A 71,558-nucleotide genomic window follows, 5' to 3' on the forward strand; every position below is an offset into this window, starting at 1 on the left:
CATTATGACAGAACAAGTTCTCCGTTAAACACTAACCTTGCTATGTTATTTGTTTCCTATCAGGATATCATGGTGCTTTCAAGACAACTGGTAACTCGAGAGAAAAAAAAAAAGTGGTCAAACTCTGACATCGTTTATATTCAGGTCGGAATGTCGGAGCTCTAGAAAGATGTTCGCGTTTCTGACTTGGAACACCAAGTTGGATGACCGTTCAAAAATATTTTTCCCAGTCTGAGTTCGTATTTTTACGAGTTCCCAGTTATCTTCTAGGAACATACAGAGCGTATATGCGTGTTCCTAGGTTGTCTAAAACACATTGAAGTCGGAGATTTCCGAGTTCCGACTTGTTTTGAACGCGGCATTTGACTGTCGACCTGTCTGTCCATTTGCTTAAAGTCTATAATTATGTCCACAAAGCAATTTGTCTCACTCATCAATTTACCTGGAATTTGTATAAGAGTCATAATTTAACAATTTATGAAATCGTATAGAAAGCAAAACATGTATAGGTTGCTAACTTGCTACTGTACTCTAGCAACCAAATAGTGTCGACTTAAAAAAAAAAAAAAAATCGTAAACAACAGGTGTGGACTTAACAATGAAATGTTACTTACGGCCCTTCCCAACAATGCAGAGAGCAAAAAAAAAGATCAATAGAAAAATATCTAATAACAAGGAATAAATACACAATCATGAGTAACGATAACTTGGCTATATACACGGGGTACGTTATTCAAACTCCCGACAATAACATCTAGCTAACTAGGTTGGTGTTACCCAGCAGTTTACACATCTGTGTGATATGACTAGCTAATTATCTAACAAGCCCAGATTTGACACGCTAAGACTGTCTAGCTTGCTGCTGACTAGTTTCTGTTGCAAAGGAAGTGTACGGACTAAGGTAACTTAATGAAATGTAACTACAGTCTCACCTCCCATTTCCTTTACATTTTTTCCCATTATAACAGAACAAGTTATCCGTTAAACTAACTTCGCTAAGTATTTGTTTCCTATCAGGATATCAAGACAACTGTAAAACCACAAAAAAAAGGTTTTCCCGAGTTGGGTGACCGTTCAAAAGGATTTTTCCCAGTTGGGACTCTTTTTTTCCTGAGGTCCCAGTTGAATTCGGGGGTTCAGAGTTCCCAGTTGTTTTGAACGCGATATATGAGAGAGAGCTTTTCCTTTCTATCACGCCAGCTGTAAAGTCACAGTGAAGTTATGATACCTGACATTTTTGTGATGGATAAACACGTCACGTCCTGGCTGGCTGCACAGGTGTGCCATTGAGAGGCCTACTAAACCAGTGTCCTTAGATTTCTAAAATAAAAAGATACAGATCAAATACATGTTTATATTTTTCCACACATTTATTGGTTCAGCACAGGCTTCAGAAACAGTGCATTACAATGAAGTTGAACACTAATAAATAACATTTTATTCCAAAGGATTTTCCTTTCAGTCAGTAGATTGGCAACAATGTCAAAGGAGAATGTCTTGGTAACGGCTGGGGAAGGATAGAACAGGCATATCCTATAGGAATGGGTACTTGCATTGCAGTTTTCCCACTTAGAGGTGTTACAAACAGAAAAGGCAAACGTCCTCAAGTTATCCCACCAAAGTAAAATTAACACAGTAGAAATCTTTTCAGAGTAGAAGAGTGGTTCTAGCAGCAGACAGGGTTGTTAAGGTAAACGTAGAGTATGGGCCTATTCATAGGTTGTGGAATGCTCACAAAGTTGAAGATAAAAATGAAACGTATATAAAACGAATCAGCTCGCTTGGACGTGGAAGAAGCGAGTTGGTCTGTTACGTGCAATCTATTTCTATCTGCATCTAAGAATGTTTAGCCCTGAATGCCACTGGTGTAGGCTAAAGCAGAAACAGACCGACTGTGCAGGTACCAAACGTTTGATCCCACTGACAAAACAGTATCAATGGGACACACTACTCAAGAGGAAATGGGACGGAAAAACATGTTACAAACAGCAGTACATGACACATAGAAGCACCATCCAAGGCTAGGAAAGGTATTCAGTCAACTTCTGATGTTGTTTTACAGTGAATTGTAAAAATACATGACACACAGAAGCAACATCAAGGGAAGGGGGCATGGGAGAAAGAGCTATTTGGTCTCTGCCACAGCTCTTAAAAACCTCTACAGGATCAGTGTCCCTATACCGGGACAGTTGAGCTAACGTGCGCTAATGTGATTAGCATGACAGTTGTAAGTAAAAGCAAACTTTCCAGGACATAGACATGTCTTATATGGGCAGAAAACTTTAATTCTTGTTAATCTAACTGCACTGCCCAATTTACAGTAGCTATTACAGTGAAATAATACCATGCTATTGTTTGAGGAGAGTGCACAGTTATGTACTTGAAAATGTATCAATAAACCAATTAGGCATATTTGGGCAGACATTTTGAACAGCAATACAATGGTTAATTGGATCAGTCTAAAACTTTGCACATACACTGCTGCTATCTAGTGGCCAAAATCTAAATTGCACCTAGACTCCTAAGTCATATAATAAATGGCCTCTCTTGCATTTCAAAGATGAAAATAAATAAATGAAAAAGCATGTTTTTTTCTTTGTAATATCTTTCACCAGATCTAATGTATTATATTCTCCTACATTAATTTCACATTTCCACAAACTTCAAAGTGTTTCCTTTCAAATGGTATCAAGAATATGCATATCCTTGCTTCATGTCCTGAGCTACAGGCAGTTAGATTTGGGTATGCCATTTTAGGCGAAAATGTGGAAAAAAGGGTCCGATCCTTAAGAGGAGATGGACACTGTCTTCCAACTTCTAATGTGGTTGTACAGTGAATTGTGCAACCAGACAGGGCAGAGGAAAATAAATTGTGAAGAACCAGTACAACCGTGTGTGTTGTGCAAATATGAATTATTTCTCCCTTCTTGTGGTTTTAACTATTTATTCATTTGGCTATTTTTTTGTTGTTGTTTTCTTTGGATAGAAATCACATTACTGTTTACGTTTTTAAGTGCAAAAATGCTTCTATAACATCTAAATATATACTATTTTCTAGCGAAACTTGGAAGTATAATAACGCAAGACCAACTATTTTCAAATCAATGAGGCTTCATCACCACATTCGTAATCTCAGTGATCCATCGTCAAACAGGGGAAACACCTTTTTTTTGTTGGTCTTACAGAAACATTAATAAGCCAGTGGAATGATGACTGTGTGATTTGATAGTCAGTGGTCCCCATATAAGTAGCTTGGTCAATAAATATCCACTTATACTAACTTATTAGTTACTTTATAATCATTAAAAAATAAAAAATTCTATGCACAGTAGAGTTGAATATGAACACACATTCTTAGTGCCTCTGTTTCTTGGACTACATGTACAGAGTGTGTGAGAGCTCCTTTGAGAGCTGTAGTATTGCTGACCCTCTACTCCGACCCATATCCCTTTACCCCTACTCTGTGCCACATGGAGTAGAATGAAGCTTCCCACAGAGAATGATCTAGGGTCAGTTATACATGCTTCCTTCCTAATGAAAGGTTGGGAATCGGTGGGAGGCTAAAATCTGATCCTAGATAAGCGCAACTTCCTACTGCACGATACACAAAGTGCCCCCTCTCTCTCCCTCTACTTCTTGGCTTTGCCCTGGGCTGCCACGGCCTCCATAGCCTTCCTGACGGTCTCCTCATCCCCCAGGAACTGCATGGGTTTGACGGGCTTCAGGTTCTTGTCCAGCTCGTACAGGATGGGGATGCCTGTGGGCAGGTTCAGCTCCATGATTGCCTCCTCTGACATACCTGCAGGGGGCAGCACAGAGCAGGACATGGTTGATAACATGCTGTAAATGTCAATTAAAATATAATGACAAAAGAGAGTGTATACAAAAAAAAGAAGGAACACACAGATGGACACTTACACAGGAGGGTTGAGGTGCAACATATTTCAGTGTGCGATTTTTAAAAAATATCATACAATCGATATGTCCCGATTAGAATGTGTAAAACCTCAGGCCTGAAAATACGATACTACCACAGGTACTTCCTAGAAACTAATCAGGGTTCTCCAATTCCACTCCTGGGGATAATTGGTGTGTTCAGGCTTTTGTTTCAGCCCAGCACTAACACACCTGATTTGACTAATTGTGACCATGAACAGTTTATGATTTAAAAACTGGTATTCATTTTCAAAAAGATGCATTAGTACTAGGCTGTAACAAAAACCTGCACACCATGTGGCTCTCCAGAGCCAAGAGGTTAGAGATATTCACTGTTCTAAGCAGTTCCTAATACCTACCCTCGAGGTGCTTAACAATCCCCCTGAGGCTGTTGCCGTGGGCAGCAATGAGTACCCTCTTGCCCTGTTTGATCTGGGGGACAATCTCGTCGTTCCAGTAGGGCAGTGCCCGGGCGATGGTATCCTTCAGGCTCTCACAGGACGGAAGCTGCTCCTCCGACAGGTCACCATAACGACGGTCCTAAAGAAAATATAGTACGTCAACAAACTAAAAAATGCCTATCAGCAACCTGGGCCTAAAGCCTCATACAATCATATTGCTATCAAATCACATCTATAAAGCTCTTTTTACATCAGCATTGGTCATTTTAGGCTTTATTTACACAGGCAGCCCAATTATGATCTTTTACCCAATTATTGGCAGAAGAGCTGATATGATTGGTCAAAAGACCAATTAGACTGAACAAAATTATAAAACACAACATGAAAAGTGCTGGTCACATATTTAATGAGCTGAAATAAAAGATACCAGAACATTTCCATATGCACAAAAAGCTTATTTCTCTCAAAAATCTGTGCCCTTGCCCAGTCATGTGAAATCCATTGATTAGGGACCAATTTATTTATTTAAATTGAATGATTTCCTTATATGACCTGTAACCCAGTAAAATTGTTGAAAGTGTTACATTTATATTTTTGTTCAGTATAGTAAAAAAAAATATCAGAATTGGGCTGCCTGTGTAAACGCAGCCAAAGTGATTTTACAGTAACCCGGCCTCGACACCAAAGAGCAAGCAAAAGGCACATTGGCTCAGAAGAACTCCACAAAATAAATACATCTTTGTTTATTCCCTAGAGAAGGAAGAAACGTTCAACTGTCCAGCGCTTTCAGTTATGTACAGTCGTGGCCAAAAGTTGAGAAAGACACAAATATGAATTTTCACAAAGTTTGCTACTTCAGTGTCTTTAGATATTTTTGTCAGATGTTACTATGGAATACTGAAGTATGATTACAAGCCTTTCATACGTGTCAAAGGCTTTTATTGACAATTACATGTAGTTGATGCAAAGAGTCAATATTTGCAGTGTTGACCCTCCTTTTTCAAGACCTCTGCAATCCGCCCTGGCATGCTGTCAATTAACTTCTGGGCCACATCCTGACTGATGGCAGCCCATTCTTGCATAATCAATGCTTGGAGTTTGTGGGGTTTTGTTTGTCCACCCGCCTCTTGAGGATTGACCACAAGTTCTCAATGGGATTAAGGTCTGGGGAGTATCCTGGCCATGGACCCAAAATATCGATGTTTTGTTCCCCGAGCCACTTAGTTATCACTTTTTCCTTATGGCAAGGTGCACCATCATGCTGGAAAAGGCATTGTTCGTCACCAAACTGTTCCTGGATGTTTGGGAGAAGTTGCTCTCGGAGGATGTGTTGGTACCATTCTTTATTCATGGCTGTGTTCTTAGGCAAAATTGTGAGTGAGGCCACTCCCTTGGCTGAGAAGCAACCCCACACATGAAGGGTCTCAGGATGCTTTACTGTTGGCATGACACAGGACTGATGGTAGCGCTCACCTTGTCTTCTACGGACAAGCTTTTTTCCGGATACCCCAAACAATCGGAAAGGGGATTCATCAGGAAATTACTTTACCCCAGTCCTCAGCAGTCCAATCCCTGTACCTTTTGCAGAATATCAGTCTGTCCCTGATGTTTTTCCTGGAGAGAAGTGGCTTCTTTGCTTCCCTTCTTGGCACCAGGCCATCCTCCAAAAGTCTTCGCCTCACTGTGCGTGCAGATGCACTCACACCTGCCTGCTGCCATTCCTTAGCAAGCTCTGTACTGGTGGTGCCCCGATCCCGCAGCTGAATCAATTTTAGGAGACGGTCCTGGCGCTTGCTGGACTTTCTTGTGCGCCCTGAAGCCTTCTTCACAACAACTGAACCACTCTCCTTGAAGTTCTTGATGATCCGATAAATGGTTGATTTAGGTGCAATCTTACTGGCAGCAATATCCTTGCCTGTGAAGCCCTTTTTGTGCAAAGAAATTATGACGGCACGTGTTTCCTTGCAGGTAACCATGATTGACAGAGGAAGAACAATGATTCCAAGCACCACCCTCCTTTTGAAGCTTCCAGTCTGTTATTCGAACTCAATCAGCATGACAGAGTGATCTCCAACCTTGTCCTCGTCAACACTCACACCTGTGTTAAAGAGAGAATCACTGACATGATGCCAGCTGGTCCTTTTGTGGCAGGGCTGAAATGCAGTGGAAATGTTTTTGGGGGATTCAGTTCATTTGCATGGCAAAGAGGGACTTTGCAATTAATTGCAATTCAGCTGATCACTCTTCATAACATTCTGGGGTATATGCAAATTGCCATCATACAAACTGAGGCAGCAGACTTTGTGAAAATGTATATGTGTCATTCTCAAAACCTTTGGCCACGACTGTACATTGAATAAGTCAGACAAATTATTTGCTTTATCCAAATGTTTAGTCTATGAAGATCAGTTGGCCAATGCACCTGTACTCTATATCTCTGATAGTCCTACATGGCAATCTTTAACACATCATAACCACTGACCCCTGTCAATACCGATGACGCATTCACCAATCGATTCTGATCTCAGCTTAACTTTGAACTTTACCGTTTTACATCACACTCCTCTGAAATAGATTAACTCAGAGAGTTGAAACACAACACAAAAAGACCCTGTTCTATATAAGAGCACCATGAATAAAAAAATACTTCAAACATGTATGCATGTATGACCAGGCGAGGCGGAAGCCATTTTGTTTTAATGGTCAGGAGGACTAACCACCAGTATGCTTGAGGAAATGCTGCCCCTGTAGATTGTATCCAGTCCTGATCATAGCAACTTAATTTAAAGATCATTACTTCAATCAAATCGATGATTACAGTTCAACAATAAGTGCTAAGATAAAATGAAATCCTGCACACAACAGCAGCTCTCCCGGACTGGAGGTGGCCCTCCCTGCCTACCCTGGCCTGGCCTGTGGTCTTCCCAAGGGACCTGGTGGTGCAGACAGAGGGCACAGACACATAGGATGTATCCCAAATGGCACTCTATTCCTTATAGTGTGCACTACTCCTTTAGTTAAAAGTAGTGCACTATATAGAAAATAGGGTGTCATTTGGGACATGGCCATAACCTAAAACACTCTCCTCAGCATAACACACAGCCTATACTAGTATCTACTGCTGCCCCTCTGTTTAGTCACAGTAATTAGGCTTCTCCACGCTCTGATGCTGCTGGTCATTAGTAGCCTACCAAACTTTAACTGTCTGGTACTCAGCACTCTATTGCCCCTCTAATAACTCTGACATCAATGCAAATCTAATCAAACACTTCATGATTGTCCATGAGCTCATGTTGCGAAACATTTCTATAGGCTATGCAATTGCATGACAAAAAAAAAGAAGCGTTTTGATGGCCTCTATTAAAAAGAAGAGGATCCCATCAGCTTTCTATAGGCTAGTCCTACTATATTTATTTATCAACTTTCCTAATATTAGGCACTCTGCTTTGCAACAGGAGTATAGCCTACTTTGCTGGCCTGAATATGAACCATGGGGAAAGCGTCCTCCATACACAATATAAGTGCATAGATTATTATTATTTTTGGTCCATTCGAAATAAAAACGAATATCACACATATATTATTTAGTATATGTAAAGACAAAACGAAAAATTAATAGTCTGATGGGTGGCAATATTAGCCTATCATTTGTGAATGATGCCCAGCTTGTGCATTAAGGCAAGAAACAGCACATAATTGTTTTTTGTTTTTTTAGACTTTTTCAAATTAGTTGCACACCTCATGTAGCCTAGTCCATAGGCCTATATGTTTTGATACGGGTTGTACCACAACTAAAGTGGCCAAATAACTTCTTAAAATGAAGCACATTAATCCGCTATATAACCGGTGTAAAGCCTAACTGGCATACATAGGCTGCGATGGAGTTTCAAGTTTGGGGAAGATAATTGTCACCATAAAAATGCACCTTTAAATTAAAGCATTACATGCGTAATCACATTTGCAATCACTTTCAATAAGAGTTTTTTTTTTTACCGCTAATTCATTGCATTTTGGAACATTCTCGCTTGTAGCCTACTGCCGTGTGCGCATATGTGAAAAAATATCCTAATAGTTTATCAAAATGTTAAGATAAATGAACATCCTCATTGCTTTAAATGTTTTTTTGATGCGAGTTGTATTAATTTGGGATCTATCATATCCCACAACTGTCCCAGACCATGTTTGGAATATTTATTTATGGCACAGAAGGACAAGTTGACCAAAAGAATAGGACAACTTTTGTACTATGGGGGACAGTATATTGACACAGGCTAGTGTTTCGGCTGTTCGTCAGGCCGACTCATCTTGTTGGCTGATAAAAGTAGGATAAATGTGGACAGTTCTAACATCTCAATATGCACCTCAGAATTCCATAAGAGTGACGCGGGCAGTTGCGTCCCTGATGTGTCGGTCTTCATTCACTTGTAGCCTACTTCTTAGCTGAAATGCCTGTGAGAAGGACCCAATCAAGGGACGGGCATTGGCTACATCTGAGAGAACCATGTGAGTGAGAGATGCTTTGAAGCTTTGGCCGCAAAAGGCATAGATTTTTATAGGGGGCATTACAGTCACACAAGGGGGATGCCGCCGGTAAATTCGAGGCTTGGTGAGAATATTATCAAGTTCTTGTCAAATTGTGAATGAGAGACTGATGAAGTGTGGGCAGCTTGTGACTTTTTTCAAATCATCATTAGAGTCCCATCATGCAGCCTTAGAATGTATTAAACATCAAAACATATAGCCCTACGTTTGTATCACAACTCAAGTTGCATAAATATCTCTAAATGAAGCATATAGGAGGACCAGTTTCTTTGTTAACAGCTCAACACAGAATAGCTGCATGTGCGCACTTCCTTTGAAATCGTTTGGAGAAAATATCCTTTCTATTTTATTCAGCTTTGTTCAATTGTATTCTCCATACTATAAAATAATTTAAAATTATGCCACAGAATTCTAAGCAAATCTTGTCTGCTAAATAAACTAGTGTAGCCCACAGGCATATGGCTTAGCCATATCAGGGCCTAACATAAGGACAACTCAGAGTATGCTATTCTGTTCTTCTGAAAAATACAACATTTTCTTCATATCATGTTTATTTAGACCTGTGTAAAATAAATAATGGATTTATTGTGATGGTGTAGGCTATATTAAATCGATTTTTTTTTACTTTTAAAAATGTATATGTTCCAAAGGTCTGCATCAGTGGCTTGTAGGCTATTTGTGGAAGCCAGGAGATGCTAAATATGTTTCTGCTAATTAACGGTAAATTACTGTGAGACAGGCAGTTATTTGCTTGACAATCACCACCACAGCCCTAAACAAGACTGTCACTATAGGCTCTTCCCAATGTGAGTGAGCCTAAAGACAGATTAATGAATTATGTTGATGTCTGATGCCATATTAGGTCAATTCTCCCCCATGTTAGTGAGTGTGTCCCTCACCTTGCTGATGACGGTGTAGAAGTCGTGGTCCGGATCCATAGTGGGAGGAGGGATATCGAAGCTCCGCCTCCAGATCTTCACCTGAGCCTCTCCGTGCTTGGCGGCAGTCTCTGACTTATTTAATCCTGTCAGGCCACCGTAGTGGCGCTCGTTGAGGCGCCAGGTCCGGTGGACGGGAAGCCACATCTGGTCAATGCTGTCCAGACACAGCCACAGAGTGCGGATGGCCCTCTTTAGGCCTGAGGTGTAGCACACGTCAAACTCATAGCCAGCATCTGAGGAAGAGAAAGGATGTGTTCAGGGTTTGATTCAGGTTGATTTTGGTGGGTGGTTGGACTGCTATGTAAGCTACTGTATGTAAACAACATCTCTGGTCAAATTCAAATCATCAGGGTTACTAGAAGCCTAAGTTTTGGCCCAAATATGTCTAAACTTGAGTCAGAAAGCCAGATATTTCCCTAACACACTGAGTAAGGTTTGATTTCATTCATTGCATGAAGCAGCACGTCTAGAACGTCATGTTCACATCATGTTCACATTGGAAGAGCTGTGACATCAAAAGCAGTGGATGCAGGATCTCCGTTGCTCATTTGTCCATAGTAAAAGGGGGCTGAACTAATAGGCGGAGCCCCACCATAGATAGCAATACCACAGAACAAGTAATGGGTTAGTTATAAAAGTCACACACAAGTAATTTCCTAGTTCAAGTCTAGGCCGAAAATATAAGATTGTCATCTTCAACCTAGACTTGAACCAGGAAGTAGCTGGGACTTTCATAGGGTATGGAATGAGGGCATGGTCGAGGTGGAAACAATAGGTACAACCGTGGTAAAGTTGACTTGACATAGTCGCTGGACATTTGGACCTTCAAACCTCAATAGCTTGTAAACGGTTTGAGCTACAGACCTCAAGTTAGGCTCTTTATGAAGGAAAAAAGGTGTACAACATTGCACATGTCTAGCTTCCAGATTTCAATCAGAGCATCACAAAATCATGGCAAGGTTGTAGGCAGGCTGCCACAAGATCTATGTAACTAGTTAGGGACCATCAAAAAAGTGCATGATCACAATATTCAAATTCTGAACACATCACCTAGAAACTTCAAACTGTTCAGAAGGGATGGACACATGCTGCACATCCTTTGTCCTCCTCACAAAATTATTTGAATATAAAAAAATATAAAAACAGACAGTATCTAACCACATTTTCACAATCTCTCAAGATGAGAATCATATTTCTCCACTCCCGTCCCCGAGTCAAAATTTTGCTTACATTTGGTGCATAATTTTACTGCAAGACATGCTTAAATTCTTGCAGGAGTTAATATTAAGGCTATGTGAGAGGTTATAGACCTACAGTCAGTGTCCAGATTTCAGTTTACATTTAACACATCTGAACAGAAGACTATAGTTCCCTTGACTTGCCATACACCTATGTAAAGTCCCCATCCTGTGCCTGTGGAATTTGTATTGCCCCTCACAATCACACATAACTGGCACTTTTTCTGCCAGTTCCCAAAAGCATGTCAATTGGTGTGTAGGCTATTTGGCGTGAGTGTACAGTTAAGCCCTAAAGTTTAGGCTTATGCTCTAATGCCCGAAAGGTTATTATTTCAGGCTAAATGTAGCCCATAAATAACAATAATTATACATTTATAGGTTTTTATTTCATTATTTTAGGCTATATAATGTTTCTTAACTAGGCAAGTCAGTTAAAAACAAATTATTTACAATGTGTAGCCTATAAATAACAAGAATGATACATTTATAAGTTTTTATTACATTATTTTAGGCTACATGTAGCCTATAAATAACAATAAATATACATTTATGGATTTTTAAGGTGTTGTTTTATCTTTATTCAACCCGCACGCCACCCACCTGCCCCTCATCTACACAATATTGAATGACCCTAAACGGTTAGGCTACGACGGGGACTGCGGGTTGTGAGTAAACCCGCGCATCACTAATACATAGTAATGTTCAGACCGAGCATCAAGATTTTACTGAAACTCCCCCTACAGAAGACGCCTTCGTCCAATGACTCGTGTGTAGCGTAATGGAACGGAGTGTCACGCTCAAGGGATTGCATAGGATGTGCAGCAGACTGCCTACATCGTTGCTGTGAGATTTTTTTTTTTTTTAACTCGGTTGAAATCGGGAGAAAAAAAATGAAACCCTTTTTTCCTCCATAAAGAGCCTACCAGCCTGAGATCTGTAGCGCAAACCGTTCACGAGCAATTGAGGTTTGAAGGTCCGGCGAATATCGAACAATTAAACCAACTTTACCACGGTGGGTTACAGCCACCAAAACACCTCCATCCTATGTCAAAATCGATGAGGTCATCACGTGACATTGCTGGTATTGGTAACAAGTGTTTTCACAACTACCATTTCTATAGTGAATAGACATCAAATAAGATAGTTGAGTTTCCTTCAGGCAGCAAAATGGCCAACTGGGCTGGCACTACAGGCTTCCAAAATACTGTAGGGCTAGCAGCTGCGACAGATATTTCAAATAGATCATGGAAATGTACAATCAAAGTCAGTGTCTTTAGTGAGGAAACATTTTATGTGTTTGTGTCTGATATAAAGTGAGTAGCTAGCTGGTCAAATAAAAATAACAAGATTCCACCTTTCAGGGCCTGTCCTCCTCTCCTCGCCTCCCGTTCTCCAGTCTCACTCAGATCTGCGTCAAACCAGCCGCAGAATCGATTATCCTGGTTCCAGTTGCTCTCTCCGTGGCGGATCAACACCAGCTTGTACGCGGCCATAAGTGATATATTCGTTTGCGTTGATTAAGCTCTAAAAATAAGGAATAAACGGCACTGTTCAACTTGAAAATACAGCAACAGAATGGATGGACATGGACAGCTATCTTTGACGCTAGCAGATACGAGTGATGCGATTGGTTATTTTTCTCGCTCTTTGTTTTACAGCAGTCTAATAGGATCCCCCTGCGGTACTTCCTGCATATTCCTAGACCAATGAAATAGAGGACCATTTGTACATCGTTACAACACTGTATATATACATAATATGACATGTGTAATGTCTTCATTCTTTTGAAACTTCTGTGAGTGTAATGTTTACTGTTCATTTGTATTGTTTATTTCACTTTTGTAGATTATCTACCTCACTTGCTTTGGCAATGTTAACATATGTTTCCCATGCCAATAAAGTCCCATTACCTCCAATATGATTTGTATGACCTTCATAGGAAACACTGAGGGAGTTATTTTACACTGGCCCGGGTTGAACCGCGCAAAAGTCACTCAGGTCATCGGCTAAAGCGGAAGGGAGGAGCGCATTCTCAAATCTGCGCCGCTTGGTCATTTTGTCAACAAGCAGCATACAGCATCTCGTTTCCATAAAATAAATGTTCGAATTTTCTAACTATTTTTCATTGGGAAGGCAGGTAAAGCATTTTTATCAAAAGCAATCACTTTTTATGGAAAACACAGAACCCTACTAATTAGCCTACTACACATGATTAATTACGTCACTTTTGTATTGAGCGGGGCACCTGGTTTATGCCCAGAAGGCAGCCCGATTCCAAATCGAATGCAAAACACGCTGTTACGGGTGCCCGGTCGAGATTAATCGAACCCCCTCGTTGTACGTTGGATATTAGTTACCGCTGGTTCATTTAGCCATTAATGGGGAAAGAATGGGGTTTTGGGAGAAACGCCGAAAATAAGGTCTGAGTTTAACACAGCGTTAGGAAATATATGCCTACATTTTGTTCTGAGTTAATATCAGTCATGACCTTTATGACGCCTTTATGTGCTTGTTTCAATGACACGGCTAAGGGCTGTTCTTACTATGACGCAATACGGAGTGCCTGGACACAGTCCTTAGCCGTGGTATATCTGCCATATATCACAACCCCCCGAGGTGCCTTATTGCTATCATAAACTGGTTACCAACTTATACCATAGGTATGACAAAACATTTATTTTCACTGCTCGGATTAAGTTGGTGACCAGTTTATAATAGCTGGTTACAAACTTATAGAAATTGTAGTTTACAGTTATGTAAAATTTAATAAAGCTCAGTGATACTAGCAAGAGCAGTGTGCAGGTTTCTGTTTTTTTCTCATCCTATTTAACTGCTACCATGCACCTGCAACAAAGATATCTCATGTGCAAGTGCCTTTTTGAAACATATCATACCAAATGGGTGATGGACATCCACAAATGATTACATACCATAAGATATGGACTCTCCCGGATTTACATACAGAATAATATGAAATGCTCTGAGACCAGGTTGCTCTACAAAGTGACTACTACCACATTTCAGTGGAATCGAATGCAACTACTGAATTTTGACTGAAAGTGATGAAGAATTGTACATTTTATGATAGAACACTTGAGAAGTAATTTTAACTACCAGCGCCCAATCTTGCCTGATTTATCACATTCATTTGATCAGTGGGGTGATCAGAATATTGATCAGAATCATCGATTACGTTAAGCATATTTTATTTCACAGATTTCACCACACAACAAGCGTTCCCTCAGAAACGGGGCGGTACCACGAGGAGGCTGGGCAGAGGAAACGCCAATTGCAAGTCTCTATTCCGAGTGGGTGGGTCTTTATGCAGAAGATGACAGTCATGTTTTGTTTGAAAGCTTGGAATCAACAGCATCGAAAAACACCTCGTCTGATTCCCTCACCCTGGCTCCTATCTGTACATTTCCCGGCCGCTGTAATACCCGAAATCCCTCGCTGAAATGGACGAAACGAGCCCCCTCGTCTCTCCTCTCCAGGACTCCATAGATTACAACTACTGCCAGAGCGAAGCCACCGGTCCAAGAACTCCGGGTTCTGTGGTGCGAGTGTCGGCTGGGAGCCCTGGACGCAGCCGGGAGAGACAGCCGCTTTTGGTCAGGGACAGAGGGAACTCTCCGCGGGATCCACACAGGAATGAGTTTCCAGACGACCCAGAGTTTCGGGAGATCGTGAGGAAAGCAGAACAAGCCATAGAAGAAGAGATCTTTCCAGAGATCATCTGCCAAGGATCTAGTGGTAGCTACTTCGTGAAAGACTCTCAAGGGGTGAGACGGACTAGCTTCGTCCCGCAACTAGCTTTTTAAATGACCACTTATCTATACCACTTTGACTTTTTAATGTTACATGTAATCTGTTACATTAAAACAGACAAGCTACTTCTAGCTACGACTGCTAGTCTTTCGAGAGAGAAATGTACACAGACAGACTGACTGACAGATGGATGGATGTACAGACGGACTGACAGACAGACAGGCTGGGAGACTGACGGGGAGAGGATGCAATCTGTCATTTTTTTTAAACGCCCTTTGTTTTCAAGTAAGCCATATAACTCAGTCTTATGCAGCAGCACCATCACATGCTTTTGCTTACACTGTCTGTCTGCTCCATCAACCTGCTGTTGCTGATTCTAGCTCTGACAGTGTAGTGATGTCATCATGTTCTGTATTGACTTCCACCAGCTGCAGCATCTCTCTGCAGTGTTGCTTTTTGGGTGATGTGACAGTTGAGGTGAACAATTTACACATGATGGTTTCTAGCCATAGTAGACCTTGCTGTATAGTAGATACGGGATGTACTTCAACCATGCCAGGCTGGGCTCTGTGACCTGGCATCATCACAGAGCCCAGCGTCACTGGCACATTGGCAATCAGGGTGGGAAAAACCTCTGTGGGCTGCCAGCCCCACGGTGGTGTGACGCATGAAATAGAAAGAAGTTGCCCCCAGACCTTGATCTAAGGATAAGGACACTGTAAGATCCTAGACATGCCTTGGGGCAACTTCTATTAAAACCAGTGTGGTGCACAGTGCACACAGGCCCAATCTTTCAAAGGTTAGCTGACACTATCAGTTCTCAGGCCTAAGCAAATGTGCTGACGTCCCTGTATAGAAAAGGTTGAGACACTGTCATACAGGAGGCCTATTATATAAGGCAGGCTGGGAGAGAGTATTATGCTTTGTTCAGACGTTAATGTGATCTGCCGTAGACCAGTCGAGGAGCGTTTATTTTTTAACCCATAGAAAATCAATTTACTCTGTGTGTACTGTGTAGGCTGCTGTCTGTGTGAATATGTTGTAGCTTAGGAGAAGTCATGTGCTAGCAATCTGAATGGATAAAGGTAGAGCTCTCCATTTTCTCTCCAGAGGTAGGCCGAGTAATCAGCATCCCCACACTCTCTGAAGAAGATGGATACTGCATTTCCGTTCCCTAGCCTGCCTCTCTCCTTTCAATTCAACACACTCAATAAACACATTTCTGTTACTCTCCTATGGACCAGTGGCTATTAAAGGCAACAGATATAAACAGACAGGGTTGCATAGGCTGCGTTCCAGGGCATCTTTACTGTTGTCGTACCGTGTATATGTGGCGGAGGTGAGTTGGACTCACAATTTCATGAGGAGGTAATCCTCCCTGCTAGCGACTTTACAGATCTTTGTCAGCCTCGGCCCAAGAGGGAATTTTCTCTTGGTCTAATGATTATGGCGTTGGTTTTGACCAATAGACCAGGGTTCAGATCCCTGGCCGACATCCAGGTCACAGAGCCCAGCCTGGCATGGTTGAACTACATCCCGTATCTACTATACAGCAAGGTCTACTATGGCTAGAAACCATCATGTGTAAATTGCTCACCTCAACTGTCACATCACCCAAAAAGCAACACTGCAGAGAGATGCTGCAGCTGGGGGAAGTCAATACAGAACATGATGACATCACTACACTGTCAGAGCTAGAATCGGCAACAGCAGGTTGACGGAGCAGACAGTGTAAGCAAAATCATGTGCTGGTGCTGCTGCATAAGACTGAGTTATATGGCTTACTTGAAAACAAAGGGTGTTTAAAAAAGCGGGAGACCAGGGTTCAGATCCCACTCATGGCACATGCACTGCATGACCAAAACTATGTGGACACCTGCTCGTCAAACATCTAATTCCAAAATCATGGGCATTAATTATTATAAATGTAACCTTTATTTAACTAGGCAAGTCAGTTAAGAACACATTCTTATTTACAATGACGGCCTAGGAACAGTGGGTTAACTGCCTTGTTCAGGGGTAGAACAACATATTTTTACCTTGTCAGCTCTGGGATTCGATCTAACAACCTAACGGTTACTGGCTCAACGCTCTAACCACTAGGCTACCTGCCGCTATGGAGTTGGTCCCCACTTTGCTGCTATAATAGCCTCAACTCTTCCGGGAATGCGTTTCACTAGATGTTGGAACATTGCTGCAGGGACTTGCTCCCATTCAGGTCAGGGCTCTGTGCAGGCCAGTCAAGTTATTCCACACCGATCTCGACAAACCATCTCTTTATGGACCTCACTTTGTGCACGGGGGCATTGTCATGCTGGGAACAGGAAAGGGCCTTCCCCAAAATGTTGCCACAAAGTTGGAAGCGTAGAATAGTCTAAAATGGCATTGTATGCTGTAGCGTTAAGATCTCCCTTCACTGGAACTAAGGGGCCTAGCCCAAACCATTATTCCTCCTCCAAACTATACAGTCGGCACTATGCATTTGGACAGGTAGCATTCTCCTGGCCTCCACCAAACCCAGATTTGTTTGTCGGACTTCCAGATGGTGAAGCAGGATTCATCACGTGATTCAGCCAACACATTTCCACTGCTCCAGAGTCCAATGGCGGCGAGCTTTACACCACTCCAGCCGACGCTTGGCATTGCGCTTGGTGAACTTAGGCTTGTGTGCGGCTACTCGGCCATGGAAACCCATTTGATGAAGCTCCAGACTAATAATTATTGTGCCGATGTTGCTTCCAGAGCCAGTTTGGAACTTGGTAGTGGTTGTTGCAACCGAGGACAAACAATTTCTCTGTGCTACGCACTTCAGCACTCAGCGGTCCTGTTCTGCTAGCTAAGCCACATCAATGTGGTTCCAGAGATGTTAAACACTTCTCCAGGTGTTGTGAGATATGATCTTCTGGCACAGTCAGCGAGACTGCATTAAAGACGACCTGGAACGTGCCCACTACAAAGCTAGCCTCAGTCTCTGTGCTTAGCCTCCTGTGTGGCTCCCTCCACAGTCGATCATGTGAGGAAACTCAAGTTAATCCGATTGACTTTAATGGCTTGCAAAACGATTCCAATTCCAGCTTGTTAGCCCCATCCTGCAGGTTCTGCTGCACCATGAATCACCCTCTTTGATTGGCAAATGTTGTGTTATGTCACTTCCTCTGACATTACCACTCTCTCTCTCTTACTATGGGTAAAGAATATTAGTAGAGTGTAACAAGTACCAATAATAATCCCCTGTCTGTAGAACGTAATCGGTGTGTTCAAGCCTAAGAACGAGGAGCCGTATGGTCAGCTGAACCCAAAGTGGACCAAGTGGCTCCAGAAGCTGTGTTGTCCCTGTTGCTTCGGACGGGACTGTCTGGTCCTGAACCAGGGCCATCTGTCTGAGGCCGGGGCCAGTCTGGTAGACCAGAAACTACAGCTCAATATCGTGCCAAAGACCAAGGTAGGGGGGGGGGGGGTTACAGGCAGACATGCATGCATTCACGCACACACGCAGTCAGTCACACACACACACACACACACACACACACACACACACACACACACACACACACACACACACACACACACACACACACACACACACACATATAGGGTATGGACAATAAATTCTTTATCTCTCCCTCTCCCGTTCATCACTATCTCGCTCTCTCTCTCGCCTCTCTCTTCTCTAGGTGGTGTACCTGGCCAGTGATACGTTTAACTACAATGCTATAGACAGAGTCAAGTCTCGGGGAAAGAGGCTAGCTCTGGAGAAAGTTCCCAAAGTTGGACAGCGCTTCAACAGAATAGGCCTCCCTCCTAAGGTAGGTTCAACTGCCGCCTGGGGTTCAGAACCTACAACTGGGCAGTGTTCATTCGGCATGAAATGGGAGAAAGCAATCTAAAACAGCTTGAAACAGTGAGGCATTATCTGAACTTGTCCAATAAGAAACACACATTTTGTACAACGTTTAGAAATGTTTTGCAACAGTGAACACAATGCTGTCATGGTGCTTCTCTCTGCTTTAGCCAGCACTTAATGCGTCATACATGCCACATGTAGCGTTGTTGACTAATTCAACCAATCAAGGGCTTGAGGAGCAGTTGATGAGTTGAATCAGGTATGTTAGTGCTGGGTTAGAACCAAAGCCTGCAATCCCCAGGACTACAGTTGAAGAACACTGCCCTAAAGTAAATAATATGGTAACCCTTAAAGGGGCAACTTACAATTGAAACAATAACAAAGAGGGGACCCCGCCTCAGTTTTGGTAAAAAGCAGAGGGATCAGGCCTGACTAAATGTAACCACTCTAAAATGCATAATCAGAGCTATTGATGTAAAGACTGACCATCTAAGATATCACTATTATAGTTGTAAGCATGTTGAGGCTAACATTTACATTTACAATGTTGACAAACATTGGGGTAAAACAAGCTTATATTTTGGGTTCTGATGGGGTACAACAGTTGAACTAAGCTCATGAGGCATTTATACAGTACAGTGGCTTGCGTAAGTATTCATCCTCCTTGGCATTTTTTCCTATTTTGTTGCCTTACAACCTGGAATTAATTAATTTTTGGGGGATTTGTATCATTTGATTTACACAACATGCCTACCACTTTGAAGATGCAAAATATTTTTTGTGAAACAAACAAGAAATAAGACAAAAAAACTGAACTTTAACCTGCATAACTATTCACCCCCCAAAGTCAATACTTTGTAGAGCCACCTTTTGGAGCTATTACAACTGCAAGTCTCTTGAGGTATGTCTCTATAAGCTTGGCACATCTAGCCACTGTGATTTTTGCCCATTATCCAAGGCAAAACTGCTTCAGCTCCTTCAAGTTGGATGGGTATTGCTGGTGTACTGCAATCTTTAAGTCATACCACAGATTCTCAATTGGATTGAGGTCTGGGCTTTGACTAGGCCCTTCCAAGACATTTAAATGTTTCTCCTTAAACCACTCGAGTGTTGCTTTAGCAGTATGCTTAGGGTCATTGTCCTGCTGGAAGGTGAACCTCCGTCCCAGTCTCAAATCTCTAGAAGACTGAAATAGGTTTCCCTCAAGAATTTCCCTTTATTTAGCGCCATCCATCATTCCTTCAATTCTGACTAGGTTCCCAGTCCTTACTGATGGAAAAACATCCCCACAGCATGATGCTGCCACCACCATGCTTCACTGTGGGGATGGTTTTCTCGGGGTGATGAGAGGTGTTGGGTTTGCACCAGACATAGTGTTTTCCTTGATGGCCAAAAAGCTCAATTTTAGTCTCATCTGACCAGAGTACCTTCTTCCATATGTTTGGGGAGTCTCCCACATGCCTTTTGGCGAACACCAAACATGTTTGCTTATTTTTTTTATTGAAGCAATGGCTTTTTTCTAGCCAGCTCTGTGGAGTGTATGGCTTAAAGTGATCCTATGGACAGATAATCCAATCTCCGCTGTGGAGCTTTGAAGCTCCTTCAGGGTTATCCTTGGTCTCTTTGTTGCCTCTCTGATGAATGCCCTCCTTGCCTGGTCCATGAGTTTTGGTGGGAGGCCCTCTCTTGGCAGATTTGTTGTAGTGCCATATTCTCTCTGTCTTTTAATAATGGATTTAATGGTGCTCTGTGGGATGTTCAAGGTTTCAGATATATATTTTTAACCCAACGTTGATCTGTACTTCTCCACAACTTTGTCCCTGACCTGTTTTGAGAGCTCCTTGGTCTTCATGGTGCCGCTTGCTTAGTGGTGTTGCAGGATCTGGGGCCTTTCAGAACAGTTGTATATATACTGAGATCATGTGACAGATCATGTGACACTTAGATTGCACACAGGTGGACTTTATTTAACTAATTGTGTGACTTCTGAAGGTAATTGGTTGCACCAGATCGTATTTAGGGGCTTCAAATACATATGCAAGCACCACTTCTCAGTTTTAGATTTATAAGTAATATAAGTAATTTTTTTCATGTCACTTCACCAATTTGGACTATTTTGTGTATGTACATTACATGAAATCCAAATAAAAATCTATTTAAATTACAGGTTGTAATGCAACAAAATAGGAAAAACGCCAATGGGGATGAATACTTTTGCAAGGCACTGTAAGTTATATTCTTCAAGAATCAATGATTATCATTCCTTTATAAGTCCAAAAATGGATGTAGCTACTGCAGATTGCCCCTTTTTTAAAGCCTGCAGGTATAAAAATGTAGAACTTCCTATCAGCATGTATGAGCCTTTGTCTTATAATAATCAATTTTCCTCCATGGCTCAGGTGGGATCATTCCAGTTGTTTGTGGAGGGCTACAAAGACGCAGACTATTGGCTAAAGCGGTTTGAGGCAGAGCCTCTTCCAGAGAACACCAATCGGCAGCTGCAGCTTCAGTTCGAGAGACTGGTGGTCCTCGACTATATAATCAGGAACACAGGTGTGTGCAAGAAACAGAGAAACTAGTGTTTCTGTATTTCATCGTCAGGAACACCGGTATGTGTGTGTGGAAGGGAGGATGAATAACTGAATTAGATGCATTGTAGCTTGATGCTGTGTTGATGCTTGCAGATCGGGGGAATGACAACTGGCTGTTAAAATACGACTGTCCAATGGACACAGAAAAGAACCGGGTGAGTAGACTTACAAAATACAATTTTAAACGTATGATTTAGACTTGTAGCGTTAGTTTTATAGGAGTTATTAAAGAAAGTGTGAAACTGGAATGTCACATTCTTATTGTCGCTCTCTCCCCCTGTGTGTGTGTGTGTGTGTGTGTGTGTGTGTGTGTGTGTGTGTGTAGGAGACAGACTGGGTGATGGTAAAAGAGCCTATTATCAGACTGGCAGCCATAGACAATGGTCTTGCCTTCCCAATCAAACACCCTGACTCCTGGAGAGCCTGTGAGTGTCTCTCACACACATACGTGTGTGTGTTGAAGTCGGAAGTTTACATACACTTAGGTTGGAGTCATTAAAACTCGTTTTTCAACCACTCCACACATTTCTTGTTAACTAACTACAGTTTTGGCAAGTCGGTCAGGACATCTACTTTGTGCATGACACAAGTAATTTTTCCAACAATTGTTTCATACAGATTATTTCACTTATAATTCACTATCACAATTCCAGTGGGTCAGAAGTTTACATACACTAAGTTGACTGTGCCTTATAACAGCTTGGAAAATTCCAGAAAATTATGTCATGGCTTTAGAAGCTTCTGATAGGCTAATTGACAACATTTGAGTCAATTGGAGGTGTACCTGTGGATGTATTTCAAGGCCTACCTTCAAACTCAGTGCCTCTTTGCTTGACATCATGGGAAAATCAAAAGAAATCAGCCAAGACCTCAGAAAACAATTGTAGACCTCCACAAGTCTGGTTCATCCTTGGGAGCAATTTCCAAACACCTGAAGGTACCACGTTCATCTGTACAAACAATAGTACGCAAATATAAACACAATGGGACCACGTAGCCGTCATACCGCTCAGGAAGGAGATGCCTTCTGTCTCCTAGAGATGAACGCGCTTTGGTGCGGAAAGTGCAAATCAATCCCAGAACAACAGCAAAGGAACTTGTGAAGATGCTGGAGGAAACAGGTACCAAAGTATTTATATCCACAGTAAAATGTGTCCTATATCGACATAGGCTGCTCAGCAAGGAAGCCACTGCTCCAAAACCACCATTAAAAACTCCAGGCTACAGTTTGCAATTGCACATGGGGACAAAGATCATACTTTTTGGAGAAATGTTCTCTGGTCTGATGAAACAAAAATAGAACTGTTTGGCCATAATGGCCATCGTTATGTTTGGAGGAAAAAGGGGAGGCTTGCAAGCCGATGAACACCATCCCAACCGTGAAGCACGGGGGTGGCAGCATCATGTTGGGGGTGCTTTGCTGCAGGAGAGACTGGTGCACTTCACAAAATAGATGGCATCATGAGGCAGGAAAATTATGTGGAAATATTGAAGCAACATCTCAAGACATCAGTCAGGAAGTTAAAGCTTGGTCGCAAATGGGTCTTCCAGATGGACAATGACCCCAAACATACTTCCAAAGTTGTGGCAAAATGGCTTAAGGACAACAAAGTCAAGGTATTGGAGTGGCCATCACAAACCCCTGACCTCAAACCCATAGAAAATTTGTGGGCAGAACTGAAAAAACATGTGCGAGCAAGGAGGCCTACAAACCTGACTCAGTTACACCATCTCTGTCAGGAGGAATGGGCCACAATTCACCCAACTTGTGGGAAGGTTGTGGAAGGCTACACGAAATGCTTGACCTAAGTTAAACAATTTAAAGGCGACACACTCAATAAGTATTTAGTATCGTGTAAACCTCTGACCCACTGGGAATGTGATGAAAGAAATAAAAGCTGAAATAAATCATTCTCTCTACTATTATTCTGACCTTTCACATTCTTAAAATAAAGTGGTGATCCTAACTGACCTAAGACAGGGAATTTGTACTAGGAATAAATGTCAGGAATTGTAAAAAAATATATATATATTTTTAAATGCATTTGGCTAAGGTGTATGTAAACTTCCGACTTCAACTGTATGAGAGGAACCCACACTACTTCATTCCTCTTCTCTGTAGATCCATTCTACTGGGCGTGGTTATCTCAGGCTAAGGTTCCTTTCTCTGAGGAGATTAGGGACCTGGTTCTGCCAAAACTGATCGACCCCACCTTCATCAAAGACCTGGAGGAAGACCTCTACCAACTCTTTAAGGTTAGCAGGGGGTTTAATTTGCCTGGCCCCAGATCTGTTTGTGCTGTCCATAAGAGTTGGCAGAAATACAAACAGATCTGGGGCCAAGGTTTTCATGGCCTTGATGTCACTTGACGTCACAACAAAGTTCTACTCTACTCCATTCTGTCCTCCTCACAACACTTCTTGCATCATGCCAGCGTTATTAAAGTGACGTCTTGTCCTGTGTTCTCTACAGAAGGATCCAGGCTTTGACAGAGCACAGTTCCACAAACAGATAGCTGTGATGAGAGGACAGGTGAGTTGGTGGGGGAATACCTAGACATCTGAACAGTGTCAGTATTTGTCATTGGCCTCCTACTCAAATCAAATCGTGTTGGTCACATACACATATTTAGCAGATGTTATTGTGGGTGTAGCGATATGCTTGTGTTCCTAGCGCCAACAGTGCAGTAGTATCTAACAATTCACAACAATACACACAAATCTAAAAGTAAAAAAATGGAATTAGGAAATATATAAATATTAGGACGAGCAATGTCGGAGTGGCATCGACTAAAATACAGTAGAATAGAATACAGTATATACATATGAAATGAAGAAAACATTGTGTAAACATTATTAAAGTGACTAGTGTTCCATGTATATAGGGCAGCAGCCTCTAGGGTGCAGGGTTGAGTAACCGGTGGTAGTCGGCTAGTGATAGCTATTTAACAGTCTGATGGCCTTGAGATCACTATGGTGTTGAAGGCAGAGCTATAGTCAATGAACAGCATTCTTACATAGGTATTCCTCTTGTCCAGATGGGATTGTGTAGTGTGATGGTGATTGCATCGTCTGTGGATCTATTGGGGCGGTATGCAAATTACAGTGGGTCTAGGGTTTCAGGTAGATGTGATATGATCCTTAAATAGCCTCTCAAAGCACTTCATGATGACAGAAGTGAGTGCTACAGGGCAATAGTCATTTAGTTCAGTTACCTTTGCTTTCTTGGGTACAGGAACAATGGTGGACATCTTGAAGCAAGTGGGGACAACAGACTGGGACAGGGAGAGATTGAATATGTCCATAAACACTCCAGACAGCTGGTCTACACATGCTCTGAGGACGCGGCTAGGGATGCCGTCTGGGCCGGCAGCCTTGCAAGGGTTAACACGATTAAGTCTTACTCATGTCGGCCATGGAGAACGAGAGCCCACAGTCCTGGGGTGAGCCGCGTCGGTGGCACTGTGTTATCCTCAGTGGGCAAAGAAAGTGTTTAGCTTGTCCCGGGAGCAAGACGCCGGTGTCCGCGACGTGGCTGGTTATCCTTTTGTAGTCCGTGATTGTCTGTAGACCCTGCCACACACGTCTCGTGTCTGAACCGTTGAGTTGCGACTCCACTTTCTCTGTACTGACGTTTTGCCTGTTACACTAAGTGTGTGATGCTGAAGCTGTGTTTCTGTCACCAGATCTTGATTATGTAAATGTTTCTGTGTGTGTTTGCCTCCATCTGTTTGTGTAAACCTGTGCTGAAGCTCCGTATGTCTACCACCAGATCTTGAACCTGAGCCAGGCCCTGAAGGAGCATAAGACCCCCCTACAACTGGTCCAGATGCCCCCAGTCATAGTGGAGACAGCCAGAGCACCACAGAGAGCCAATAGTGAGTCCTACACACAGAGCTTCCAGAGCAGGAAACCCTTCTTTACCTGGTGGTAGAGGAGGATGCCAAGTAGAAGAGGAGGTAAGAGGGGGAGAGACTCGAGATGGAGGAAGACTGTATAGCACTGGAGCAGAAAGAGAGGATAGTGAGAAGCGAGACAGATGAAGAGGGAAGAGTAGGGAGGAAGAATGGACCAGATTGAGAGACTGCAGAGGAGGAAGAAGAGCACTGTTCAAAAACCTCTGCCTTCAGTTTCATCAGCCAATAAAGCTCTTCCCTGCTCATAGCCAATAGGAAGCCAGATATGTTTATACCTTCCCTGGACCCCATCAGACACAGTTGTGCTGTGACTACAGACATAAGAGAGAGAGAGTAGTGTCAACATTCTGTGTCTTACAAATGATATTTTTAAATAAATATAAAGGGGTAAAGAATGTTATGTTAAGACAGTTGGGTAGCCCTGCACTGGTAGTTGGCTGAAAGAGATGATTATAAAGACCCAAAACTGTGAAAGACTCCCACTGTGGCAGAGGTTAGGTTCCCATTGCCAACTGATGGTTGTATTTATTGTAGCGTTCTCCTTCAGTGACTAGTTAATACTTTTTTTTTTTTTACTATCATTACAAAATGTCTAAATATGGTAGTCCAATCAAATTCAAGTGCACAGAATATCTTTTTACCTAAGGTTAAACATTTTAGCCCCAATTGGTCACTTTCCTTACCAAGTTACAGCCTTCTAGCATCTCTTATGGCCACTGAAGCATGACATTACCATGAACAGTATGGCCTGTAGCTAGCAAGTAGAGAAGAAGTCAAGTGTCCTGATATTTGTAGCTATAATCTTTATGGTCTGTTAGGGTTGCAACATTCCAGTAACTTTCTCAAAGTTCCTAGGTTTTTCAGAAATCGTGGTTGGAAAATTACGGATTTCCTGCTGTTACGCTTCTGATTCCAGGAGTCTTCCAACCAGAAAATCTAGGAATGTTGTGAAAGTTACTGTAATTTTGCAATCCTATGGTGATATGTATGCATGTATGCTGCGGTCAGACATTCAGCATTTTGGGTCTTATTTGAATGAGTGTCTTCCTTTGACCCAGAAGAGCCTGACCACAGGAGGTTGGTGGCACCTTAATTGGGGAGGGCGGGCTGGTGGTAATGGCCGGAGCGGAATCAGTAGAATGGTATCAAATACTTCTGAAACATAGTTCCCAGGCGCCATTCCATTTACTCCATTCCAGCCATTATTATGAGCTGTCCTCCCCTCGGCAGCCTCCACTGAGCCTGACTGAAGTAGCCTGGTTAAACCAGAATGAACATAGCGCTCACCATTGTTTCACTTCATGAGTGCAGTGTTAAATATGGGTTAACCAGGCTATGACAGAAGGGCCACTTTACAGGTGGTACTAACTACTCATACTGAGATTGAAGTTTGTACTGCAGATTGAACTGGGCCATTTTCATTATGGCACACCGTGGGAAAATGTTTTGCAACAGAAAACAAAAATAAGCATGTGTTATTGGACAAGGCCAGATGGTACCTTCTGATTTCACTCCTTTTTGGACACTTTTCTTTCATTTTGTGCCTACTGAACATTAACCAGGTAACCGTGATTGTTGTGTTACGGGCATCTGCATGTGAGCAGCCCTGTGGCGCCACCTATGGGACGACTGCAATGTACTGTCTCAGAAACGCACATTGCCTGTTTCCTCACATCTTGTTTATGTAAATGTACATTTCCTGCTGTAGTAACCAAACTGATGTATTGTATTGACAATGCACAGGAGGTTGGTGGCAACTTAATTGGAGGGGCTCGTGGTAATGGATGGAGCGGAATGGGTGGAATGGTATCAAATACATGGTTTCCATGTGTTTGATGCCATTTCATTTACTCCGTTCCAGCCATTATGAGCTGTCCTCCCCTCCGCAGCCTCCACTGATACGATTTGTACTGTATGTAATGTATTAAAGAATGAAATGCATAAAGAATTGTACTATTCCATTATCAAGGTTTCTTGTACTTTTCTTGTCTCATACGTTGCATCCTGATTTTCTACCCTTCTCCCAAAGTGTGCACTTGCACACTTTTCTAACACGATTTAGCAATCGTGGAAACTCAATCCAGCCCATGCTTACACCAATCACATGTTTTTAAATCCATGACCGGGAGTGTCCAATTGCTGAATTCTAGAGCGGGAGGAGAATTGGGAGGCAGACTTGGTTTATTTATTTGAAAGGAATATTGATAAAATCAGGTCATTATTATGCATCGACTTCATCTTAGCCTACTATTTCCAGGTAAACACCAGATAAAAAGGCAGGCAGATAAATAAAGCGTTACCTTTTCGGTCTGCTGGTGTATGTCATTACACAGTTCAGTCGTGGACACTTGTGGCGGGCGAGCCACAGAAGAGTTCTGTTATTCTCTGTCTCATTTTAACACGATCTGAAAGTTTTATAGAGAACCAAGGAGTTGTTTGATTTTTTTTTATATATAATTTTTTTAACTTTTTTTTTTTTTACTGAAGATTGTGTTTGTTTCATATGATTGTGTTTAGCTTTTTGTGTTGTTTTTCATGTATAGTGTAATTAATGTGTATATGGTTGTGTAATTCGTGTGTGTGTATATAGACGGGTATAGTGTAATTGTTGATGTGTTCATGCAGGGCTCATCTGTGAAAGAGACCATGGTTAAAAATGTAAAAATCAGTATGACTGTGCAGCTGAGCTAGCTGGCTTCTGATGCCGTTGGTTTCTGAGTAGAAACTGGTCTAAAATGTCAAGCGACACAAGCTCTACTGAGAGCCTGTGTGTGTACAAAAGGGGGAAACAGCAGCTCTACTGAGAGCCTGTGTGTGTACAAAAGAGGGAAAGAGCAGCTCTACCTAGAAAGTCTAAATGTTGACTTTCTTCTAAATCTCTCCTTTCCAGTTGAAATCAACTCATTTTCCTTTACTTTCTTTCTGTTGATGCACCTTGACATTTATGGTTTAAGGTTTGGTACGTGATGCTCATATGCAGTGCGGAAGAGTCACATGAGACAACGAGTGTTTGGAACAACAGAGGCCATCAAATCTCCAGTTCCCTATCTTGTAGATCCAGTTTAAAATCAAATTGTATTAGTCACATGCGCCGAATACAACAGGTGTAGACCTTACAGTGAAATGCTTACCTACGAGCTCCTAACCAACAATGCAGTTAAAAAAACAACATAAGAATAAGAGATAAAAGTAACAAGTAATTAAAGAGTAGCAGTAAAATAACAATAGCAAGACTATATACAGGGGGGTACCGATACAGAGTCAATGTGCGGGGGCACCGGTAAGTTGAGGTAGTGTGTACATGTAGGTAGAGTTATTGAAGTGACTATGCATAGATGACGACAGAGAGTAGCAGTGGTGTAAAGAGGGGTGGGGGTGGGGCACAGCAAATAGTCTGGGTAGCCATTTGATTAGATGTTCAGGAGTCTTATGGCTTGGGGGTAGAAGCTGTTTAGAAGCCTCTTGGACCTAGACATGGCGCTCCGTTGCCGCTAACTGTGCGGTAGCAGAGAGAACAGTCTATGACGAGGGTGGCTGGAATCTTTGACAATTTTTAGGGCCTTCCTCTGACACCGCTTGGTATAGAGGACCTGGATGGCAAGAAGCTTGGCCCCAGGGATGTTCTGGGCCATTCGCACTACCCTCTGTAGTAACTTGCAGTCGGAGGCTGAGCAGTTGCCATAACAGGCAGTGATGCAACCAGTCAGGATGCTCTCGATGGTGCAGCTGTAGAACCTTTTGAGGATCTGAGGACCCATTCCAAAACTTTTCGTGTACATATATGTGTACATTATATATACATACATACACATACAGTTGAATTCGGAAGTTTACATACACCTTAGCCAAATGCATTTAAACTCAGTTTTTCACAATTTCTAACATTTAATCCCAGTAAAAAGTCCCTGTTTTAGGTCAGTTAGGATCATCACTTTATTTTAAGAATGTGAAATGTCAGAATAATAGTAGAGAATGATTTATTTCAGCAATTATTTATTTCATCACATTCCCAGTGGGTCAGAAGTTTACGTACACCCAATTAGTATTTGGTAGCATTGCCTTTAAATTGTTTAACTTGGGTCAAACGTTTCGGGAAGCCTTCCACAAGCTTCTCACAATAAGTTGGGTGAATTTTGGCCCATTCTTCCTGACAGAGCTGGTGTAACTGAGTCAGGTTTGTAGGCCTCCTTGCTCGCACACGCTTTTTCAGTTCTGCCCACAAATTGCCTATAGGATTGAGATCAGGGCCTTGTGATGGCCACTCCAATACCTTGACTTGGCTGTCCTTAAGCCATTTTGCCACAACTTTGGAAGTATGCTTGGGGTCATTGTCCATTTGGAAGATCCATTTGCAACCAAGCTTTAACTTCCTGACTGATGTCTTGAGATGTTGCTTCAATATATACACATAATTATCCTGCCTCATGAAGCCATCTATTTTGTGAGTTGCATCAGGCCTTCCTGCAGCAAAGCACCCTCACAACATGATGCTGCCACCCCCGTGTTTCACGGTTGGGATGGTGTTCTTCGGCTTGCAAGCTTCCCCATTTTTCCTCCAAACATAACGATGGTCATTATGGCCAAACAGTTCTATTTTTGTTTCATCAGACCAGAGGACATTTCTCCAAAAAGTACGATCTTTGTCCCCATGTGCAGTTGCAAACCGTAGTCTGTTTTTTTTATGGCAGTTTTGGAGCAGTGGTTTCTTCCTTGCTGAACAGCCTTTTAGATTATGTCGATATAGGACTCGTTTTACTGTGGATATAGATACTTTTGTACCTGTTTCCTCCAGCATCTTCACAAGGTCCTTTGCTGTTGTTCTGGGATTGATTTGCAATTCTCGCACCATAGTACGTTCATCTCTAGGAGACAGAACGCGTCTCCTTCCTGAGCGGTATGACAGCTGCATGGTCCCATGGTGTTTATACCTGCGTACTATTGTTTGTACAGATGAACGTGGTACCTTCAGGCATTTGGAAATTGCTCCCAACGATGAACCAGACTTGTGGAGGTCTACAATTGTTTTTCTGAGGTCTTGAGTGATTTCTTTTGATTTTCCCATGATGTCAAGCAAAGAGGCACTGAGTTTGAAGGTAGGCCTTGAAATACATCCACAGTACACCAACAATTGACTCAAATGGTGTCAATTAGCCTATCAGAAGCTTCTAAAGCCATGACATTCTTTTCTGGAATTTTCCAAGCTGTTTAAAGGCACAGTCAAATTAGTGTATGTAAACGTCTGACCCACTGGAATTGTGATACAGTGAAATAATCTGTCTGTAAACAATTGTTGGAAAAATGACTTGCACAAAGTAGATGTCCTAACCGACTTGCCGAAACTATTGTTTGTTCACAAGAAATTTGTGGAGTTGTTGAAAAATGAGTTTTAATGACCCCAACCTAACTGTATGTAAACATCCAACTTCAACTTTGTATATATATACACTGCTCAAAAAAATAAAGGGAACACTAAAATAACACATCCTAGATCTGAATGAATGAAATATTCTTATTAAATACTTTTTTCTTTACATAGTTGAATGTGCTGACAACAAAATCACACAAAAATTATCAATGGAAATCAAATTTATCAACCCATGGAGGTCTGGTTTTGGAGTCACACTCAAAATTAAAGTGGAAAACCACATTACAGGCTGATCCAACTTTGATGTAATGTCCTTAAAACAAGTCAAAATGAGGCTCAGTAGTGTGTGTGGCCTCCACGTGCCTGTATGACTTCCCTACAACGCCTGGGCATGCTCCTGATGAGGTGGCAGATCGTCTCCTGAGGGATCTCCTCCCAGACCTGGACTAAAGCATCCGCCAACTCCTGGACAGTCTGTGGTGCAACGTGACGTTGGTGGATGGAGCGAGACATGATGTCCCAGATGTGCTCAATTGGATTCAGGTCTGGGGAACGGGCGGGCCAGTCCATAGCATCAATGCCTTCCTCTTGCAGGAACTGCTGACACACTCCAGCCACATGAGGTCTAGCATTGTCTTGCATTAGGAGGAACCCAGGGCCAACCGCACCAGCATATGGTCTCACAAGGGGTCTGAGGATCTCATCTCGGTACCTAATGGCAGTCAGGCTACCTCTGGCGAGCCCATGGAGGGCTGTGCTGTCCCCCAAAGAAATGACACCCCACACCATGACTGACCCTCCGCCAAACCGGTCATGCTGGAGGATGTTGCAGGCAGCAGAACGTTCTCCACGGCGTCTCCAGACTGTCACGTCTGTCACATGTGCTCAGTGTGAACCTGCTTTCATCTGTGAAGAGCACAAACCTTCTTGCCACAGCTCGCATTGATGTGCCATCCTGGATGAGCTGCACTACCTGAGCCACTTGTGTGGGTTGTAGACTCCGTCTCATGCTACCACTAGAGTGAAAGCACCGCCAGCATTCAAAAATGACCAAAACATCAGCCAGGAAGCATAGGAACTGAGAAGTGGTCTGTGGTCACCACCTGCAGAACCACTCCTTTATTGGGGGTGTCTTGCTAATTGCCTATAATTCCTACCTGTTGTCTATTCCATTTACACAACAGCATGTGAAATTTATTGTCAATCAGTGTTGCTTCCTAAGTGGACAGTTTGATTTCATAGAAGTGTGATTGACTTGGAGTTACATTGTGTTGTTTAAGTGTTCCCTTTATTTTTTTGAGCAGTGTATATATATATAACCTTTATTTAACTAGGCAAGTCAGTTAAGAACAAATTCTTATTTACAATGACGGCCTACCCCGGCCAAACCCGGACGATGCTGTGCCAATTGTGCACCGCCCTATGGGACTCCCAATCACGGCCGAATGTGATAGCGCCTCTTGCGCTGAGAAGCAGTGCCTTAGACCGCTGCGCCACTCGGGAGCCCAGCTGGGCCCTCCGCCGTGAACAACTCCTGCAGCTGACACAGAGTCACGGTCACCTGTTTACCCACGGTAAATAAATTGCATACATAATTGGCAGTTTTATTTAATTTGACTCTTTTCAACCAGGTAAGTCATTGAGAAGTAAGAACACATTCTCTTTTACAATAACTACAGCTGGCAGATTGAATGATTCCTAACCTTGATGCTTACCCTAACCTCACCTCCTTAGTTCTAACCTTACCTTAAAAACCTTCACCTGTCAATCCCTGTGCTGAACCTTTACCTTTGGATCTGCCGACTGAATATCCACATCTTAAATAATAACAACCTCACCCCGTCAGAGATGTTCCCTGAGCCCGCCTTCCTACTCCTCCACTCTGGCAGACACCACAGTGTGGAGGGCCCCACCACCGTGGAGGAGGGAGATGGAGATGCTGCCTCCGCATCCATCCTCCCCAGGGGAGAGACACCAAGAGTGGTGAGAAGATCCCGCCAGATGGGCCTACCTGTGGAGGATATGAAAGGTTAGCGTTAAGGGCTAGCACTCACTCGTTGCATTTGCATAGTTTTTCTTGTGAGTTTGTTTCTAGGGGCAACTTGATTTTACTCAGAGGAATCACTGTGCCAGTTACAGACTTAGGATGGTGTGACTGAAGCATGTCCTGGCCAAGGAGAAACTCTGGGCCTTTATTTGTTTACTGGCCAGGTTATGGTTTAGGAAAAACTCCAGGCCCTTTGTAAGGGAAACACGGTGGGGTGCAAGGCAAGCTGCTGCCAGTCTACCTGTCCTTGATTGTTTATTCCTGCTTTGAGGAGCAGAGAGAGGAACCCGGTCCATCCGGTCCCAATGACTATTACACTGCAGATGGTAAGAACCAGTCTACTGATGCAGTAACTCTGGTAAGAACCAGTCTACCGATACAGTAACTCTGGTAAGAACCAGTCTACCGATACAGTAACTCTGGTAAGAACCAGTCTACCGATACAGTAACTCTGGTAAGAACCAGTCATCTAATTAAGTCTGCTTGGTCACACATGAAGAACTGGCACAGTGGCAGGCAGTGTAATGGTATTAGCAGAGTTATGTAAGGTACAGTAGTTACCTGGCTGTGTCACTAGGTCAACTGTAGCCTACTGGAGGAAAGTAGGGCTCCGCTCCAATATCCATACTAGAATTCCGTTTAAAAAGCATGCCCAATACATTGCTCCAGTTTAAGTTGTATGTTAGTGTGGTTATTTGGAATGTAGCCATTCTCTCTCTTCACCATATGGAATTATAAAGCATTTGATCTAATTCAGTTAATTCAGATTGTATGATAGGCCTATCTACTGTGTTTCTGTTGAGGTTCTAGAATAGACGGCAACCTGAGAAAGTCACTTTAGAATGTTATGCACCGAAGGTGACACACATCAATAATGTAATTGAAATGCTGCACTAAGTAAAATATTGCATTAACCCTTGAACTGTCTCTTCTTGAAAAACTCTTCTTGAAAAACAATTCACCTTAAAATTCCTATTACTAACAACAAAATAAGAGCTTCCCATAATTTTTTTTCTCCCAACTTCATGTTTATTTTGGAAATAACAAGAGTTCTACTAGGATGTTGAGTCAAAAGAAGGTCATACCAGCAATGCCATATTAGAATGGCAATTTGCATAGCATTTGTGACCGACCACCTCGATTTGAAAGTGTTTTTTACATAGGATAAGAGATTCAGAGCTAGAAAATAGTATATCATACACTGCAGTTGAGGAACAAATGGGAAAGTAATTCTGCTTTTAATGTTGATAAACTTGTAACCCCACTTTTGAGAAAATGGCGTTTGAATATTTTGGTACACCTACTGGAGACCTCTTCTTTTGCTACACCCATTCAGAATCGTTCACACCCTCTTAAGCCTTAGCCCCACCAATCTCTTTAATGATTCACATATGAGGCCATGTGCTAAACAGTGAGTACGGTAGTTTTCTAACAAAAGATTTCAAGAGTAGAGGCCAGTTTATCCTGTCTAGGACAGACGTTCCGCTAGCGGTACCCCCCCAACATTCCACTGAAAAGGCAGCGCGGGAAATTCAAAAATATTTTTTTGAAATATTTAACTTTCACACATTAACAAGTCCAATACAGCAAATGAAAGATAAACATCTTGTGAATCCAGCCAACATGTCCGATTCTTAAAATGTTTTACAGCAAAAACACAACATATATTTATGTTAGCTCACCACCAAATCCAGACATTTTTTCACAGCAAAGATAGCTTTCACAAAACCCACAAATAGAGATAAAATTAATCACTAACCTTTGAACATCTTCATCAGATGAGTCATATGACATCATGTTACACAATACATTTATGTTTTGTTCGATAATGTGCATATATATATATATATATATAAAAAATCTCAGTTTACATTGGCGCGTTACGTGCAATAATGTTTTGATTCCAAAACATCCGGTGATTTTGCAGAAATACTCATAATAAACATTGATAAAAGATGCAAGTGTTATTCACAGAATTAAAGATAAACTTATCCTCTATGCAACCGCTGTATCAGATTTTTTTTTAAACGTAAAAAAAATAAATAATCTGAGAACGGCGCTCAGAGCACAATCCAGCCAAAGAAATAGTCGCCATTTTGGCGTCAACAGAAGCTACAAAAACACTATAAATATGCACTTACCTTCGAATAACTTCATCAGAAGGCACTCCCAGGATTCCCAGTTCGACAATAAATGACTGATTTGTTCCATAAAGTTCCATAAAGCCCATCATTTAGCCATTTGTTGTTAGCATGTTCAGCCCAGTAATCCATTTTCATGACGCACGAGCAATCCCTCCAGACAAAAACTCAAAAAGTTCCGTTACAGGTCGTAGAAACAAGTCAAATGATGTATGCAATCCATATTTAGGATGTTTTTAACATTAATCATCAATAAGGATCCAACAGGAGAACTTCATTGTCTGAAGAAAGAGCATTGGAACGAGAGCACTCTCTCTCGTGAGCGCGCACAATGAGACTGAGAATTTCTGCAGACCACTCAGTAAAATAGCTCCTATGAGCCCCTCCTTTATAGTAGAATCATATAACCAAAATCTACAGACGGTGACATCTAGTGGAAGCCCTAGGAAGTGTTTGCACATCCATAACTAAAAGGGGTATCATTTGGCACTGTTTTGAAAATAGAGTTCTCACTTCCTGTTTGGATTTCTTCTCAGGTTTTTGTTTGCCATATGAGTTATGTTATACTTACAGACATAATTCAAACAGTTTTAGAAACGTCAGAGTGTTTTCTATACAATAGTAATAATAATATGCATGTATTACCTTCTGGGACAGAGTAGGAGGAAATTCCGTTTGGGCACGCAATTCGTTCAAAGTGGAAATGCTGCCCCCTGTCCCGAAGAAGATTTATACTACTTCTATCGACATATCTGTATACAGTTGTCGCAGTGACATCATGAACATTCTATTGTCGTCCAACATCAAACATGTCATTATGAAAAAGGCTACATGACATCATGCAGCCTGGGGGTCCGAAATAGAATAACTAGTGTTTTTTAACACCAATAAACCCATCTGTTCGAAAATGTATTTTGAATATGTCAATCTAGCAAACCAGGCAACTAAAATGACATTTTACCCCTTTTTTGTGATATCCAATTGGTAGTTACAGTCTTGTCCCCATCGCTGTAACTCCAGTACGGACTCAGGAGAGGCGAAGGTTTCGGAGGACGCATGGCTTTCGTCATGACCCCGCCAAGCCGCACTGCTTCTTGACACACTGCTCACTTAACCCGGAAGCCAGTCGCACCAATGTGTCAGAGGAAGCAACCATGTCAGCGTGCATGCGCCCGGCCCATCACAGGAGTCGTTAGAACGCAATCGGACAAAGACATCCCGGCCGGCCAAACCCTCCCTTAACCCAGACGACGCTGGGCCAATTGTGCGCCGCCTCATGGGTCTCCAGGTCGTGGATGGCTGCAACATAGCCCGGGATCTAACCCGAATCTGTAGTGACACCGCTAGCATTGCGATGCAGTGCCTTAGAGACCGGGCAACAACCTCTCCCTCAAAGTCAGTGAAACAAAGGAGCTGATCGTGAATTGCAGGAAACGGAGGGCTGAGCACACCACCATTCACATCAACAGGGCTCTAGCTGAGCGGGCCGAAAGCTTCAAGTTTCTCTGTGTCAACATCACTAAAGATCCATCATGGTCCAAACAAACCAACAAAGTCGTGAAGAGGGCACAACAATGCCTCTTCCTTGCAGGAGTCTGAAAAGATTTGTCATGGGCTCTCAGATCCTGAAAAAGTCCTACAGCTGCACCATTGAGAGCATCTTGACTGGCTGCATCACTGCTTCGTATGGAAACTGCTTGGCATCCAACGGCAAGGCGCTACAGAGGGTAGAGCGGATGGCCCAGGTCCTCTATACCAGGCGGTGTCAGAGGAAGGCCCTAAAAATTGTCAAAGACTCCAGCCACCCAAGTCATAGACTGTTCTCTCTGCTACCGCACGGCAAGCGGTACCGATGCTCCAAGTCTGGAACCAACAGGACTCTGAACAGCTTCTACCCCAAGCCATAAGACTACTAAATAGTTCGTTAAATATAGAAGTTAACCAAATAGCTACCCAGACTATTTGCATTTACCCTTTTTGTGCAAAAAAAATTGTACAGAAGAGCGCAGTGACTTTCAACATGGCACTGTCATAGGATACCACCTTTCCAACAAGTAATTTTGTCACATTTCTGCCCTGCTAGAGCTTCCCCGGTCAACTGTAAGTGCTGTTATCGTGAAGTGGAAATGTCTAGGAGCAACAACGACTCAGCCGTGAAGTGATAGGCCACACAAACTCACAGAAAGGGACCGCCGGGTGCTGAAGCGCATAGCACGTACAATTAGTGTGTCCTCGGTTGCAACACTCACTACCCAGTGAGTGTTGGAGCAGGGAAAAACGTTCTCTGAAGTAATGAATCACACTTCCCCATCTGGCAGTCCGACGGACGTATCTGGGTTTGGCGTATGCAAAGAGAACGCTACCTGCCTGAATGCATAGTGCCAACTGTAAAGTTTGGTGGAGAAGGAATAATGGTCTAGGGCTGTTTTTCATGGTTCGTGCTAGGCCCCCTTAGTTCCAGTAAAAGGAAATCTTACTGCTACAGCATACAATGACATTCTAGACGATTCTGTGCTTCCAACTTTGTGGCAACAGTTTGGGGAAAGCCCTTTCCTGTTTCAGCATGACATTGCCCCTGTGCACAAAGCAAGTTCCATACAAAAATGGTTTGTCAAGACTGGTGTGGAAGATCTTGACTGGCCTGCACAGAGCCCTGACCTCAACCCCATCGAACACCTTTGGGATGAATTGGAACACCGAAAAGCCAGGCCTAATCGCCCAACATCATTGCCCGACCTCACTAATGCTCGTGGCTGAATGGAAGCAAGTCCGCACAGCAATGTTCCACCATCTAGTGGAAAGCCTTTCCAGAAGAGTGGAGGCTGTAGTAGCAGCAAACGGGGAACCAACTCCATATTAACCTCTAATTCCTCCCAAACCCGGATCCGGGAGCACCCCCCACAGTAAAAAAGCTGACTAGCATAGCCTAGCATAGCGTCACAAGTAAATACTAGCATCTAAATATCATTAAATCACAAGTCCAAGACACCAGATGAAAGATACACATCTTGTGAATCCAGCCATCATTTCTGATTTTTATTTTTCCACCATTTTTTTCCTGCATGGGTAGCTATCACAATTTCGACCAAATAAAGATATATATAGCCACTAACCAAGAAACAACTTCATAAGATGACAGTCTGATAACATATTTATTGTATAGCATATGTTTTTTTAGAAAAATGTGCATATTTCAGGTATAAATCACAGTTCTACATTGCAGCTGCAATCTGAAATAGTGCCGAAGCTGCCAGAATAATTACAGAGACCAACGTCAAATACCTAATTACTCATCTTAAAACATTTCTGAAAAATACACAGCGTACAGCAAATGAAAGCCCAACATCTTGTGAATCCAGCCAATATGTCAGATTTTTTAAGTGTTTTACAGCGAAAACACAATATAGCATTATATTAGCGTAGCACAATAGCCAGAAACACAAGCAATTTACCAGCAGCAAAGGTTAGCGATCGTAACAATCCAGCAAAAGATATATAATTTTTGACTAACCTTGATAAACTTCATCAGATGACAGTCCTGTAACATCATATTACACAATGCATATAGGTTTTGTTCGAAAATGTGCATATTTAGCAGCACAAATCGTGGCTATACAATGTGATCAGTAGCAAAAGTTCATGCATTCTGGCCGGCGCCATCTTGGAAAGGCACCTAATCTAATCAATAAATAATCGTAAACTTGACTAAAAAATACAGGTTGGACAGCAAAGGAAAGATGCATTAGTTATTAATGCAACCGCTGAGTTAGATTTTTAAAATTAACGTTACTAGACATACAGTGTGTGTTACAGCCAGACTAGTGCCGCAATTAATGGCGGACAAATCCATTTACATTTTTCCACATAAATACGGAATAACATCATAAATAGCTCTTACTTTTGGACGAGCTTCCATCAGAATCTTGGGCAAGTTGTCCTTTGTCCAAAAGAATCGTTGCTTGGTTGTAAAACGTCGTCTTCAACTTCGGAATTAGCAGCTAACATTAGCTATGTGGCCACAACATGCCCAAATGTTCAAAGCGCAATACTAAGGAAATTCCGAAAATAGCAATATACTCGCATAAACTGATATAACTCGGTTTAAAATAACTTCGTTATGATGTTTCTAACACCTATATCGAATTAAATTACAGACGGATATAGATAAGGCCGATAACTGAGCGTTTCAAAATGCCATCCTGAGGTCTTGCTTTGCGCAATGACGAACGTCGAAAAGAGAGCTCCCTTCGTTCCTTGGCCTTTTATAAGGTTTGAGATCTACGTAGACACCCCATTCCACTTCTCATTGGTTACTGACATCCAGGGGAAGGCGGGTGCAGTTCATGTCGACCCATAGGATACATACAGAGCTTTAAACTGATCTGAGAACAGAGCCTCGTTTTCAGACCTTCGCAGTTCCTGTCATGAATCTCGCTGCAGAAAGAGTTCTGGTTCACCCACAGACATAATTCAAACGGTTTTAGAAACTAGAGATTGTTTTCTATCCAATAGTAATAATAATATGCATATTGTACGAGCAAGAATTGAGTACGAGGCAGTTTAATTTGGGAACGATAAATGTCGAAGTTGAAACAGCACCCCCTGTAGTGTCAAGAGTTAATGCCCATCATTTTGGAATGAGATGTTCGACCAGCAGGTGACCACTTACTTTTGGTCATGTAGTGTATAACCCTCAGTGACCTTGTACCCCTTGTTAATAACCATGTTATCGTTACTCATTGTGTATCTATTATTACATGTTTTACTTTTTTATTATTTCTCTATTTTCTTTCTCTCTGCATTGTTGGTAATCATTTCAATGTTAACCCACACCTGTTGTTTACGAAGCATGTGACAAATACATTTGATTTGATGCGACCTTTCTTAAGCCTAGGTGTCCCGCTAGCGAAACTGGTGAAACTGGAGGGCGCGCAATTCAAATAAATAATCATAAAAATAATGGATATTAAACATTTAGGAACATACAAGTGTCTTATATCGGTTAAAAGATTACATTCTTGTTAATCTAACTGCACTGTACGATTTACAGAGAAAGCATGCATGCGATTGTTTGAGGACGGCGCCCCACATCAAAATAGTTTTCCTCCGGTTTCAGAAATTCACAAATAGCGATTAAATATTCACTTACTTTTTGAAAATCTTCCTCTGATTTGTCATTCAAAGGGTCCCAGCTACAACATGTTGTGTCGTTTTGTTAGATAAAATCCTTCTTTATATCCCAAAAAGTCTGTTTAGTTGGCACCATCGATTTGAGTAATCCACTCGTTCAACATGCCAAGATAGGAATCCGAAAATCTTCCCCTAAACTTTGTTTCAACAAGTTAAAATACGTTTCTATTTAATCGTCAGATACCCTAAAATGTAATTAAACTATAATATTTTATACGGAAGGAAGTATGTTCAATAGGAAAACGATATTAGCAGGTGCGTGTCCTCTTCCTCGCGCGCATACACAAATTTCCACGTCTATCCCTGTGGTAAAACGTATTATTCTTCCTCGTTTTGGAAGAAACAAGCCTGAATCCTTTAACATAGACTGCTGACACCCAGTGGAAGCCATAGGATTTGCATCCTGAGAGCTAGATTTCAGAATATACCCCACTGTAAGGGCATGGGCTCTCAAAACAAAATTAATTCCGGTGGGTTTTTCTTTGGATTTTCTCCTACCATATCTATTGTGTTATCGTCTCCTACATTATTTTAATATTTCTACAACCTTCAAAGTGTCTTCTTTCCAATGGTACCAATTATATGCATATCCTGGCTTCACGGTCTGAGCAACAGGCAGTTTACTTTGGGCACGTCAGTCAGGTGGAAATTGATTAAAAAAAGGACAATAGCCCTAACAACTGTTAAGTCTGAATATTGATGAATTGACCCCATATGTCATGAAATGTGGTTTAATATATATTATAATATAGTGTGTTGTCAACAATTCAATCATTCAATCATGGGGCGGCAGGTAGCCTAGTGGTTAGAGCGTTGGACTAATAACTGAAAGGTTGCAAGATCCAATCCCTGAGCTGACAAGGTAAAAATATGTTGTTCTGGCCCTGAACAAGGCAGTTAACCCACTGTTCCTAGGCTGTCACTGAAAATAAGAATTTGTTCTTAACTGACTTGCCTAGTTACATAAAGGTAAAAAAAATGCACAGATAGAACTCCAGTAATTATGCTGCAATTGTTTATGTGTCGGGGGGCTAGGGTCAGTCTGTTATATCTGGAGTATTTCTCCTGTCTTATCCGGTGTCCTGTGTGAATTTAAGTATGCTCCCTCTAATTCTCTCTCTTTCTCTTCTCTCAGAGGACCTGAGCCCGAGGACCATGCCTCAGGACTACTTGGCCTGATGACTCCTTGCTGTCCCCAGTCCACCTGGTTGTGCTGCTGCTCCAGTTTCAACTGTTCTGCCTGCGGCTACGGAACCCTGACCTGTTCACCAGACGTGCTACCTTGTCCCAGACCTGCTGTTTTCGACTCTCTCTCTCTACTACACCTGCTGTCTCTAACTCTGAATGATTGGCTATGATAAGCCAACTGATATTTACTCCTGAGGTGCTGACCTGTTGCACCCTCTACAACCACTGTGATTATTATTATTGACCCTGCTGGTCATCTGTGAACGTTTGAACATCTTGGCCATGTTCTGTTATGATCCCCACCCGGCACAGCCAGAAGAGGACTGGCCACCCCTCAGAGCCTGGTTCCTCTCTAGGTTTCTTCCTGGGTTCCTGCCTTTCTAGGCCTGGTTCCTCTGTAGGTTTCTTCCTAGGTTCCTGTCTTTCTAGGGAGTTTTTCCTAGTCATCGTGCTTCTACATCTGCATTGCTTGCTGTTTGGGGTTTTAGACTGGGTTTCTGTATAGCACTTTGTGACATTGGCTGATGTAAAAAGGGCTTCATAAATACATTTGATTGATTAATTGATTGACTGCATATTTCAACCATATGTGCATCAAAGCATCTGGTCATATGTACACAGGTTTAATTGGCATGCAGATATGTGACAATCAAAGACAATTATGCAGTTTTGCAAATATGTGCAAGAAAGTCTGAAAAAGTAAACGTGTTTGTTTATTTTTCTTTTGTTAGTTTTCTTTTTCTTTTGTTAGTCTGCATCAAAACATACATATTTGGACTCCTTTTGTGTAAAGGTACGAGGCCAGAAACTACTGTGCATTTCAGCTGCAAACAAAGGGTTTTGGAAAGTGGTCTTCCACCCAGCCAATATAGGTCAAGGATAGTCTCGTGTGTAAAAGCCGAATACACAACTCTGGAATAACAAATACTATAGGAAACACGTTCTTACCCTAAAACGATAGTGACACGTGTTCTTATGCTTTTTCCAATATCATTTTCTCTATGTTATTTTGTTCTGTCCTGCACTGCGGTATATCCGGTCAATTATGGATAATAAAGGACCTTTGATTTATCGATAGCTCTGTGCACTCGGTGTTGTTGTCAATTGGCCGCACTCTGTAGTTTTGTCATCTTGAGTCTACACCACTGTGTCTATCTACCAATGAGAACAGACATGGTAATTAACCCCACCTTATAGGGCCGGATGGAATGTTTTCTCGAGCAATCAGAGTTTGTGGGCGGAGCATGGTGTGAAGATCCGCCCCTCGGCCACGTAGTTAATCTATTGACGTCAATGCTCCTGGCACGAAGCTGTGTGTGAGGGGCTTGACGATTATGTGTGAGACAAAAATCACTCCCCTACAGTGTGTGTGTGTATGCCTGCTTGGGAACGGAATGTCCCTGTAGTGTATGGCATCTCCCTGTGCGCACTAACTTCACACTTTCACAGCAGGTACAAGATTGCAAGAGTTGAATGCACTCATGACATAAAACTGTATAATTGTGCATCATCTAGAAGGGACATGGCATCATGCTGACATTTAGAAACCCACGTGAACTCGTCATCTTTAGGTTGCCATTATGTGTTCTTCCCCGAAGTCAACGCACTCAGTAACTGATGGAAGACCATTGATTACTGCACAACTTTTGGCTTCCATGACCCCCAGCCATTGACCTGACCTAATCACATCTACAATGATCAGACTGACATGTTGCATCATATCTTAGAAGGCTATAGTGTAATGTGTATTACCTATGAACTGTGTGTCTGTGTGTGTGTTATGTGATGTGTGTATGGCCTAGTTAAATAAAGGTTAAATATTTGTTTTTCAATTTTTAATGGCATATAAAATATTGTGCACAATTAGGCTATGTGTGTATGTGTGTGTGTTGTGTGTTTGTTCAGTGTAAGTCTGTGTGTGCGTGCGTGCGTGCATTCACGTGTGAGTATGTACAGTATGTCAAATCAAGTGTGTGTGTGTGTGTGTGTGTGTGTGTGTGTGTGTGTGTGTGTGTGTGTGTGTGTGTGTGTGTGTGTGTGTGTGTGTGTGTGTGTGTGTGCGTGTGCGTGTGCGTGTGTGTGTGTGTGTGTGCCACCAAGGGGCACCAGAGTACTTCAGAAGGATTAATAACCTCTTGGAAGTAACCTACTGCTGATTATTTGAGAACCAGGGGAGGAGCCTTTCACTAGCGAAGTGTCTCCTCATAAAACAGGAAAACACACTCACTAAACATTTCTGACACTCAGCCAACTCTCAAGATTCTTTCAAGGCAAACAGTTATTATTTTCTGCACTATTCTTATGCATCACATTCCAAGGTTTTGGCTACACTCTGAAAACAGCATGTTTGTCTCAGCCACATAATGTTGTCTTTTTGACAACTTGGCAGGAAAAAGTGCATGGTTTAGTCAAACTCTGTCAACTTTTTTAATCAACTTCAATACGGGCCAGCTAACGAAACACATTGTTGTATTAACGTTGTCAAGAAAACTGTTTCAGGAGTGTGAACAAATTTAATGCGCTTAAAGAACAGAGATTGATGAGGAACAAAGAGATTAACATGAATCAAACAAACTCTCAGCAAAGCTCTCAGCCTCTCTCAATTCAGTTCAGTTCAATTTTAATTCAAGGTGCTTTATTGGCATGGGAAACATATGTTTCACACACACACACAGACACACACACACACAAACACACACACACACACACACACACACACACACACACACACACACACACACACACACACACACACACACACACACACACACACACACACACACACACACACACACACACAATATGACAGGCAGAGAGTGAGAGAGAGAACAAACACCATTGTAAATACAACCCATATTTATGTTGATTTATTTTGCCTTTTGTACTTCAACTATTTGCATATTGTTACAACACTGTACAGAGTCGTAATATAATATTTTAAATGCTTATATTCTTTTGTGAGTGTAATGTTTACTGTTAATTTCTGATTGTTTTTCACTTTTGGTTATTATCTATTTCACTTGTTTTAGCAATGTAAACATATGTTTCCCATGGCAATAACGTCCTTTGAATTGAATTGAGAGGAGGAGCGGTCTTTGAATTTGAATCGGTTCCCCTTTCGGTTTCCTACCCCAACCCCCGAGAGAGAGGGGGGAGTGGAACGGAAACGGAAAAGACGAAACACACACAATCGTCCTAATTTCAAAACCCCGAGCTGTGCAGAAGAAAAGACAAACTCGCGGACAAATTTTACACTTCTAACCACCTATTTATTTGTCAATCGACCCTCCTTTTTACTTTTCCGTTTTTTCTGTCCTAATTATCAGTCGGTGGTAGATTGAACTCCCCTGCTCTACTCAGTCAAAGGTCCCAGTGTTCGCTGGAGCAGAGATGCCCCCCCAGCCGGAGGTGAGCACACATTTCCGGGACTTCCTCAAGAGTTTTCTCGGCATCATCCGAATTCTCCAAATCCTATTCGGAGCTGGACTATGGGTCACAATCGCCGCCAACAAATACGAAGGCTCCATCCACTTCGTTCTGTTCGTGGCAGTCCTCTTCTGGCTCCTCACCCTCGCCGCCTTCTTCATCACTCTCTTGGACAAGAAGGACCTCGTCCCCATCTTGGGAGGGGACCGGTGGTTGCTTAGCAACCTTGTTCACGACATCGCGGCCGCGGTGCTGTATCTACCGGCGATCGGCGTCATGATCTACAAAACGGAGCGGTACGCATACTGCAACCTGGAGCAATACAAACACAACTGCCTGTATAAAGTCTACCTGGCTGCCGCCGTGTTCGCATGTCTGGGCGCTGTGGTGTATCTTGTCTCCGCGGTGTATATGGGCTGTAGGAAGTGCCGGGGTGAGCAGACGGTGGTTTGAGAGAGAGAGAAGGGAGGACAGAGGGGAACAGAGTGAGGGATAGGGCGGAGGACTGGTGGAGGGAGGCAAGAGCTTTCCCTGGATAGGGGAGAGGACACGGGTGGAGAGGGGTATTTTATGTCCTCCAAAACGGAGTGTCTTCTTGGCTCAAACTCCTACAGGTTTGTCCATATTCTGTTCCGTAATTTAATGTCAGTATCATTTCAGTAGCTTACCAAAGTATATATTTTATATTTTTGTGTGTTTTTTTTGTTGGACTATAATACTTTTTTGCTAGGCCTAGTCCAGTGTTTTTGTTTTGACTGGCAACAACATTCCAAAGCTCTGAGCAGTCGTCAGGGCATGGACGTGTTATCTGTGCCTTTACAAACACCTTATGCTTTTCAGCCTACAACAAGCTGTAACGGCAAGGACATGAGATTATATGCCTTTGATATGAAAATAACTACACCATATTTGTTGCTAATGTTTTTAAGTGTTCCTTTAGCAAGAAAGAATCCTTGTCTATATCAAAAACAAAACCAAGTCTGTTCCTAATTAAAGTGTCCTTCATGTTAAGACCAAATGTTGATGCATTAAAACCAATGTCAGGGTTCTCTTCTTTGGTAATAACAATGTCATTAATGCCGGAGCTGAGTACCAGCATCTCAAACGTTCTGCTGCTTGAGCTCCTGTTCCTATTATAGAATATTAGCTCAAAAGCATTATGGAGCTCCTGCACCTACATATAAAGTGTACCGGCACACATAATGACTACCGGAACCTATTTCAGTCCAAGTCAAGCATTGGCTACAGTAGTCCTGTTTGTTTTCAATAATAACAATTTCCAGAGTTTTTTCTAATCTGAAAAGTATGCCTCTGCAAACTCTGTCTGGCCCTACTTTTATGTGTGTGTGTCTATGTGAGTGTGTGTGTTCAAGATTATGGTGTTGGTTTCCAAAATGAGAGCCAGATTGGTGTGGGGAGCAGATTGGGGTGGGGAGCCCTCAGCTACTTCCTGTCTGAGACAGGCTGGCTTAACCAATCAGCAGGGGTGACTGGGATGCCACACAGCCACATGAAAGACAGAAGAGTGTGTGCATTTACTCTGTAATCACTGCCTCTGTGACTGGAACTGTGTGTGTGTGTGGGTATGAATTTATGTGATTATTGTTATATCTGAGAGTGTGTGTGTGTGTGTGAGAGAGAGAGAGACAGAGAGAGAGATAAAGATCATAGTGATTGGGAAAGTGGCAGTTCTTACAGGAATTAACGGTGGGGGTTTAGGGTGTGTATGTGGAGGGGGAGGGAAGAGAAGGGTTGATGATTAGTGATGTAGAAGTGGTCTGCAGGGAGATGAGATGAGTAGTGGTCTATTCCTGGGAAACACACAATTCCTGCTAACGTCCTCCTCAGAGAGCAAAAAGACACAAAGCATGACAATGAAGCAGAAATAAATCCAGCCACAGGGTGTATGACACAGCCTAAACCTAGTGGACACATGTTCTGTGCTGAGCCAGAGACATGAAGGAAGAGATGTGAAAATGTTGGAACAGGACCCATGTTCTGTGCTGAGCCAGGGAGACATTATTAAGAAAGGGAGGGGTGTAGATGAAAATGTTGGAACAGGGCCCATGTTCTGTGCTGAGCCAGAGAGACATGAAGGAAGGGAGGGATGTAGGAAGCGATATTTACATTTTGGAACAGGACCCATGTTCTGTGATGAGCCAGAGAGACATGAAGCAAGGGAGGAAGGAAGCATTGTGAAAATGTTGGTTGCTGAGCCCTGAGTAGACTGTAGGACACGAAACACAAGATGGAATGGTAAGGCTAATGTTGAACAGATGCATTGCAGGGATATAAAGTAAATCTATGTGTGTGTTTGTGTGAGAGAGAGAGTCATAAGTGATGGGTCTGCAGCACAGGCCAAGCAAACAGCTCAGACAGAAACAAAGTAGATCCTTCCCTCCTCAATAAGACCTGCTCACTCCACCCCTCCTACGCTCACAACTTCAATCAGTAACAAATACTTTTCATTTGATCCCTTACAATGATCCTCGTCCCAAAAGTACAGTTATGTGCATCTGATTTGTTTTTGGGGAAACTGACAGCTTTGCTTGTGTTGCATAAAGGAGTTGTCGTTTTCTCAGATTTTCTCTCTAGTCAGAACCAGATATTTGGACTCAGCCATGTATGGACTGACTGTAAGAGCAAGACACTGTACCTAAGAGCGTCTGCCAAGGAACTAAGTGTGTGTCGGAGCTGCTGCCTAGTGTGTGTGTGTGTGTGTGTGTGTGTGTGTGTGTGTGTGTGTGTGTGTGTGTGTGTGTGTGTGTGTGTGTGTGTGTGTGTGTGTGTGTGTGTGTGAGTGAGTGAGTGAGTGAGTGAGTGAGTGAGTGAGTGAGTGAGTGTGTGAGAGAGTGAGATGAGATTGTGTTTTACCATCTTAACTAAGAAATAAAGTGAGAAGGGGGGAGGTAGGACAGAGACGGAGGGAGAAGAAGAAAGACGGGGACGAGAGAGAGAGATCGTGTGAGGAAAATATAAAGAGTGAGAGAGAATGAGCGAGTGAGAGCATTTGTGACAGAGAGAAACCCTGGGAGAAGGGCACTTCAACACATATAAAGCCAGACAGATTAGTTAGAGTGCCAGCCCAGTGATATTTACTCTGGCTACTCAACCAGAGAGACATTTCCTGTATGGACTCAAACTGGACTAGAGTAGACTGGGCGAGACCAGTTAACACTTCAATGGTCTCTCTCTCAATTAAATTAAATTCAAAGGGGTTGGGAACATAGGTTTACATTCCCAAAGCAAGTAAAATAGATAATAAACAAAAGTGAAATAAACATTAAAAATGAACATTAAACATTACACTCACAAAAGACACTTCAAATGTCATATTATGGCTGTACAGTGCCTTCGGTAAGTATTCAGACCCCTTGACTTTTTCCACATTTTGTTAGGTTACAGCCATATTCTAAAATGGATAACAAAAAAAAAGCTCAACAATCTACACACAATAACCCATAATGACATTTTTGCAAATGTATTAAGAATAAAAAACTGAAATACCTTATTTGCATAAGTATTCAGCCCCTTTGCTATGAGACTCGAAATTGAGCTCAGGTGCATCCTGTTTCCTTTGATCATCCTTGAGATGTTTCTACAATTTGATTGAAGTCCACCTGTGGTAAATTCAATTGATTGGACAAGATTTGGAAAGGCACACACCTGTGTATATAAGGTCCCACAGTTAAAAGTGCATTTCAGAGCAAAAACCAATGCATGAGGTTGAAGGAATTGTCCATAGAGCTCAGAGACAGGATTGTGTCAAGGCACAGATCTGTGGAAGGATACCAAAACATTTTTACATTATTGAAGGTCCCCAAGAACACAGTGGCCTCCATCATTCTTGGAAGAAGTTTGGAACCACCAAAACTCTTCCTAGAGCTGAACAAACTGAGCAATTGGGGAAGAAGGACCTTGGTCAGGGAGGTGACCAAGAACCTGATGGTCACTCTGACAGAGCTCGACAGTTCTTCTGTGGAGATGTGAGAACCTTCCAGAAGGACTACCATCTCTGCAGCACTCCACCAATCAGGCCTTTATGGTAGAGTGACCAGACGGAAGCCACTCCTCAGCAAAAGGCACATGACAGCCACTTGGAGTTTTCCAAAAGGCACCTAAAGACTCTCAGACCATGAGAAACAAGATTGAACTCTTTGGCCTGAATGCCAAGCGCCACGTCTGGAGGAAACCTGGCACCATCTCTACGGTGAAGCATGGTGGTGGCAGCATCATGCTGTGGGGATGTTTTTCAGCGACAGGGACTGGGAGACTTATCAGGATCGAGGCAAAGATGAACAGAGCAAAGTACAGAAAGATCCTTGATGAAAACCTGCCCCAGAGCACTCAGGACCTCAGACTGGGGTGAAGGTTCACATTCCAACAGGACAACGACCCTAAGCACACAGCCAAGACAACGCAGGAGTGGCTTCAGGACAAATCTCTGAATGTCATTGAGTGGCCCAGTCAGAGCTCGGACTTGAATCCGATTGAACATCTCTGGAGAGACCTGAAAATAGCTGTGCAGCAAGACTCCCTTTCCAACCTGACAGAGCTTGAGAGGATCTGCAGAGAAGAATGGGAGAAACTCACCACATACATGTGTGCCAAGCTTGTAGCGTCATACCCAAGAAGACTCAAGGCTGTAATCGCTACCAAAGGTGCTTCAACAAAGTACTAAGTAAAGGGTCTGAATACTTAAGTAAATATGATATTTATTTTTATTTTTTAATTAGCACAAATTTTTCTAAAAGTCTGTTTTCACTTTGTCATTATGGGGTATTGTGTGTAGATTGCGAAGGATTTTTTTTATTCAATCCATTATAGAATAAGGCTGTAACGTAACAAAATGTGGAAAAAGTCAAGGGGTCCGAGTACTTTCCAAAGGCACTGTACATGTTAAAGAGGGTGGGGCTCAAGCTGCATCCTTGTCTCCCCCCCACGGCTCTGTGGAAAGAAATGTGTGTTTTTTGCCAATTTTAACCGTGCACTTGTTGTTTGTGTACATGGATTTTAAATTGTCGTATGTTTATCCCCAACACCGCTTTCCATCAATTTATTTAGCAGACCCTCATGCCAAATTGAGTCAAAAGCTTTTTATTTTTTATTTTTACATTTAACCTTTATTTAACTAGGCAAGACAGTTAAGAACAAATTCTTATTTACAATGACGGCCTACACCGGCCAAACCCGGACGATGCTGGGCCAATTGTGCGTCGCCCTATGGGACTTCCAATCACGGCCAGTTGTGGTACAGCCTGGATTCAAACCAGGGTGTCTGTAGTAACGCCTCAAGCACTGAGATGCAGTGCCTTAGCCCACTGTGCCAATCGGGATCTCAACAAAGCGGCAGGTAGCCTGGTGGTTAGAGTGTTGAGCCAGTAACTGAAAGGTTGCTAGATCGAATCCCCGAGCTGACAAGGTAAAAATCTGTCGTTCTGCCACTGAACAAGACAGTTAACCCACTGTTCCTAGGCTGTCATTGTAAATGAGAGTTTGTTCTTAACTGACTTGCCTAGTTAAAGAAAAATCAACAAAGCGTGAGAAGATTTTGCCTTTGTTAGTTTGTCAATTAGGGTGTGCAGGGTGAATATGTGGTATGTCGTATGGTAAATATAGCCAATTGGAAATTTGATCAGGGGTAGAAGGGGAATAAACTGATCTGTGGGGGCCTGTATAGGGTGTGGCCAGGGTTTGTTTGTGGAGGGGTTGGGGTGGGGATGTGTCTCTCTCTCATGTCTCATCTACCTGTCTTTTCTCTATCTGTCTCTCCCTGTCTGTCTCTCTCAAACCTCTAAAAACTAGTGCAGAGTGAAACAAGTCCTAAAGGATAGGGAGAGACAGTGAAGTACTGTAGCTTACAAAACTAATACTGTTCCTATGGACTGACATCAACTAGCTGAATGACTGATAGGGATGTGTTGTCGGCCATTTTCTGCCAAGAAATCTAAAACAGACTTCATCATTCCAAATGGCCCACAATGACTCGACTGTGATTCACAGCTATAATTACATCACTGGCAGGCTTTCTGATTCAGAGTGGCTGGGTTAAATACTGAAGACACATTACGGTTGAATGCATTCAGTTTTGCATCTGACTAGGTACCCCCTTTCCCTTTCAGTATCTTCAAGAACATGAACAAAGTGCCATCTGTCTCTCTATTTGGGAATTTCTGTGCCCATATTAACAAATCATACCCAGAGTAGGAGTGCTGATCTAGAATCAGTTTAGCACTTTTTCTCACAATGAATAAGAGACGCTTTATGAACATGGGCCCTTATCCTAGATCAGCTGTACCTGGGTCTGTGTAGAAGAAAAAACAACTCTGACAAATTTTACACTTCTAACCACCTATTAATAAGCAATCTACCCTCCTTTTTCTCTCTTTTATTTGAGTCAGTGTTAGAATGAAAGCCCCTGTCCTACTCAGTAAAAGGACCCAGTGTTCTCCAGAGCAGAGATCCCCCCCCCCACCCACCTAGCCGGAGGTGAGCAAACATTTCCGGGACTTCCTCAAGACTTTTCTCAACTTCATCCAAATCCTCCAAATCCTATTCCGAGCTGGACTTTGGATCACAATTGCCGCCAACAAATACGAAAGCTCCATCCACTTCATCTTGTTCGTGGCAGTGCTCTTCTGGCTCCTCACCCTCGCCTCCTTCTTCATCACCCTCCTAGACAAGCAGGACCTCGTACTCATCTTGGGAGGGCAACCTAATTCACAACATGGCAGCCGCGGTGCTGTATCTACCGGTGATTGGCGACATGATCTAGAAGACCAAGTGGTACGCATGCTGCAACCTAGAGCAATACAAACTCTACTGCCTGCCTGTATAAAGTCTACCTGGCTGCCGCCGTGTTCGCATTGTGGTGTATTTTGTCTCTGCGGTATATGTGGGCTGTAGGAAGTGCTGGGGCGAGCAGATGGTGGTTTGAGAGAGAGAGGGGAGGACAGAGGGGGACAGAGGAGTAAGGGATGGGGGACTAGGGGAGGGAGGCAGGAGATCTCCCGGGATATGGGAGCGGAGGGGGGGGGGGGGGGTATTTTCTGTTCCCCAAAGTTAAGGGAGTGTCCTCTTGTCTTCTTGGCTTAAATTCCTACAGGTTTGTCCATATTTTGTTCTGTAATTTAATGTCAGTATTAATTTATTAACTTATCAAAGTATATATTTTATATTTTAGTGTGGTTTTTAAAAAATATGGCAGCAAGCTATCAACCCAAAAACTTTTTTTTTGGGGGGGGGGGCATGACTAGAATAATTTTTGGAAGGCCTAGTCCAGTGTTTTTGTTTTGACTGGCAACAACATTCCAATGCTCTGAGCAGTCGTCAGGGCATGGATGGGTTATCTGTGCCTTTACAAACACATCACTTATGCTTTTCAGCCTACAACAAGCTGTAACGGCAAGGACATGAGATTACATGCCTTTGATATGAAAATAACTACACCAAATTTGTTGGCAAGAAAGAATCCATGTCTTTATCAAAAACAAAACCAAGTCTGTTCCTAATTATTCCTGAAATGTCCTCCATGTTAAGGCCAAATATATTAAAACCAATGTCACTGAACAGCAGAGACAGGGTTCTCTTCTTTGGTAATAACACCCTCATTAATTAACATTTGACATTTTTTTGTCATTTAGTAGATGCTCTTATCCAGAGCGACTTACAGTTAATGCATTCATCTTAAGATAGCTAGGTGGAACAACCACATATCACAGACAAGAGACCTGAGGTGGCAGAACGGAGTGCTGGGGTTGGGGTGAAGGGTTTGAGCATAGCCTAAAGGTAGGGAGGGGCAGTTCCTCTTGCTGTTCCGTCAGTAAGCATCATGGTCTTGTAGTGGATGCAAGCTTCGACTGGAAGCCAGTGGAGTGTGCGGAGGAGCGGGGTGACATGAGAGTACTTGGGAAGGTTGCAGGGGTTTGATGACACAAGAGGAGAACCCAGCCAACAACGAGTTGCAGTAGTTCAGACGGGAGAGGACAAGTGCCTGGATTAGGACCTGCGCCGCTTCCTGTGTGAGGTGGGGTCGTACTCTACTGATGTTGTAGAGCATGAACCTGCCGGAGTGAGTCACTGCTTCCTGTGTGAGGTGGGGTCCTACTCTACTGATGTTGTAGAGCATGAACCTGCCGGAGTGAGTCACTGCTTCCTGTGTGGGGTGGGGTCCTACTCTACTGATGTTGTAGAGCATGAACCTGCCGGAGTGAGTCACTGCTTCCTGTGTGGGGTGGGGTCCTACTCTACTGATGTTGTAGAGCATGAACCTGCCGGAGTGAGTCACTGCTTCCTGTGTGGGGTGGGGTCCTACTCTACTGATGTTGTAGAGCATGAACCTGCCGGAGTGAGTCACTGCTTCCTGTGTGGGGTGGGGTCCTACTCTACTGATGTTGTAGAGCATGAACCTGCCGGAGTGAGTCACTGCTTCCTGTGTGAGGTGGGGTCCTACTCTACTGATGTTGTAGAGCATGAACCTGCCGGAGTGAGTCACTGCTTCCTGTGTGGGGTGGGGTCCTACTCTACTGATGTTGTAGAGCATGAACCTGCCGGAGTGAGTCACTGCTTCCTGTGTGAGGTGGGGTCCTACTCTACTGATGTTGTAGAGCATGAACCTGCCGGAGTGAGTCACTGCTTCCTGTGTGAGGTGGGGTCCTACTCTACTGATGTTGTAGAGCATGAACCTGCCGGAGTGAGTCACTGCTTCCTGTGTGAGGTGGGGTCCTACTCTACTGATGTTGTAGAGCATGAACCTGCCGGAGTGAGTCACTGCTTCCTGTGTGGGGTGGGGTCCTACTCTACTGATGTTGTAGAGCATGAACCTGCAGAAGCGAGTTACTGCTTTGATGTTTGCAGAGAACGACAGGGTGGTGTCCAGGGTCACGCAAAGGTTATTTGCGCTTTGGGAGGGCGACACTGTGGAGCTGTAAACCACTGATGGAGAGGTTTTTGAGCAGGCAGGCAGGCCTCCCTGGGAGGAAGAGCAGTTCCGTCTTGTCGAGGTTGAGCTTGAGGTGGTGGGCCAACATCCAAGTTGATATATCTGCCAGGCATGCAGAGATGCGTGTCGCCACCTGGGTGTCAGAAGGGGGGAAGGAGAAAAGTAGTTGATTGTCATCCGCATAGAAATGATAGGAGAGACAATGTGAGGATATGACTTGGTGTATAGAGGGAAGAGAAGAGAGCCTAGAACCAGGGGACACCACTAGTGAGAGTACGTAGTGCAGACACAGATTCTCTCCATGTCACCTGCCAGGTACGATGCAATCCAAAAGTGTGCAGAGCCTGAGACGCCCAGCCCTGAGAGGGTGGAGAGGAGGATCTGATGGTTCACGGTATCTAAGGCAGAGGCTAGATCTAGGAGGATGAGAACAGAGGAGGGAGAGTCAGCTCTGGCAGTGCAGAGAGCCTCCGTGACAAAGAGAAGAGCAGTCTCAGTTGAGTGACCCGTCTTGAAGCCTGACTGGTTAGGGTCAAGAAGATCGTTCTGGGAGAGATAACGAGAAAGTTGATCATAGACAGCACACTCAAGTGTTTTGGAAAGAAAAGAAAGAAGGGATACAGGTCAATCGTTTTTGACACCAGATGAGGCGAGTGTTGGTTTCTCTTGAGGAGGGGAGCAACTTGGGCAATTTTGAAGCCAGAGGGGACGTAGCCAGTAGTCAGGGATGAGTTGTTGAGGGAAGTGAGGAATGGGAGAAGGTCTCCAGAGATGGTCTGGAGAAGGGAGGAGGGGATGGGGTTGAGCGGGAAGGTTGTCGGGCAGCCAGACCTCACTAGTCGCAGGATGTCATCTGGAGAGAGAGGGGAGAAAGAGCTCAAGGTGTAGGGTAGTTCTGTGTGAGTGAGATCAGTGGGCTCAATCGCTGGGATGCCACTGAAGAGTTGTGCCTTTACTCTGTAATCACTGCCTCCGTGACTGGAACTGTGTATGTGTGTGGGTACGTATTTATGTAATTATTGTTATAGAGGAGGACAGCAACACAATTACACTCAACCAAATCATGAGAAAACTAAAAGTGAATTACTTACACTTTGGAAAGAAAGAATTAACAAAAAAACTGCGCAAACTAGAATGCTATTTGGTCCTAAACAGAGAGTACACAGTGGCAGAATACCTGACCACTGTGATTGACCCAAACTTAAGGAAAGCTTTGACTATGTACAGACTCAGTGAGCATAGCCTTGCTATTGAGAGGGGGGAGAAGGGTTGATGATTAGTGATGTAGAAGTGGTCTGCAGAGAGATGAGATGAGTAGTGGTCTATTCCTGGGAAAAACATTTTCTGCTAACTTCCTCCTCAGAGAGAAAAAAAAACCACACGATTGGCATGACAATGAAGCAAAAATAAATCCAGCCACAGAGTTTATGACACAGCCTAAACCTAGTGGACCCATGTTCTCTGCTGAGCCAGAGAGACATGAAGGAAGAGATGTGAAAATGTTGGAACAGGACCCATGTTCTGTGCTGAGCCAAAGAGACATGAAGGAAGAGATGTGAAAATGTTGGAACAGGACCCATGTTCTGTGCTGAGCCAGAGACATGAAGGAAGAGATGTGAAAATGTTGGAACAGGACCCATGTTCTGTGCTGAGCCAGAGAGACATAAAATGTTGGAACAGGACCCATGTTCTGTGCTGAGCCAGAGAGACAGGAAGGAAGGGAGGGATGTAGGAAGCGATATGTATTTTTCTGTCTGGTTCCTCTATCGAGTTTCTCCCTATCTGTCTCTCAAATCCCTGGACACTAGTGCAGAGTAAAGCAAGTCCTAAATGATAGGGAGAGACCATGAAGTAGTACTGTATCTTACAAAAACATATTGTAATACAACATCTAAGATACTATGGACTGACATAAATTATCTGAATGACTGATAGTGATGTCCTGTCAGCCATTTTCTGCCAAGAAATCTGAAACGGACTTCATCAGTCAAAATGGCCCACAATGACTCAATAATGATTCACAGCTATAATTACATCACTGGCAGGCTTTCTTCAAGAGCATGAACAAAGTGCCATCTACCTCTCTCTTTGGGAATTTCTGGGTCTGTACTTACAGAGCGTATTCAGAGTAATTCGAGAGCATCCTGGGCCCTGAATATGGGCCCTGGTTCTGTGTTCTCAAAACCTTCTTATGGTGCATCCTGCAACCAAATTATAAATCAAATGAAATTGTATTAGTCACATGCGCGGAAAACAACAGGTTTTGTTACAGTGAAATGCTTACTTACGAGCCCCTAACCAACAATGCAGTATAAAAAAGTATGGATGAGAATAAGAAATAAAAGTAACAAATGATTAAAGAGCAGCAGTAAATAACAATAGCGAGACTATACACTGTACAGGGGGGTACCGGTACAGAGTCAATGTGCGGGGGCACCGGTTAGTTGAGGTAATACATACATGTAGGTAGAGTTATTAAAATGATCATGAATAGATGATAACAACAGAGAGTAGCAGCGGTGTAAAAGAGGGGGGCAATGCAAATAGTCTGGGTAGCCATTTGATTAGATGTTCAGGAGTCTTATGGCTTGGGGGTAGAAATTGTTTAGAAGCCTCTTGGACCGGTACCGCTTGCTGTGCGGTAGCAGAGAAAACAGTCTATGACTAGGGTGGCTGAAGTCTTTGACAATATTTAGTGCCTTCCTCCTGGTATAGAGGTCCTGGATGGCAGGAAGCTTAGCCCCAGTGATGTACTGGGTCATTTGCACTACCCTCTGTGGTGCCTTGCGGTCAGAGGCCGAGCAGTTGCCATACCAGGCAGTGATGCAACCAGTCAGGATGCTCTCGATGGTGCAGCTGTAGAACCTTTTGAGGATCTGAGGACCCATGCCAAATCTTTTCAGTCTCCTGAGGGGGAATAGGTTTTGTCATGCCCTCTTCACGACTGTCTTGGTGTGCTTGGATCATGTTAGTTGGTTGGTGACAACAAGGAACTTGAAGCTCTCAACCTGCTCCACTACAGCCCCGTCAATGAGAATGGGGGCGTGCTCGGTCCTCTTTTTCCTGTAGTCCACTATCTTCTCCTTTGTCTTGATCACGTTGAGGGAGAGGTTGTTGTCCTGGCACCAAACGGCCAGGTCTCTGACCGCCGCCCTGTAGGCTGTCTCGTCGTTGTCGGTGATCAGGCCTACCACTGTTGTGTCATCTGCAAACTTAATGATGGTGTTGGAGTCGTGCCTGGCCATGCAGTCATGAGTGATCAGGGAGTACAGGAGGGGACTGAGCACGCACCCTTGAGGGGCCCCTGTGTTGAGGATCAGCTTGGCAGATGTGTTGTTACCTACCCTTACCACCTGCGGGCGGCCCGTCAGGAAGTCCAGGAACCAGTTGCAGAGGGAGGTGTTTAGTCCAGGGTCCTTAGCTTATTGATGAGCTTTGAGGGCACTATGGTGTTAAATGCTGAGCTGTAGTCAATGAATAGCATTCTCACATAGGTGTTCCTTTGTCCACGTGGGAAATGGCTGTGTGGAGTGCAATAGAGATTACATCATCTGTGGATCTGTTGGGGCGGTATGCAAATTGGAATGGGTCTTGGGTTTCTGGGATAAGGGTGTTGATGTAAGCCATGACCAGCCATTCAAAGCACTTCATTGTTACAGGCGTGAGTGCTACGGGTCGGTAGTCATTTAGGCTGGTTACCTTAGTGTTCTTGGGCACAGGCACTATGATGGTCTGCTTAAAACATGTTGGTATTACAGACTCGGACAGGGAGAGGTTGAAAATGTCAGTGAAGACACTTGCCAGTTGGTCAGCGCATTCTTGCAGTACACGTCCTGGTAATCTGTCTGGCGCTGCGGCCTTGTGAATGTTGACCTGTTTAAAGGTCTTACTCACATCGGCTGCAGAGAGCGTGATCACACAGTCTTCCGGAACAGCTGGTGCGCTCCTTCATGTTTCAGTGTTATTTTCCTTGAAGCGAGCATAGAAGTAGTTTATCTCATCTGGTAGGCTTGTGTCACTGGGCAGCTCTCGACTGTGCTTCCCTTGGTAGTCTGTAATGGTTTGCAAGCCCTGCCACATCCGACGAGTGTCAGAGCCAGTGTAGTACTATTCGATGTTAGTCCTGTATTGAAGCTTTGCTTGTTTGATGGTTCGTCAGAGGGCATAGTGGGATTTCTTATAAGCTTCCGGGTTAGAGTCCTGCTCCTTGAAACCCGCAGCTCTAACTTTTAGCTCAGTGCGGATGTTGCCTGTAATCCATGGCTTCTGGTTGGGGTATGTATGTACGGTCACTGTGGGGAGGACGTCATCGATGCACTTATTGATGAAGCCAATGACTGATGTGGTGTACTCCTCAATGCCATCGGAGGAATCACGAAACATATTCCAGTCTGTGCTTTCAAAACAGTCCTGTAGCTTAGCATCTGCTTCATCTGACCACTTTTATTTTATGATCTAGTCACTGGTGCTTCCTGCTTTAATATTTGCTTGAAAGCAGGAATCAGGAGGATAGAATTATAGTCAGATTTGCCAAATGGAGGGCGAGGGAGAGCTTTGTATGCATCTCTGTGTGTGGAGTAAAGGTGGTCCAGAGTTTTTTTCCCTCTGGTTGCACATGCTGATAGAAATTTGGTGAAATGGATTTCAGTTTCCCTGCATTAAAGTCCCCGGCTACTAAGAGCGCCACCTCTGGGTGAGCGTCTTCTTGTTTTTTTTATGGCAGAATACAGCTCATTCAATGCTGTCTTAGTGCCAGCCTCAGTCTGTGGTGGTATGTAAACAGTGACAAAGAATACAGATGAAAACTCTCTAGGTAGATAGTGTGGTCTACAGCTTATCGTGAGATACTCTACCTCAGTCGAGCAATAGCTGAAGACTTCCTTAGATATTGTGCACCAGCTGTAATTTACAAAAAGACATAGTCCGCCGCTCCTTGTCTTACCACACTTCGCCGTTCTATCCTGCCGGTACATATAACCAGCCAGCTGTATGTTGATAGTGTCGTCGTTCAACCACGACTCTGTGAATTATAAGATATTACATTTTTGAATGTCCCGTTGGAAGTTTAATCTTGCGCGTAGGTCATCGATTTTATTCTCCAAAGATTGCACGTTTGCTAGCAGAATGAAAGGAAGTGGGCGTTTATTTGTTTGCCTACGAATTCTCAAAAGGCAGCCCGCCCTCTGGCCCCTTTTTCTCCGCCTCCTCTTCAAGAAAATCACGGGGATCTGGGCCTGTTCCCGAGAAAGCAGTATATCATTCGCGTCGGGCTTCAGACTCGTTAAAGGAAAAAAATTATTATGCCAGTCTGTGGTGAGTAATCGCAGTCCTGATGTCCAGAAATTGTTTTTGGTCATAAGAGACGGTAGCGGCAACATTATGTGCAAAATAGGTTACGAACAACGCAAATAAACAAACAAAATAACACAATCAGTTGGGGATACGTAGAATGTTAACCTTCTTCTCCGGCACCATTTTACATTTTATAACCTACAGAAGTAAATTAACATAGTTATTTCCCCCTTGTTGCATCAGTGTCCATTCTATTCGCTGCTTGAATCAAGGTGGTCTATACAGGACTCTCTTTCTCAACTCTTTTGACCGACAAAGTATTCCATTAAATGTAAAAACCATTTCGAGCCCTCAACTCTCCACCTCGAAGTGAGTTCCACTGAGTTTTTTCATTGTTCGTCTCTAATCTGGGACTGATTTAGACCTGGGATGCGAGGTGGGTGCAATTAATTATCAGGTAGAACAGAGAACCAGCAGGCTCCAGAGCTCGTAAGGTCAGAATTGAATAATAATTCAATAGTTAGCATATCCCTAACCTGGATGCCAGTCTGTTTCTGCTAATAGTTAGCATATCCCTAGCCTAGATGCTAGTCTGTTTCTGCTAATAGTTAGCATATCCCTAACCTGGATGCCAGTCTGTTTCTGCTAATAGTTAGCATATCCCTAGCCTAGATGCTAGTCTGTTTCTGCTAATAGTTAGCATATCCCTAACCTGGATGCCAGTCTGTTTCTGCTAATAGTTAGCATATCCCTAGCCTAGATGCTAGTCTGTTTCTGCTAATAGTTAGCATATCCCTAACCTGGATGCCAGTCTGTTTCTGCTAATAGTTAGCATATCCCTAGCCTGGATGCTAGTGTTTCTGATTCAGCCCACTCCTCTGTCATGGTCATGTTTGAATATAGGGCTATAGAGCTGGCTTAAGCAGAACCAGATTTGCATTGCTATTGCCCTCTTTTCCCTCCCCTCTTCTATGTATTAGTGTGTCGGTAATGTCTGACTACATAAAGCAGACAAAGTGAACAATCTGGCGTGCTCAGTTTATGATATTGGGTGCTGTAGCCCAGAAGTAGCCAAAAATCCATGACGTAGACTTGCTTAGTAACCATAATCCTGTAATATCTCTCTCACTCCCATTTTGCACCTTGATGTGTTTGATACCATTCCACTGATTCCGCTCCTGCCGTTACCAAGAAACTGTCCTACCCAATTAAGGTGGCACCAACCTCCTGTGCTGGGGTTACTTCTAAGGGCCTGGATTAGTGATAGAGGCCGGATCCAGTTGTGATTAAATCTTTGACATGGTCATAGGTAAGGGAAAGGGAGAAGCAGACAATGTGTGAAACATACTGTACCAAACGTTTAATTAACTCATTCTCACATTTCTCATTCAATTTTACTGTAATTCTTATCAATGAGACAATTAAAATAGCAACATAGAGTATTTAGTCATTAATACAAAGCACAGGAGGCTGCTGAGGGGAGGACGGCTCATAATAATGGTCGGAATGGAGTGAATGGAATGGTATCAAACACATGGAAATCATGTGTTTGATGTGTTCGATTACCATTCCATTGATTCCGTTCCAGCCATTACTATGAGCCCACCCTCCCCAATTAAGGTGCCATCAACCTCCTGTGATACAAAGTGTTCCTCCAAAAACAATGTATCCTTCATTTTTCCCAATTCACTAAATATTACAAGAAATTACAGATTTAGTTAGTGTTCAAACCACCTGAGATAGCTTTGAAAGGAGCTATATGTAATATTTTTGCATTGTAATTTCAGAACATTTCCTTAATATACAGTTACAGATATGTCTGGGCCCACATAAAATTGTATTCTAATGGTGCAGTCATCTTATTGGTCAACAAACAAATCTCTTGTTGTCAAATTGACTGGGGTCAGCAAACCTCTTATTGTCAAATTGACTGGGGCCAGCAAATCTCTTGCTCTCAAATTGACTGGTGCCAGCAAATCTCTTGTTGTCAAATTGACTGGGGCCAGCAAATCTCTTGCTCTCAAATTGACTGGTGCTAAGTGATTTCTACATGTTTGATGCCTGCCCTTTACTGGCCCCAGTCAATTTGACAACAGACGGTCCGTCTTTTGTTGAGCAATAAAAAGGCTGCACCACTTGAATACAGTTTTCTTTGGGCCCAATAACATTTTGGGATAATTTTTTGGGTGAAAAATTATTATTTCACTATTGCTGGAGATATACAGTGGGGAGAACAAGTATTTGATACACTGCCGATTTTGCAGGTTTTCCTACTTACAAAGCATGTAGAGGTCTGTAATTTTTATCATAGGTACACTTCAACTGTGAGAGACGGAATCTAAAACAAAAATCCAGAAAATTACATTGTATGATTTTTAAGTAATTCATTTGCATTTTATTGCATGACGTAAGTATTTGATCACCTACCAACCAGTAAGAATTCCGGCTCTCACAGACCTGTTAGTTTTTCTTTAAGAAGCCCTCCTGTTCTCCACTCATTACCTGTATTAACTGCACCTGTTTGAACTCGTTACCAGTATAAAAGACACCTGTCCACACACTCAATCAAACAGACTCCAACCTCTCCACAATGGCCATGACCAGAGAGCTGTGTAAGGACATCAGGGATAGAATTGTAGACCTGCACAAGGCTGGGATGGGCTACAGGACAATAGGCAAGCAGCTTGGTGAGAAGGCAACAACTGTTGGCACAATTATTAGAAAATGGAAGAAGTTCAAGATGACGGTCAATCACCCTCGGTCTGGGGCTCCATGCAAGATCTCACCTCGTGGGGCATCAATGATCATGAGGAAGGTGAGGGATCAGCCCAGAACTACACGGCAGGACCTGGTCAATGACCTGAAGAGAGCTGGGACCACAGTCTCAAAGAAAACCATTAGTAACACACTACGCCGTCATGGATTAAAATCCTGCAGCGCACGCAAGGTCCCCCTGCTCAAGCCAGCGCATGTCCAGGCCCGTCTGAAGTTTGCCAATGACCATCTGGATGATCCAGAGGAGGAATGGGAGAAGGTCATGTGGTCTGATGAGACAAAAATAGAGCTTTTTGGTCTAAACCCCACTCACCGTGTTTGGAGGAAGAAGAAGGATGAGTACAACCCCAAGAACACCATCCCAACCGTGAAGCATGGAGGTGGAAACATCATTCTTTGGGGATGCTTTTCTGCAAAGGGGACAGGACGACTGCACTGTATTGAGGAGAGGATGGATGGGGTCATGTATCGCGAGATCTTGGCCAACAACCTCCTTCCCTCAGTAAGAGCATTGAAGATGGGTCATGGCTGGGTCTTCCAGCATGACAACGACCCAAAACACACAGCCAGGGCAACTAAGGAGTGGCTCCGTAAGAAGCATCTCAAGGTCCTGGAGTGGCCTAGCCAGTCTCCAGACCTGAACCCAATAGAAAATCTTTGGAGGGAGCTGAAAGTCCGTATTGCCCAGCGACAGCCCCGAAACCTGAAGGATCTGGAGATGATCTGTAGGGAGGAGTGGGCCAAAATCCCTGCTGCAGTGTGTGCAAACCTAGTCAAGAACTACAGGAAACGTATGATCTCTGTAATTGCAAACAAAGGTTTCTCTACCAAATATTAAGTTCTGCTTTTCTGATGTATCAAATACTTATGTCATGCAATAAAATGCAAATTAATTACTTAAAAATCATACAATGTGATTTTCTGGATTTTTGTTTTAGATTCCGTCTCTCATAGTTGAAGTGTACCTATGATAAAAATTACAGACCTCTACATGCTTTGTAAGTAGGAGAACCTGCAAAATCGGCAGTGTATCAAATACTTGTTCTCCCCACTGTATTAAAGGCCCTGTGCAGTCAAAAACTTGATTTCCCTGTGTTTTATATATATTTTCACACTATGAGGTTGGAATAATACTGTGAAATTGTGAAAATGATGATCAAGTCCACCTGAAACTTCCGCTTGTTTTGGCCTTCCATGGTGACATCACCTTGTGGTAAATTAATTAATAGATCAATTAGAAAGAGAGTTCCAAACCTCTCTGCCAATAACAGTTAATTTTCGGTTTTCTCCTCCCTATTCAAACAACTCCCACACAGTCCTAGCAAGATTCTTGCTTGAGAAAAAGCTTATTTTTTTTAACAATCACAGTAAGGTACTCAATTGTTACCCAGAAAGGATTTGATATTGATATAAAAGTTCTGCGTTGGACCTTTAAGGACATTTTCTGAAATTATAATGCAAAAATATTACACATAGGTCCTTTAAGTGCAGTAAATGTAATGATTGTTTAAAAGAAAACCAGTCAAAGTGTGTCAAGGTTGATATTTGTCCTTTGACTCCCTGGATCTGTACATGACCACTCCACACACCATGGCGACTGCTGCCAGGAAGCTGCCAGCGATGAACAACAAATTCAGGTTCAAAGCCACATCAGCAGCTGGAGAGGGAAAAGGAATTTATTGAAAGGGAGTTTGCCTACTCCACTATTAGTATTTCCACAATGCAAAAGGGATTGAAATTTAGATATGCATTTAACACATTATCTACAGTTGTTGGCTAAATACTTTATCCCACTTGATTTAAAGTATTGGGGCCATATATCTAAATCTGACCAAATCACTCAGTTGACCAGATTTTCATAATTACCTTTGGTGTCGGCACTCCGCCTCACACGCAAAGGCCCCTGGGAGATGTAGTGCGGGTTGGTCTCCAGGGCGGCCTCTCTCTCTTGGCGATGCTGGGGAGTTGTGGCCGTAGTGTCATTGATGCAGCCCTGAGCACAGCGGGTGTTGGTGTTCCCCGTCTCACACAGGACCACTGCACAGCTGATGTACACCTGGAGGCGTCACAGGTCACAATCAAGCTCATGGGAAATTGGAATCAGAGGTGACTGAATTGCAACTCAAAACACAAAACATGGTAGAGATTAACTTTACTGAATTAATGCAGTCTCTACTTATATAAAAAAGGTGGTTTGAATAGGTAAAACAACTTCAAACACATAGCCCACCCAGTCAGGCAGTGTAAGCCAACAGGTGCTCTTTAACCCAGCTTAGTACCTCACTGTATTTACCTGGTCATGCATACCAATGAATTTGAAAGCTTCCATTGCAAAATGGAACTGGGATTGGGAACTAGAGTAGATCTGAACAGTTTCGTCCTTCTTGCAGCTGGGGAAAGAATATACGGTAAGTTAGTGGGTCATTCCAAAAATGCAATGTTTTACCTGGAAGGGGCGCTGCAATAAACTAAGTCTGTGTCCCGAATGGCACCTTATTCCCTACACAGTACACTACTTTTGACCAGAACCCTATTTGGGATGCAACCTATATGTGAGCATACACACCAGTGAAGCAATGACTTATAGGGAAACTAGCTCAAAGGCCGGCAGATGGTGATATTGAGTTGTTTCATCTGTCCAAATGCACTGTATGCAGCCGGCTATACACTCGTATCCCCCATAGACTGGTTCGTACCTAAAACATTCTCCATTCAGGCTGCAAAGGTGTCAATTTCCTCCTTAACTCGATTTAATGGTGAGAAGGCAGAAAAAAACAGGGAAAATATGCATACTTTCTTCATGAAACACTTGTGGCCGGTTTGGTCAGGGTCTTAGTGTTTGTCACTGACCCGTTTTGGATGATGCTGTAGTGCTCTGGGTCGTTGGGATTGTCTGTTGGCGTGGCCATGCATGACTCCACAAACATTTCAGTGTTGGGGACTGAGGACGTGGACGTGATCTCCATGTAGACCATCTCTTTCAGTTCCACCTGGAACCACAGAGAAGGTGATGTTGTCCTATGACACTGATCTAAGGTCAGTTTGTTAGTTTTACTCCTTTCCACCAACCCAAAGGGTCATGATTTGGGTACGGTAAGCTGATTCTAGATCTGTGACATAACCAATTAGCCTGTACATTGGCTAGATCCTCTTTAGGATAAATTGACATTATTTATTAGTTAACTCAATATAGCTATATATAATGTCGGGAAAGTACATAATTTGAATTGTTGTCATTTCGCAGACGTTCTTATCCAGAGTGACTTACAGGAGCAATTACGGTTAGGTGCCTTGGTCAAGGACACGTTGACAGATTTTTTAACCTAGTCGGCTCGGGATTCAAACCAGTGACCTTTTGGTTAAAAGCCCTGAGCTCTTATCCACTAGGCTGCCTGCCGCCCTAAAGCAGCAAAGACGATGCAATTTCTTGTTCTATGAATCTGGGCTGTCTGCATGGATCAAGATCGTGTTTGCCCACTGATCTAAAACCTAATCAGTCTGGATCTTAAGGTGTCAAGCTAGGTAACACATTAAGCAAGCATAGTTCAGTGAACTAGTTACGCTACATACACACCTCCACTGGGTAACTGGCTGGATCCACCATCCTGTTGAAACTACTACTCTGGTAGAACTCAAACTGGTAGGTGAACTTCCCGAAGCCCTTCTCTCTGAAAATGTACGGAATCTTGTGGGCCAGGAAATCCAGGCTCACGTTGCCCTTCTTGGGGTAGACACACCAGAATTCGATCTCCATCTCGTCCCTCTTGGTGATCACGGCACTGGAGTCCTCAAAGGAAGTGATCTCGTTTCTGAAGATTAGGTTGTCCTCTTCCTCCTGAAAAGCAACATATTTTGCTTTAATTGATGATCACTGTCAGAGTGATATAAATGGCAAAGATCTGGTTGAAATAATACGTCACATATGTAATACTGTGCTGATATAGGAGCCGATTTCCATTTTAGATCATAATGAATATGATTATAGGGACAGGGAGGATCTGATCCTGGTTAGTGTAGTAGTAACATAAGGCAACTGGATGCTAATGGTAGAAGAGACATATAGTCTGACAATTCCAATAAGACACATATCAGAGAAATATGCCTAGGACAATTAGACACATGGTCTGCTGACCTGACACTAATGAAAGGGAGAGAACACATGGTCTGCTGACCTGACACACTAAAGATAGAGGGATCCATAGTCAGCTGCTTCTAAAAGGAAGGCCTATAAGGCTGAATCTGCTGATTCCAATAAAGGCAAACTGAACAAAGAGTACATTGACACATTATGCTGACACACTAAAGATAGAGGGATCCATAGTCAGCTGCTTCTAAACAGAGGTTTATAAGACAGAATCTGCTGATTCCAATAAAGGCAAACAAAACAAAGAGTACATTGACACATTATGCTGACACACTAGGATGGAGGGTCCGGCCACCATTGTAGTCTAGCTGAGAGCAGATGTGGGCGTTATTGGGCGTGAACAAGCGGGAAGCTTGAACTAGAGGATAGTGGTGGCGAATGACTTGAGAAGGGAGACTTCATTTGCATAAGGGATGGACATAGTGCTATGTGTGTATAAATATAGGAGCTAAGGCTCTGGGAGGGGGGTTCCGCGGTGGGTGTTCCGCGGTGTGTGTGCCGCGGGGTGTGTTCCGCGGACATTCCAGATTGTGATACAATTTGTATTAAAAATCTTATTTGAGTTCACAAAGTTCTTGTAAGAGTTATATTTGAAGTGATTTTCTACGACATAATTGGCGAACTTGCCAGGAGTGACAGGGACGGAGACGTTCTTGGCTGGCGGGTTCTTTGGACAATCTAAACAAACAGAGGTGGCCACCCAACTATATACGGTAAGCAAGTTCTTACAATAGTTGAAATGTTTGTGTGGATTGCTTCAGAGTCCTGTCTCAGCGGGAGGAATGTCATGTAGGTCTCTCTCTCAAATTTCCTAAAAAACGATAAAAACGAAAGAACTTTTGAATTCAAATAAATGTGCGTGCATGTGTGAGTTTGGGTTTTGTATGAATGCGCATGTCTAGAGATTGAGTGAACTGGAACTGTGAACTTTGATTGTGTCGGGTGTTTGGCTGGGGGGAGCGGGCATTTGTTCTGGTTGGACTGCTCGAGACAGGTTCATGTGTCTGGTTTGATTGGGGGAGTTGTTCCGTCTGATTCTGCTTGGCCGGGTTCGACCGTATCAGGATCTGTTTTGGGATGTGCGTAAACACACCTCAGTCAACCTGAGCGGGCGACTCGTGTCGGGTGTGTGTGATTCGGACTGCCCCTCTCGTCGGACCATTCATTTTGAGCAGCCTTGTGTGGGCTGATCGGCGCAACTGTTTGTACTCTCTAGTTGAGTGGCGCAGGGCTACAACAAGTAGTTTATACAGTCAAAGCATAAAACAGTAGGTTGTAGGAAAACGTTAGCCCGATTGTGCGGCGTTCAACTGAAAAAGTAGCTTATACAGTCAAAGCATAAAACAGTAGGTTGTAGGAAAACGTTAGCCCGATTGTGCGGCGTTCAACTGCAAAAGTAGCTTATACAGTCAAAGCATAAAACAGTAGGTTGTAGGAAAACGTTAGCCCGATTGTGCGGCGTTCAACTGCAAAAGTAGCTTATACAGTCAAAGCATAAAACAGTAGGTTGTAGGAAAACGTTGGCCCGATTGTGCGGCGTTCAACTGCAAAAGTAACTTATACGGTCAAAACATAAATCAGTAGTTAAATAAATATTCATAGTTTCCGCTCTGAAAGGAAGATTGTATGGGTGAAGTAGTAGGTGCAGGAAAAACGTTGGCCCGATTGTGCGGCGTTCAAATGCAAAAGAAATCCTGCGAATAAAAAACCGCTCTGTCTAGCTACCAGGGTTTGGTAATTCAGTAGGTTATGCCACAATACTACTCTAAAAATAGAAGAAAAGATAAGTATTGGGGGTTGAATAGGATATGAAGACAAGCTGATCCGATTAGACAGTAGTCTCGTCATATTGTAGAAGTCTAGGCTTATGTAGAAGGAAGTGAATTAAGTCAATAAAGAAAGACTGAGTTGTTTTGAGGTAAAAACAAAGGGATTGAATGAACGGATGAAACATAAAAGGATGAATGATAATGTTGTAAGAAATGAGTAGATCTGTGTAAAAATAGAAGATTAGGAAGGAAAGATGAGTTGTGTGTGTATGTAGGCAGAACGTCCAGGAGAGGGAGCGCGCAGCTCTCCTGTGACAGAGTAGAGTTGATGCTGTAGTATTCAGAAATAATGTATGTACTGTATAGAGTAGGCTTCGATAAAAGAAATTAAGTGATGTGACAAATGAATTATTAATTGGAAAGGAGATTGGCTCTAACTCGGAAAAATAGTAAATAAAAGGTGTAGAAATACATGGGAGTATTTAGGAAAAATAAATAAATAAATAGTCGCATGGGACCAAAATGTGAAGCTCGATTTGTAGGCGTTCTGATGTCAACATTCTATCATCAGAAAATACATTGCGATGAGGTTGTGTGTGTGGTTCCTCTAGTCCTCGCAGACGTGCGGGTGATTGGCAGAACTATTGACAAGATCTAAGAACAAATGAGAAAATAGCTCCCTGTTTTGAATATGGATATAGCGGGTTATGGGGAAAATTAGTGTAAGGTGACATTAGAACTTAGTGCGGTAGTAGGAAATGCCGCTATACAAGAGTTTATTTCCTTGTCAAAATAATAAACAACTAATTGGTTTGAGGTTAGTGAGAATGGAATTTTTTACTTGTCGGTGTATAGTCTCTGAGCGAACAATGAGTGTTTCATAGAGATTACAGTTTATATGTGGTCAAGAAGAAGTATTGGATCACGTTTGACATCTAGTAAAATAACGATGGAATTTTAATTGTTAGACATTCTATACCACAATTCTCTGGAACTGTTAAAGACGCTTTAGAATAAAATCTATGGATAAGTAAAATTATTGGTTTGCTGACTAAAAGGTAACGTTGTGAATATTAACAATATGTACACTTTCTTTTCCAGAAAGAATAAGGGAAAAAAAGGTTTTTTTAATCTTCTCTGGTCAACAATGTCATTGGAGACTGCATTACTGTGGAAAGCAGTTAATTAAAGTCAGCCGCTTTAAAAATAAAAATATCTGGATAAGGCTAAAACATGGAGTTCTGGATGAGTGAGTCCAGTCCCTTTGCGATTATTGGCTTATGATTTACTACTAAGTGCACCATGTACTGGGAATGAATATACATTAGTAGGTTTATTGGAAGGGTTTTTTCCAATTCAGTTTCAAATTGGGTATGCAAAAGGATGAACATGGTTTTGAAAAATGTATTTAAGTTGCTCCTAAAGAAAGGGGGAGTGGAAACATATTAATGGTCTCAAAATGCCCTGAATCCTAGGAATTTCTTGTAAAAGACTGATCACCTTTTACTAGAAATTGTTGGAACAGGTGGGATATACTTATAAAATGTTTAAGACACCAGACTCTATTCAAACTGTATAATTACTTTGAAAATCTATTATGTCCCTGGGAAAATTATGAAGAGTTGTACCCTTAAATTGAATAAGTTATTCGAATAGGTTTATTTTAATTTTTTTTTTTTTTTGATATAACATGTGTTCATAGGTAAAATTATCAGTTCCTTGGGGTTATGGTCTCTGGGTAAATACACAAATGTGCTTTGTTCATTCTGCATATAAAAAGTGATGTAGGTTACTCCGGGGGGTTTATTGGAGTGTGGGTTTCTGTGTGGGTTTTGTTGATGGATACATCATCTGTAATTCATCTGAGAGATCACCAGTAGAATAAGGGAGTTGTCATGAAAGGTGACGTCAGAATGCTTTAGGGCATGGGAGAGAATATCACCACTAGTGGGTGTGGAGCTCATACCCGCCCTAATCGACTGAATAGTGAGGGACAACTGTGTCTGATGACCTGTGAACTGTAACAAATAATAGACATGTTGAAATGATATGGGCCAGGGTGTATTATGAATTAAAGGAATTGGGGTATTGAACTTTTATTACCAGGCCACTCATGTAAGAAAAACTGAGACAAAAGGGCTATTGGGAAAATAGATAATACTGGTAATAAAAGTGTTTAGTTTAAATGTTAATTATTAAAGGGATGATGTGTATTGAATTGATCAGGTCAAATTTGAGTTAAAGTAAACACTAAGGATTGTTATCCTGAATATTGGGTTGGTAAATGTATAAACAATAAACATAACTGTTTAGTTATTTAGATATAGCACTGTTTGAATTTAATAGGCCTAGGGCCGCTCTGGAATCTAATCCTGGGACAAGGAGGTTGACAAAACTTCCAGAATATTTGATTATCGGTTTTTTGTTTCTTTTGTTTTCTAATGTCATTGGAATTGTAATGATAAATTGTATTGTTTGATTGACTATAAAGGTAGTCTGTTGTGCGATGATACCCAAGAATGTAGAAGAAAGAGACCAACAATAACATTGGCATAGATTGAAAAGGATGGACGTTTTCCCCAGGTTTAATTACATTACAAATAGTGGTAATATTGCAACTGTGCAATTATTGTAATTTCTTTTTCTCTTTTTCTCGTTTGGTCAATTTATTTGTGTTTTGAGGAACATAAGGTTGTGAATATGTTCCTAAGGGGGGACTGATATCTATTTTAAATTGATTAGAAAAGATTTGAGAATGTTTTAAGAATGTATTTTACAGCAGTTGCTGTAGGGACCATCATTTGATTATCATTATGAATATTTCTGTGGCAGGAGGCCAGGTATTTGAGGCAGAATGGTTACATAGGGCTATTATTAAAACTTAAGATTTAGTGATCTTGCTAATGTTGTCAGGAAATAACCCATGTGTTAGTGTGTATGTCCTCAGGAAAAAACAGCCAGAAATGGAAGGGCTTGGGCTGCATTCTGGAGACTGAGTGTACATCAAGATACACCAGGCTGGTGGTATACTTCTTACAACACTGCAGTGGTAAAGTTCTTTATGTCTCTCTTTGGTGGGTGCATAAGTCTCACGAGAAGTAAGGTCCAGCTGAATAATGGGTGAGCTTGAAAACACCATGACAGAGGATGTGGAATCAGAGAGAGAAAGAGAGAGAGATTAGATTCCACTATAGACATACTGGGTTGAGTTTGGAGGCTACATGTTTTATTTTTAATACATCATGTGAAAGAGAATGGATGATAGGATATTATACTCTAAACAAACATGTTAAAGGGATTGATATGAAAGCATATACAGTGTTGAATTAATTCAAGAAGAGAGAATGTTAATTGTAGGTTATGCACATGATTATCAGTTGAAATGGAGTAGATGGGAAACTAAGTAAAAATGACATGATTTGGGAACACCTCTCAGAACCTGTGGCCGAAAGGGGAAGACTGGGTGGAAGCATGAGGAAGCTTTTTAGGGCTTTTATTTTTGTGGAGTCCAGCAGAAAAGTATCCTGGAGGCATAGAGTCAGGTAAAGAGAGAGTGGGAATTGTCATGGTCTCAGATTTCAGTTTGCATGAATATATTTATGCATAACACATAACATTGTCAATGCTGTTATGTTTTGTCTGTTGTTTTCCAAGTCTTATGTTTAGGAAACCAGAAGGAGAGGGGTTCGCCAGCTTCAGCCTGAATGTCTGTTTGTTGTGTGATGAGTGATGGAAGTAAGAGGATGTATGGTGCAATCTTAGAACAGAGGCCATAAGTCTCTAAGTATGAATGCTTCACAGAAAGTAGGCAGAAACCTGAACCAGGATGAGAGGTTCTGCGTTTGATGATCCAAGGGGACCAGAAGGACCCCCCTCAGTGGTACCAGGAGATCTAGTCCACGTTGGAGGGATCCGGAGGAAGTGGGATCAACCGAGGAGAGATGGACCCTATGAGGTGGCCAAAGCAACAAGAACGGCCGTCCAAGTGAAAAGAAGCCAGACGTGATACCATCTGAACCACTGCAGCTGAGTCCCAACAGAGAGAAGGACACAACCACATAGAGATGAGGACACAGAGGATGCTGATTCACCAGGAGGGAGC

The 71,558-nt window shown here is 42.7% G+C and overlaps 5 protein-coding genes and 1 pseudogene across 10 annotated transcripts in view; 3 read left to right on the forward strand and 3 right to left on the reverse strand.

The window, feature by feature from the left end:
- Positions 1-313, reverse strand: part of LOC139580487 (uncharacterized) — a 32,515-nt gene extending 32,202 nt beyond the window's left edge. Inside the window, exon 1 of one of the 2 annotated variants that reach the window (XM_071409227.1) lies at positions 37-313. The gene's annotated coding sequence lies outside the window, so the exon portion shown is untranslated. The other variant, XM_071409226.1, reaches the window with a different exon arrangement.
- A 1,034-nt stretch (positions 314-1,347) lies between these two features.
- On the reverse strand, positions 1,348-12,695 carry LOC139580491 (phosphoglycerate mutase 1-like). The gene is made up of 4 exons (XM_071409237.1): positions 12,413-12,695; positions 9,779-10,053; positions 4,296-4,476; positions 1,348-3,799 (listed from the first exon to the last, which is right to left on the reverse strand). The coding sequence occupies exons 1-4, from the start codon at positions 12,549-12,551 to the stop codon at positions 3,630-3,632; spliced, it is 765 nt and encodes a 254-aa protein (XP_071265338.1). The 5' UTR covers positions 12,552-12,695; the 3' UTR covers positions 1,348-3,629.
- A 1,695-nt stretch (positions 12,696-14,390) lies between these two features.
- On the forward strand, positions 14,391-27,142 carry LOC139580493 (phosphatidylinositol 4-kinase type 2-alpha-like). Its single transcript, XM_071409238.1, has 9 exons — positions 14,391-14,840; positions 18,068-18,268; positions 18,501-18,632; positions 21,070-21,223; positions 21,355-21,416; positions 21,587-21,686; positions 23,384-23,517; positions 23,735-23,794; positions 25,034-27,142. Exons 1-9 carry the CDS (start codon positions 14,517-14,519, stop codon positions 25,193-25,195), a joined length of 1,329 nt encoding a protein of 442 aa, XP_071265339.1. The 5' UTR covers positions 14,391-14,516; the 3' UTR covers positions 25,196-27,142.
- Positions 27,143-44,234: 17,092 nt separating this feature from the next.
- LOC139580494 (MARVEL domain-containing protein 1-like) lies at positions 44,235-45,589 on the forward strand. The gene has a single exon (XM_071409239.1). It carries the CDS (start codon positions 44,500-44,502, stop codon positions 44,986-44,988), a length of 489 nt encoding a protein of 162 aa, XP_071265340.1. The 5' UTR covers positions 44,235-44,499; the 3' UTR covers positions 44,989-45,589.
- Positions 45,590-50,781: 5,192 nt separating this feature from the next.
- LOC139580298 (MARVEL domain-containing protein 1-like) lies at positions 50,782-51,472 on the forward strand (annotated as a pseudogene).
- An 8,634-nt stretch (positions 51,473-60,106) lies between these two features.
- LOC139580505 (ZP domain-containing protein-like) overlaps positions 60,107-71,558 on the reverse strand; it is a 19,636-nt gene continuing 8,184 nt past the window's right edge. For all 5 annotated transcript variants that reach the window (XM_071409264.1, XM_071409261.1, XM_071409263.1 and 2 more), the window contains exons 5-9: positions 65,118-65,378; positions 64,394-64,533; positions 63,837-63,933; positions 63,410-63,599; positions 60,107-63,200 (exon numbers count right to left, since the gene is read on the reverse strand). In XM_071409264.1, the coding sequence (XP_071265365.1) occupies positions 63,076-63,200; positions 63,410-63,599; positions 63,837-63,933; positions 64,394-64,533; positions 65,118-65,378 (813 nt within the window). In that variant the 3' untranslated portion in view covers positions 60,107-63,075. The remainder of the gene's footprint in view (positions 63,201-63,409; positions 63,600-63,836; positions 63,934-64,393; positions 64,534-65,117; positions 65,379-71,558) is intronic.

The sequence above is a fragment of the Salvelinus alpinus genome, chromosome 7, assembly GCF_045679555.1.
Source record: "Salvelinus alpinus chromosome 7, SLU_Salpinus.1, whole genome shotgun sequence".
Lineage (NCBI taxonomy): Eukaryota > Metazoa > Chordata > Actinopteri > Salmoniformes > Salmonidae > Salvelinus > Salvelinus alpinus.

What these genes read in the sequence shown, in the direction of transcription:
- LOC139580491 (XM_071409237.1), bottom strand. Translation starts at nt 12,551, where the DNA reads ATGGCCGCGTACAAGCTGGTGTTGATCCGCCACGGAGAGAGCAACTGG. An exon ending in AGGAGGACAGGCCCTGAAAG is followed by an intron (nt 10,054 to 12,412) that starts GTGGAATCTTGT and finishes TCTCTTCCTCAG; the next exon opens with ATGCTGGCTATGAGTTTGAC. An exon ending in GATTGTTAAGCACCTCGAGG is followed by an intron (nt 3,800 to 4,295) that starts GTAGGTATTAGG and finishes TGCCCCCTGCAG; the next exon opens with GTATGTCAGAGGAGGCAATC.
- LOC139580493 (XM_071409238.1), top strand. Translation starts at nt 14,517, where the DNA reads ATGGACGAAACGAGCCCCCTCGTCTCTCCTCTCCAGGACTCCATAGAT. An exon ending in TCGTGAAAGACTCTCAAGGG is followed by an intron (nt 14,841 to 18,067) that starts GTGAGACGGACT and finishes CCCTGTCTGTAG; the next exon opens with AACGTAATCGGTGTGTTCAA. An exon ending in ACCTCTACCAACTCTTTAAG is followed by an intron (nt 23,518 to 23,734) that starts GTTAGCAGGGGG and finishes TGTTCTCTACAG; the next exon opens with AAGGATCCAGGCTTTGACAG.
- LOC139580494 (XM_071409239.1), top strand. Translation starts at nt 44,500, where the DNA reads ATGCCCCCCCAGCCGGAGGTGAGCACACATTTCCGGGACTTCCTCAAG.